This window comes from Phoenix dactylifera, unplaced genomic scaffold (genome assembly GCF_009389715.1).
Source record: "Phoenix dactylifera cultivar Barhee BC4 unplaced genomic scaffold, palm_55x_up_171113_PBpolish2nd_filt_p 000822F, whole genome shotgun sequence".
Classification (NCBI taxonomy): domain Eukaryota; kingdom Viridiplantae; phylum Streptophyta; class Magnoliopsida; order Arecales; family Arecaceae; genus Phoenix; species Phoenix dactylifera.
Window position 1 is genome coordinate 50,812 of NW_024068189.1, and position 72,089 is coordinate 122,900.

The 72,089-nt window shown below is 42.1% G+C and overlaps 4 protein-coding genes across 4 annotated transcripts in view; 2 read left to right on the top strand and 2 right to left on the bottom strand.

Annotated features, from left to right (window-relative positions):
* Window positions 1-2,241, bottom strand: part of LOC120107316 (E3 ubiquitin-protein ligase WAV3-like) — a 5,170-nt gene extending 2,929 nt beyond the window's left edge. The window contains exon 1 of the mRNA XM_039120548.1: window positions 1,561-2,241. Coding sequence (XP_038976476.1) covers window positions 1,561-1,815 — 255 coding nt within the window. The 5' untranslated portion in view covers window positions 1,816-2,241. The remainder of the gene's footprint in view (window positions 1-1,560) is intronic.
* Window positions 2,242-16,045: 13,804 nt separating this feature from the next.
* Window positions 16,046-24,287, bottom strand: LOC120107313 (general transcription factor IIH subunit 2-like). The gene is made up of 4 exons (XM_039120540.1): window positions 23,923-24,287; window positions 19,428-19,889; window positions 18,971-19,346; window positions 16,046-16,915 (listed from the first exon to the last, which is right to left on the bottom strand). Exons 1-4 carry the CDS (start codon window positions 24,262-24,264, stop codon window positions 16,785-16,787), a joined length of 1,311 nt encoding a protein of 436 aa, XP_038976468.1. The 5' UTR covers window positions 24,265-24,287; the 3' UTR covers window positions 16,046-16,784.
* A 1,434-nt stretch (window positions 24,288-25,721) lies between these two features.
* LOC120107314 (protein MIS12 homolog) lies at window positions 25,722-31,812 on the top strand. Its single transcript, XM_039120542.1, has 7 exons — window positions 25,722-25,926; window positions 26,013-26,067; window positions 27,228-27,347; window positions 29,256-29,351; window positions 29,442-29,580; window positions 31,204-31,338; window positions 31,430-31,812. Exons 1-7 carry the CDS (start codon window positions 25,805-25,807, stop codon window positions 31,486-31,488), a joined length of 726 nt encoding a protein of 241 aa, XP_038976470.1. The 5' UTR covers window positions 25,722-25,804; the 3' UTR covers window positions 31,489-31,812.
* Window positions 31,813-31,875: 63 nt separating this feature from the next.
* Window positions 31,876-34,474, top strand: LOC113462451 (late embryogenesis abundant protein D-7-like). Its single transcript, XM_026802868.2, has 3 exons — window positions 31,876-32,770; window positions 32,864-32,986; window positions 33,980-34,474. Exons 1-3 carry the CDS (start codon window positions 32,720-32,722, stop codon window positions 34,061-34,063), a joined length of 258 nt encoding a protein of 85 aa, XP_026658669.1. The 5' UTR covers window positions 31,876-32,719; the 3' UTR covers window positions 34,064-34,474.
* Window positions 34,475-72,089: the final 37,615 nt, after the last annotated feature.

A 72,089-nucleotide genomic window follows, 5' to 3' on the forward strand; every position in this document is an offset into this window, starting at 1 on the left:
AGTAATCAGCCAACAGTTTAAACATAACAAAGAAAAGCTCATAGAGTAACCAGGGAAGAATCACTACCAAAACTTAATAAATAAGCAGATGCAGATACCATGTTAACAATCAAAATAGACAATGATAGTGTATTCAAATTTTGGTATATTGGATGGAGGGTAAGGCTGATATTGGATCGGATATTAGTATATCCATATCTATATTTGTTTTGTTTGATGAATATAGACACGAACACGGATGTTAATTAGATGTAAAAATTTATATACATATTTATTTTAAACGGATACAGATACAAATCGGATTCCAAAAGTATGGATATAAATACGGATATAAATCGGATATAAAGAATCAAAGATATTACTAAGTAGATGATCAATTAAATTAATAGTATATTAATAATGGTCATTTATTTTTCTTAAAAATTTATGAGTGCTATATAAAATTAAATAGGATTACAAATAAAACCGGATATTCGGATATGGATGGGATAGTTTTCTATCCATCTCCATATCTATTTTTCTTTAATGGATATGGATACGGATATGAATATTAGTCGGATGCTCAAATTTCTATCCATATCCAGATAGTTTCGAATATGAAAATAAATCCAGACAGATATTATCCGATTCACTTTCACCCCTAATGCAGCAAATATAAATATATATATATATATATATACATAACAAGGTTATCCATCTACCGATCAAAACAGTATCAAGATTCAAGTTGTTTATTAGCAAAGCAAAATCTAGGAAGATTGTTAAAAATTTCAGTCTAGATGGGATGATACTCAAGTTTTAGCTAAGAATATTTTTTTTCAAGCTTTCATAAATATCCAAAACATGAATCAGAATTTCTACATCCACTTCCCAAGATACAAATTGAGTAAAAGTTACAGGACCATGAGTTAAAGCAGGAAATCTTTGACCAACTTGCCCACCAAAATGACGGCCAAAATCATCATTTGCCATTAAATTCCTCTCAACTTATCCTTGTGGAATGCTTGCCAAAAACGGTCAGCAGGCTCACGGTTTAAAAAAGAAAAAGAAAACAAAAAAGCTCTTCTCATGAAACAGTAGTGTTGCTGACCAAGGAAGCGACTTTCCCTTTCAAGGACCCCGGGAGATTAAAAAAAGAAAGGCAGTCCGAATTTTTCCCTCTTTTCTAATGAACAAGAATGGCTCGTGGTCCTCTATGGAACTGCTGCACGTCATCCTCCACAGAAGAACAGAGATAAAATAGAAAGGAAAAGGAAAAAGAGAAATAAAACACCACCACCCAAATGCATGATTTGAAAGAACAACTGCAAAAAGATAAGCAAAAGAAGAGAAAACCAACACGGAGTTCGTGAAAAGATGAAACCCCAAATGTAAGCACATTTCTACTTCAAAATCCCGAAAAGATCTCATTTGCCATGGAAAAAAAAAACATGTTTTTATGCTTCAAAACAACAAGGGAATATCTTAATTGCACGACAATTCAAAAAAAAAAAAGCAGAAAAAAATGAAACATTCGACAAGGATTAGGTGATGAATCTAAAGAGAGAACAAAGGGCACACCTTTGACGATCTGCTCCCGGATTTGGAAAGCCTGAGGCCGGCGGAGGTCGGGGTGGGCGTCGTCGGCATGAGCGCCTGGTAATCCGACGCCCCCCAAGGCGACACCGGAGCCGCCTCCGACGCCGCACCATCCGACGACGTCCCGGAGGCGTGCCCGCCGGAAGGCGAGCCACCGTCATCGTCCAGATTGCCCGGAACATAGACGCAAAGATTCACCGCCAGCGCCCTCTTCGCTCGCCTCCACGCGGTCTCCATTGCCCACTCCCTAACCAACACCCCCTCCTTCTCGTGCCACTAGGGTGTGTTTGCTCGGAAACCCCGGACCCGACGAGCTCAAATCCGAGGGTTTCTCGTTCTCCACGTACTCCTTGGAACAAGGAGCGGATCTCGGAGCAAGAGGTGCCAAGATTGGATTTTTTTTATCCGGTTTCCGTGGAATGGGGATAGAATCGAAATACAGGAGAGGAGGGGAGGGAAAACAGGGGGAGGCCGGGTTAGGAGGAGCACTGGGTCGCGAGAAAGATCTGGTGCTCCTCTTCTTTAGCTAGCCCAGCCGCCATTAAAGAGAGAGAGGAGGGCGAAAGAGAAAGAGAGTTAGAGAGAGAGAGTTTTGACCTTCGAGAGCAGCCTTTTGGGGAACGGGGAGCGGAGGGAGCGGAGGAGAAGAGATTTGCGTGGCGAGAAATATATTGCAAAATTTATGGGCCTTTGACTTCACACTGCCCCTCATTCATTACACGACGGTGAACGAGAACCGTGGATTTAAAAGGAACCGCGTTTCCATCTTGGGTTCCAGGGCCAATGATTTGGATTTCATTTGGCTAAATTATTTTTAAACTTAATTTTTTGATTGCATACAAAAGAATTATTTATTGAACAATGATTTGGATAAATAGTATTTCATTTTTATTCTTGACGGGTATTTTAATATAATAAGGATGGTTATAATGTTATTACTTTAATTTCAAAAATTGAAATCCATGCATATTCAAGAAAATAATGTCAAGGTAGCTATTATAATGGCCAATAACAATTTAAAAAAGGTAAAAAAATTCATGTGTGATTGTTATTTTTTTATTTTTTATTAGTCATTTTTATTTGATTTCATCAATACAAGTTGTATAGGAAGCTTGCAAAATTGAAAGTAATAATTATAAAAATGTTAGCATAACTTTTATATAGATATTGTTAGTTAGATAATTAGTTATTATTCTACCATTCTTGTTATATAACAAATTATTATTGTTGAGCATATTTGTTATTTATTTGACTAGGATAAGTTCTTATTTACTTTCTTTATATTGGCTAGAAAAAATTAGAAAAACAATGATTCCTGCAGAAAATTTATGATTGAATTTCTATTGTCTATTATCACAAAAGATTCTGTATTCTGTTCATTATTTTTTTGTTAAAATGACCAACAAGAGACGTTATAACAAACAATGACTTTATCGCCAAACTACCATACAATATTATTAAGTTCTCTCGACTCTATTGCTAAATAAATTCAGTCGAACGCCAATTTATTAAGTAATTAATACTGTTTCTATTTCAAATAGAAGATAGTAATTGTAGATTTGTGATGTCAACATTGATTAAACTTCAATGTGATATTCTCATATACCAAAATCACCTTTGCTCAATTGCCACTTCCAAATGGATTGACATTCGTGCTATAATCCAAAAAATTATATTTTCATAAGGAACCATGTTTGAGTATTATTACTCTCCTAGGTGGATGGTAAAATTACAGCAGCTGCATTTCAGTTGTTACAGAGAAACTGTGACATTGTTGCAACTTGGACCAAGATATGGGAATCACTAGTAGGTCAGTTTTTTTCTCCGTTTCGAGAGCCGTTTCCGTTTCCGCTTTTTTAGGGGTATTTTTGTAATACCAAAATATATATTACTTAACGGTGGGTCTTGTGGGCTCGTCCAACCACGAGCTAGAAAAAGAAGCGGAGAGAGAAAGTGGTAGGCGCTGCACCACGAGATTTCAACCCTAAAATTAAAGGGAAGCGAGGGTGAGAGAGAGAGAGAGAGAGAGAGAGAGAGAGAGAGAATGATACCAAGGAAAGAGAAGAGGCCAGAAAAATTCAAAGCATCATACAACTATACAAGTGGAAGATTAGCTGTAGAGCGGCACTGCCATCAATAAACCTAGGCTATGACCACATGTACACTTAAAAACCTATGCTATGACCACATGGAGTCTTAGGGACAGCTGATGGTAGCTCATTATCTTAATTTAAGGGACGTCCAGTTGGCCGGAGTCCAAAAGAGTTAAGTTAAATAGTTAGAAGCTCTAACTTTACTTGATTTAAAATATTTGTATTTAAAATTCACCTCGAGATCTATCAAATTTTAAGATCTAAATTTGAACTCGATTCGATTACAAAATAGTAACGCTTGAGATCGACTCAATTCGAATCTCGATTGTAATTAAAAATATAGTTACAATAAAATATAACATAATATTATATTTTAAATATTAAATTAGTAATATACTATTAATAAAATATAATATTATTAAATATATATATATATATATATTTGATTAGGCTCACAGGCTTGTGAGCCAAGTATTTTACTATTCTACTTGACTTGAAAAACTATTCGAGCTACTTAAGTTTAGTAATAGTCAAGTTGAATCGAGCTTGCATAACTCACAAGCTACTCGGCTTATTTGCACCTCTAATGGCAACCATGAATCATGGTTATCTTTTATCCTCCACTTTTTAATGTGGACACCTCTTCTCCACGGTGGATGAAAAAATCATTATACCACCTAATGTTCCCAAGGGAAAGGTATAAAATTAGAAGCATAAACTTGGTCTAAGTGATGGCAAAATTGTTAAAGTGATGGAGGTAGGCATATCTACTCTCTCTCTCTCTCTCTCTCTCTCTCTCTCTCTCTCTCAATATATATATATATATATATATATATATATATATATATTTATTTATTTATTTATTTATTTATTTAGATTAGTTACATAATTAAGCCAAAGATGCCGAGAAATGTCATGAGGATGTTGTTGAAAGGTAAACAAAGACAATATGATAATATTTCCTTGGCTGTTTTTTCTTTTTTTTGTTTGGTAGCATACTTTCTTAGTTGTTGATAGGAACATTTACATTGACTTTGAGACACAATATGACAGAAACTTCTTTCAACCAGCATCCTTGCATCATTAACTCTTTACCTAGAAAACATGTGGAGGACCATGATCCCTTGTCCCATGGGATTTGATCATTGCGCATATCATGCTTGAAAGGAGGCCACCGAAGTGCCCACTAATAAAACCAACCAAAAAAAGGAAACCGGAGGCCAATGAGCTAAAGCAACCCTGGCGCCGTTTCCGAGCGGTGGATCGCATTCGCATCATGGTCTCTTTCACGGAACCAATGGTAAGCTCGCGGCTTTGGTTTTGTGGGCGCGGGCCCCACATCGTGATGCCGGCTCGACGGCGGGTGGAACTCAATCCGGTCTCACGTGCCCACCATCCACCTCAGCTGCCGTCTTGTGGGGCCCCGCTTAGGTCGCACCATGGATGGAACAATACCCGGGCTCATTTGGTTCGTGAAAAAAAAAAAAAAAAAGAGAAAAATGTGGTCAACGAAAAAGTAATGAGATGCCTCTTGTTTGGTTGGAGTTTCAAAAAAGAAAGACGGAAAAGTTGCATTTCAATAAAAATATGATTTCCATTTTTATTTTTTTCCAAAAAAATCCTTCAGTATTAAAGAGGCATAAAAGATCTAATTTTTATTAAGGGTATAGTAGAAATTACACAAAATTTTTTTAAAAAAGTGGATGGTCAACTAAATATAAACACTGTGTAAATTTGTCACTTTGTCATTAGAACATAGTCATAAGTTAATGAGAGAGGACTTGAGTTCTAACTTGATTAGGCCCACTATGAGCGTTACAACGAAGGATAACGATTTCGAGCTATGGCTCTCATAGCCACAACAGCAGTATTAAAACTATGGACCTAAATTTGGTTAGTTTGGATTCTAGGGTATGGTTAGGTCTATGCCACTATGTTGGATTGGATTCTAAGACTAGGACATGCCAAGATAGGGTAAAGTTGCAACCACCTTGAGCTAAACCAATTGAATAGGCTTGATGGATCCGGTGGGATTCTTAAAATTGCATCAAGCCGAAATAGCTAAATTTAACAAACTTTGATTAGAACTTTGATATGGTATGCTTTTAAGAAGGAGCAGCAGCAGTAGAAGAAGAAACATGAAGAAAGAGATTTGTTTTTGGTCAATTCTAGACTAGGAAATAAGGTCTTTGATAACTGGACAGGGATCAAAACAAGTTTGCTGAAGGACGGTGTTAGTCTTTTCATGTGCCAACATTACAATCAAAGGATTCGAAACAACAATGAACATAGCTTATTTAATAGAGACTTGTCGTTCTTTAAAATTTATCTAATTGCAAAATTTAGCACTAGATCATTAAGACTGGAAAGGCCGGATTTACGTGGATCGATCCGAACCCATAATATTGGTCAGGTGTGGCCCCAAATATAGATGCATAGAACATTTAAGTCGAAGTTTAGGTCTACAAAAAGTGTACCCGAACTCGATCTAGTAAAATATAAATACATATGATATGAAATTGGTGTTTATGAATTTGATCAGATCTAAATCTAGACTCGATAGTTTATTCCATATATAGCATAAATTTCTCTTATGCCGATCACATTTTTTATAATGGTTCCCTTTTGAGACTTGAACCTAAAATGCATTAGATCCGGACCGGATAAGTGCCGGCTAGGGTATAGATCTTAACATACCAAACCCAGCATCCTTGGAGGCACTTTTCCTATTGCCAGTGATTATAATAAGGGTCTATGATTTGTAACTTTTTATCAACAGAGTCAAGAGTTAAGTATCCCAACCATGTGGCAGGTTGAATTCTTATTGCCCTTGGTTGTTTTCTCAACTTCTCTTTAGGCAATTGGTCCTACTTGAGAATCACAACATCATGCAGAGTTCATAGCAATAGTAAGTTAATAACATGATAAGCTTTTTGAGTAGACTATCTTAAACTAAAACCCATGGGATCAACAAATCTCAATTGTTATATGGCTTGATGGCACTTCACTTTAGAGAGCCCCTGTAATATTTTTTTCAGTTGAGGTATTTTTGGCCTGATTGGGTGGCTCATCAACATCATCCCTGACCACCACAACAATTCATATTCTACTCATTATAATCCAGAACAAGTAAATTTAAAGCAGGGGTAAAATTTCACTGTCAATGGAATGGTCAATTACATTTCAACTGATCTTTTTTTTATTTGTAATAAAATATATATATATATATATATATATATATATATATATATATACTTGTCATAGTGTGATTTCTTCGTAAACCAGGATTATTTTGATGCTTCAATTAGTCTACCCTTCCTATATATACTGTCAGGGACATTAAGTAGCCTTTAGACTATAGACGAAGTGATAGATACGTAGACAATCTAAGCATGAGAAACTGAAAGCAAATGATGAAAAATAGGAAAATGTGTGATTACAAGAATTATTTAGAAATATCCGTATCTTTTAAATAACCTTTTAAATCTTAACTGCATGGAAGAACTAGTATAAGTGCATGCAAATTCCATATAAATGTGTACAAGACTAAAAATTAAATGCTAATGGTCAAAAGACTGCATGTTAGAGGAAGTCTGAAAAAGAACTAGGTATTAAGTTTCTCTGTAAATACTAACGTTAGGTATGCACTAAGATTTTCTGTCTTGGTACCGGACCTCGTACCGATGCCATGCTAGCGTAATAGCGGTACAATACGATACAGATTTTTTTTACCATACCGAGTGTCGGTACACTATCCGTATCGGATACCGGTACCGAACCGATACGGTACGGTATGCCCCATACAGCTTGGTTCATGCCGGTAAGGCATACTATGGTATGCATGGACGGTAGAATATCAAAATTTATCATGAGAAGCACAAAACCACTAGAAAACCAAGTAAAGTCTCTCTCTCTCTCTCACACACACACACACACACTCATCTGGTCTATGGAGAGAGTTTGGTGTGTTCAAAGCCAAGAATTTATGTTTTAAATTAGTGTCAACATAGAGCCATTGCAGGCATGGTTTCCTAAAGAAATTTTGAAGATGATGTTAGGTAGGTCCATCTCCAGGAAACCCACTATGAAGTATGGATCCTAGGCAAGAACAAGCTACTAGATGAGCCCTATAAGAGTTTGTTTGGCAAAAGCTCTAGGTGACTTAAACTTGAGAAAATAATGGAGCACTTGGACGAGTGAAATAAGAGTGAAAGACCAGAGGTTAATCTCGATGGCCATCTTTTCCGGAAAAAGTTAAAACTTAATGTTAATCACCAAAAGACAAAATAAGGTTCTTGGACATGGATCACCAGGATAGTTCCCAAAGAATTATTTCAGCCCTTGACCTTTGTGAGCTCCTATTCCAACCCCCAGAACGGGCGCGCTCTAATGTACTCGTAGTGGATACCGTTGTCATTCCATTTTGCAGCATTATTGACCCAATAAAACTTTCAAACCGTTTATAGCCGCGGTAGAAAGGGATGGGAGTAGATGTAAGTAGAGGAGAAACAGCATGATTAGAAATTCTCAATCATTTAAAAGTAGCTAAATGGCATTTAAAGATAGGAAGGAAATACTGATCTATCTTCATAGAAAACTATAGCTTTCCCACTTGGGTCTCCTATTCTACTCATGCAGCGATCCGAATGGTTTTTATTATCTGAGAGCCCCCATTTTGAGTTTCCTCGAGATCAACTTTGATGGCAGTATGACGGATAGTCATAGCAGAGAAGGAGCCGATTTTGTTATCCGAGGTCCGGACTCTATAAGGATAGCTGCAGGCGAAGCTCCGGTCTTTAATATCTCAGTTCCTAGAGTGGAGCTGAAAGCGATGTGGGTTGGCATCAGCTATGCAAGGCAAGTTTTGCAAGTTGACTTCATTGTTGTTGAATGTGACTTAGCTACGTTGGTTAGGTAGATCTAGGGTCACATGGGGATGGCAATCACCCATCCACTCCATATGACATTTTGAGAAACCTAAGGGAATCTACACCCTTGGTGGCTAGGCACATCTATAGAGAGGTGAAGGAGGCAGCTGATTGGGTCGTCTCTTATGTAGCATAACATTCTGGTGAAGTTTTATGGATCGATATGTCAACCATCCCGCCTCCACTCTATAATATTTTATTTTCTAATTTTGCTAAATATATTCATACCATATATGTATGATCCATCCGTCTCACCGAAAAAGGCAAAAAAAAAAAAAAAGTCACCCACAAGATTTTTGAGCAAAGCAAGTCTCCCACAAGTTAGCCTCCAGTTTTTAATGACACTTCTATTGTGCATATATTTAATGGACATGTGATAACTCTACTGGACAGTGAAATTATTGCATTTAGAAGAACTTATGTACATCTCAAGGTGAATTGGATGGTATTTGTAGCCAATTAAAACTTATGCGCTCACTGGCCAGCAAAGCCTATATATATAAATATATACATTCGTTCCGTATTGATCTTCCAAACATATGTTATTAAAAAGAATCGAATAACTTGAGTGGGTATCTGATTCCTTCTTTGGATGCCTCCTATTTCTATCAACCCCATTCCAACCACCAAGGACCATGTCACCATGCACCAACACTAGCCTTGCATTGGGTTCCAGATTCCTCTCACCAGTGATCTCCAAAAAAGCAGTCCCAGTAATCTCCTAGGAAGCAAATTCGTCTCAAGTTCATGCCAATTCCATGAAAAGCACTCTCAAAATGTCTTCCCTCAAACAGTTCCCTTCATACTGTTCTTCTCCTCTGCCAGCCTATATATTCTAATGTCAAAATGTTCATACCAACCCCCAAAAAAGCACTGTCACTTTTATCCACTAAAGTATTTGACATGGTGTTCAATCAAGTGATAGGTATTAGAAAGCTGTCCAAATTAAAGGTCATAGGAGACCATGATACATGTCATCAGCCACCTAATTTTTGATATATATATATATATATATATATTGATGAATTCTGATAAATATTTAGTAATTTTACAATTACTATTATTTAATAAATCGATAGTTATCGAACACTAGATCTAGTGTCGGCTATTGGACTTTTACTTTCTTAACAATTGGACAAAGAAATATGTAGATTTGTATGCTTATGGAGATGCACATGAGCTTGCGTAATTTCTCATTATAATTCATTAATGAAGTGATGTGCATATGTCCAAACACTGGATTGTGAAATTGGATCCAAATCCACACACATGCATCGATGCACATGCAACGAACATTTAAATTGTCGATGATCGATGCACATGGGATCACAACCAATGAGGTAGCTGAGACTACTTATTATTATCGCACCCGATGAACATTGGACTTCAATGGATTAAGGAGCTTAATATATGAAACATGCATGAACGTTTACCTTGGTTGTCTGCTTTCTAGAAGTTAATGGCTGATTAAAAACTTTATGCCACGACGATCTTTAGAAAGGTGGAAGATTCAAAATAATGGAGCTGGTGGATAGGACTTCCTTTGTTTAATTCAAAAGGCAGAACAAATCCAACTTTAATAAGATACTCTCTTTACTCCTTAAAAGGGTAGTCCATTTGATCATGTTAGAGAGATTCTCACACATTATATAAGAACCCTATAGATTTAAATATTGACACTTATGATTGCATCTTGCACCACAGCCATCCCATTCTTCCATGCATGGAAGCATACCTTTATTTAATCTGTCCTCATAAGGCTGTGTCTTCTCAAGATGATGGCATGAACTTAAGGGTCCCAAATTATTGCAGCTTAATCATAATCATAGAGAGGGAGTGAAAAGATGGAGGGATGATAGAAAAGCTCAGGAGTATACAATCAACCATCAGCTCCATTACACAAGGCCTCATGGCCCCATATCCATCCTTGTGATCTTGCTAACAAGGAGAGGACTCCTTTGTAAAGCTCCCTTTATAAAGCCTGGTCCTACAACTTTTCTGTTGACCTGCCCCATGCATAAAGCCTGGCAGGCTCTCAGGGCTGGGAAAAGGAAGCTTAGACCCCACAGCTAAGAGGGTTCTTGAGATTTAACAACTGGTTCTCCACCTAAAGTCATAAGAGCTCACTCCCTTCCCTCACCACAAAGTTGTTAAGCGTATGTGCTCTCAAAGGTGAGGGAGGGGCGGGGTGGTGAAAGGAAGCACTCTCCTTGGTGCACTATCCATGTTCCCTTGTGGAGAGGAGAATAACTTTTTCCTCTAAAAAAGCCATGGCCTTTTCCTTTTAAAAGGAAGTCTTTATGGAGCCTAATTTTAAGTGGAATAGGTAGCTCCACTCAGTTGTCACCATACCATGCATGCATCTTGAAGTTTAGCTTCTGTGAGCAGAGAGAGAGAGAGAGAGAGAGAGAGAGAGAGAGAGAGAGAGCATACAGCAATGCCAACAAAGTAAGCTAAGAGAGCACTACTTTTTTCTTTTAAATTTTTTTTGAAGGTGTATGGATGGTCTTGGAAAGATGCCCAATGTTATTTCACAAGCATGGTCCCTTGTGCACATTCCTTGGAAGATGGACTTTATATGCTCCTAAGAGCACTCAAGTATTCATTATGATCATCTATATTTCAAAGTCAGGCAACTTTGTTAGTAAATTAAGCTCAATCATGGACTTAGCACTGATGGATGGTTTGGAAATTTTCTTTTTCCTTCACAATTGTGGAACAAATCTTTCATTATATTGAAATGAACCTAATTCTTGAGTGCTAGCCATCATGAATTTTACTGTTGGTATATAGGAATTCCTAAGGTTAGGCAACTGACATGTTGCCACAATATTCTCCAAATTAAAGAAACAGGTCGAAAGGGATTCGCAAATTTTCTTTTTGTTTTGTAATCAGGGTAATGTTTTAGATGCGCTAAAGAATTAAGATTTTACATAATACTTGGTATTTGGTGGTGCATTCAAATTTTATAAAAAGAATCTTGACTTTAAGTGGAATTTTTCTAATTCATGGATTTTTCTTTCCCATCTTAACATCTTAGCTTCCTTTTTTTTTCTCATTTTTCGCATCTCTGTTTCAAAATCAAACTATCATAGATATTTCTGCTCTCAAAATTCAAAGATTTAAATCTATAAAAACGATAAGGTCATAGTTTTGAATCAATGACATTCAAGTCTAGCTTATATGATTTGGCTACTAAGTTAATACTTCATGCATTAGACATGACTTTTTGTCTACATGGATAAAATTCCAGTTTGTTGATGTTTATTTTGAGAAGTATGGTGGGAACATCAATACCAATATTCCAACCATGGACCTCTAGCAAGTTAAAGAGTGTTGCAAATTAGCTGAGATAAGACTTGTTGGTTCCAATGACGATATTCTTCGGTGTTAAACTTGTTCTAAACCACCTTCCTAGTTAGCTATATAAGCTTAAACTATACAATTGAGGAAATAACTTTCCTTCCTCATCTTATGCAATGATCCTCCATCCTATGGAAGGCCCTAATCTTATTTTATTACCTCTCTTTTTTTTTTTGCTGAAACAGAAGTATCATACATAACGTGTACGGATACAATTAAGAAAATCAAAATGCAAAACATCCCGAAGCGCACTAGACAGCTCCACCTCTCCCATCCATAGGTGGTCCCTCAAATATTTAGCAATAAATGAAGCCACCCAATCTGCAGCTCCATTGACCTCTCTGAAGACATGCTTCGCCTGGATCACTAGCCCATCCTAACCCATAGCCCTAATATCTCGCAGCAGCGGGTGATAACCGCCGACCCTTCCGAAGTCTGCTTGATTCACCCAATAACTGTCGCAGAGTCACCCTCCAAAAGAACCTCTCTCTCCTGCAATGCACGCCGTACATAGCACAAGCCAGCCCATGCCGCTCTCAACTCCGCCCATGGCAAAGAGGTGCCAAATAAGTGTTTTGACGAGAGTTGGTGTCAAATATTTTTCGATATTAAAATATTAATGTATTCAATATTATTTTTATATAATTACTAGTATTACTATTACTATTAATACATTGCACGAGTTAAGCTAGCTCTTTTTTAAATTTTTTTTAATATGTGGTTATTTATTATTTGATTATATTTTATTATTATTATTATTATTTGTTGATGCTATTGCTATTACTAGTCTGTATGAATATATATATATATATATATATATATATATATATATATATTAAACTTGTTTTTGAACGTTGTCCAAGTTATTCTAAAAATTGAATGCTTCCACGTATCCACTTTAAGCCAGAATATATAAAAACACCATGACCGCTCATGTGACTGTTTGGTGGAGTGGGCTTGTCACGTTCATTCTCGGTTCTCACGGGTCCGTCGGCCATTCCATTATAATTTATAAATGCGACGAAATTGTTGAATGCTCGGGTCTTGGAGTAGGAGAACGTCCCAATATAATTAATGCCGCCCGGTTTGGTTGGTGAGACTCGAGAGAGTTTTTCCGTGCCATGGCTCTTCGACAGCTTTATCCACGCGAAGAAGTTTGGTTGGAAACTTGGCATTGGCTTCGGTGCAGCAAGTTGTCACGATAAATGAGTTTTATGGCTTGACTTTAGGAGCCACCCTTATCCTGCTTGTTGTCGGCTTGGTAAGAAGATTTCCTTTTTCTCAAAAAAAAGGAAGAAAAACTTTTCTTAGAGGGAGGTGGGTGGGTTAAAACCTGAAATTCCAAGCCTCCCCTCAAACCAGTTTGTTGACTCAAACTTATATATATATATATATATATATATATATAGAGAGAGAGAGAGAGAGAGAGTTTTTACATTGGAACTAATGCCAAATATATAGATAATAGAGTGGTGTCTTTTATCATGTGATTCCTTTATTAAGCTACTTTACATACCAAAGAGTAAGGTTCTAGTTTTTTTTTTCATACATTTTCCTAGGCTGATTTTCACGAGCTGGATTTGAGCTTCAAAACAACAACATTCAAAATAATAGTTGAAATATAGGTAGAAATTATGGCCATTATTTTTTAAAACAAAAAATGACAAAAAAATATGGTTGTGATAATGTTACTATAATAGCCTGGTTTCTTTGGGCTAGTGGGCCGTCCTGAAGAAGACAAGCCCATTGGCAATTGAATGTGCCTGTTGCACGCGATAAGGAGGAGGAGAAGACTCTCTCGATTGAAGTCATCTTTCTTTTCGATATCGCCGGACTCCAAAAGTCCTAAGGCGATTCAAACATCGACAAACCTTGAATTTCTTCTATTTAAGATCCTTTTCGTCCACCATTGAAAGCCATCACCGATTTTTCCAAAAATTGCCCCAATCTCAAGTTCCTTCTTCTGAGTTTTTTCCTTGAATCTTCATCAGAGAAGCCGTCAGACCACCTCGTTGGACTGAGATAATTTGCCCTATGCCTCCTCTTTCTTTTTCTAGTTCTGTAATTGTTGCCATCTCCATTTAGGCCAACAAATCGCCGAGTTTTCAATCCAAAATAGGGTGTTCTATTTCGGTTGTTTCATTTCTTATTCATTGTTGCCAGCTGCCGGAATAGGTCGAGCTTTGCTGCCTCCTAAGACCTCTGAGATCATGTGGCCGTCGGTTAGGAAGATCGACCGTGATCTAAGCCGAGTTACCGTTGATCACCCCTTGGTCTTCTTAATTTTTCTTTTATCTTTCTTACACTGGCCAACCACCGTCGCCGGTGATGCTGCAGCTGAGAGACTACCCTTGGCCACTATCATAGGATCGAGCCATCTTGGCTGCCGCCTTCTCTCATATGACGAAGAAGGGAGAGAAAAACTCTCCTCCATTTTGGAAAGAAGAAGAGAGCCTTCTCTCTCTTCTTTCTCTCTCTACAAAATTTCTTTCCATATGGACTTTTTTTGTCTAGAGTTAATTGGACCATGTAAGTACGGCTCTTAGTGATTTCAAAATAATATATTGTTTGTTTGTTATTTACTATGGTATGATAGCTAATAATGCCCTATTTAACAGCTATCACTTTATAATCGAAATCCGGTCAAATTGGGAATTCTAATATTACAAGCCTAGCAACTTTTTGTTTACCATTGTTGTTTCAATGGGGATTCCCTTATCCTACTCTATATTGCTACCACGAAAAAATAAAATTAGTTGGAAGAAAAGAAAGAGCTTAAACCTTCTATTGGAGGCTGCCCGACTCCACCATGCATGGGTTGGCCTGCGAATGTTTCGTATGATCATTTCAGCCTGCTATGAAATGGGATGGCCTTGAGCTTATTGGCATTGTGACTTGATTCATGTGATGCTTCGATATTAGCATATAAATTCATAGATATACTTCATTTACAATTTTATGAAGTATTGGTGCCAAACCATGCGGTGTGAATTATTCTCGAACACATTAAATGGGTGTGACATGCTGCATTGATATTGCTTATATTCATTGGCATGTATCCAATTGCACCAAACATCCTAAAGACCAAGCTTCATCAAGACAAGTTCGACTACACCCTTCCTCATTTAATATGCCCAAATATATGAATTGGGTGAAGTTCTAAACGTTTTATTTAGGCATTCTATCAACACAATCTTGGAGGTGTAGTACTCTAAACTGATGCACAATTGTTGCGACTCTGAAGAGCAGTTTAGAGAGAAGTAGAGCAAAGTGCACCCACGAAAGGAGAGTTGGGAGGGCAAAGGAGCATGAGTCCTCCTCAATTTTCGAGTTTAAGAAGTTGCTTTGGAGCCTAATCAAATTATCGATTTGACTTTTCAAATTGTCGTCAATTTGACCTCCAACACCCCTTGGAGGAGTGGCTGGAATTGGCATGGGTGTATGAAAACGAGATAGGTATCCAGTATTCAAATTGAAGATCCATACTATTAATTATAATATATACTTTTAAAATTTCTAAAAACCAAAATCATATATTTTAGTAATCTCTAAACTTTGCATTATGTGAATATAATAATAGATAATTTTTATTATGCTAGTATATTTAGGCTTATGACTGGATTAGCTAACAATTATCCAATCCAGCAGATGATATCCCAAATCCAACATGATGTTTTGGTACAAGAAGCAAGCTCTGGCTTTTTCTCGCTCTGGAAGTTGCTTCAAAATCTAAGCGAGAATAATCTGACTTCATCCTCTAAAACAATTCAAGAATCTTTCAGGAGAGTGAATTACCTCTGAACAAAAATTGGATATGGAAACTCATATCCAAGAAGGATCCCAAATACTTGGGATATCCCTTGCTTTTATCCAGTACTATATCTTTCAGCAAATCCAGAAACTTGAGCTTCACATAGAATGCTACCATTCTTTGATTCGAAGTATACAGCAAAATAAACCTTTGCTTGGCCAGCTAGCGATGCTGCATTGAGCTGTTCCTTCAATTATATATCGGCTACTTGAAAACAAATCACATACACCAAGCCTAGAATATAATTCTGCTGAAGACCAAGAAAGAATGTATATTTGTATTGGATGAAAAAGCATAATTTACTTATTATTCAACTTTTCATTGTCTATAGAGTTTCCTGTAATTAATTGCCTTAATATGACAAGGTGTTCTGCCACATTGTAGATGTGCATGAAGACAGGTGCCCAAAGTAGCTGGGTTTTTGAGCATGAGAGCATGATCCACACCTTTTCAAATACACTCTTCATTAACCAACACACCCTCTCAATTCTCTCAGAAACAAAAGAACATAAAACAAAAGCTTGGTGATACAGACACTAGAAGCAGAGCTCTTTGGTCATAATATTATCCTGTCAATAAGGAATGTGATGTAACGTGTCCGGATTATCTTTATATATGGAGGTTCAAGATAAATTGGAACAAAAATTCATGCTTGGTCTTCTAGCTCATGGGAAGAAGCAACACAAGAGTCCGCTCATGGGAATAAGCAACACAAGATTCCATGGAACCTAAAATTTGAACTTTATGAGCATCAGCACGGATGAATAAGCACGACGATTGTTTGTAAGTTGTAAGCTGCACGCACATCAGAAACCAACTGCAGCCATCCTGCAACAATATATAGGTGGTCGAAGCAAATTGAAGTTTCCACCAGCTCCATGAATCTGACATCAAGCAACAGGGTGAGATCAAAGATGATAAGTACTCTGAAAGCCCTGCATGAAATGGAATTCTTCTTAACCCATCCACTAACTGAGGCAACAATTGTCAACATTGCTGAAAATGCAACTGTTATGTAGTCAAGCCACGCTGGCTTTCACAACCAGGGCAATTGTGCAAGCTCTCATGGATATAGATATCACAGTCAAGACAGAAGTGTTGATTGCATTTCGGACAGGAAACATGGGGATTGGATTTGCTTCCTGCATAAATTGTAGTGAAAAGTTGGTTATAAGAATAAATGCAAGCCATTTAGTGATACAAGTACATACATATGTAAAAAGATATGCAGACATGCATGTATGTGCATTATCAATCACTTCTAAAGCAGAAGAAATACAGAGCGGTTCACTTTGAATGAATAGGATTCTGAATCAAGAATATGCTGCAGTAAACAGGTTTACAACAAAATGCTAAAATTATTCTAAACAGCAATAAAAATAGAGATTAGATGTGAGATAAACCAGTTTCAAGCAGTCTGAGGTTCTAACAAGATGCAATCTTAATTATATAAAAGTTACTTCCCAAATAACGTTCTAACAAACACAAGCAGATTATAATTAGTAAAAAAACAACCACCATATTTGATGTGGCACCTGCTCTTTGGACTGACAGTACAGGCTGTCACCAAACAAGAAATATCAGAACGTGTCGCATCTATCTTTTACATTTGTGAGTCAATAAATAGTTGCTCTCAGAAACCCATGTCATGTTTAATTCAAGACTACCTCAAAATTGCATGTCCCTGGTTCTTTCTACCCTTTCCACAAGCCCAGTATTCAAAAAATAGTTTAGTAATGGCGAAACTTGAAATTTGGAATAGGAATTTCTACCAAAAATTCATAAAAAGGTGAGAAAAATGAAATAAGGAAAACAAAAGAACCAGGTTCTTTCTGAAAACAAAAAAAAAAAACAAAAATCTCAAAAGAAATAAGAAAAAAGAAAAAAGAGGGAAAACTTAAACTATTAGTACAACTGCATACAGAAACAGTAATGGAAAAATAGCAAGAACAAAAATATCAACAGATAGCACAAAAAAGAAATGTGTACTTCCAAAAGAACTTGAACAAAATATGAATTGTAGACCATCAAATGATCCCTTCATCTGGAAATTGATCACCAAATCACTGAGGAATGAAACAACAAAAACCAAGCCTTCTCCATCAATAGGAGGTTGGCTATGGATTACAATTCCTACAAAGAAGGTGCAGCATTGGTATTCAAGAGACTCTGTGATCAGCTAATAGTCTCCTTGCATATAAACATAATGATGAAACCAACATATTAATTAAGGCAGCACTCCATGCTGGTAGACAAAGACTGGGAAAATGTAAAGCACGTCAAAGGTACCAACCTAGATAAATGATTTATGGGATTGTGTGGCATAATAAAGTCATGATAAAGCATGAGATATATAGCAACCTTCACCAACACTGTTTTTCATATAGTGACCCAGATTTAGCAAAGCTCTTCACTCCCCTTCTTACTTTTGGATTTACTCATCAGGGAACCTCTTTTGTTTTAGTATTCCACGATCAAGTATGTGAAGCAAATATGTTTTTTTATAACAAAATTGTTGCTTCTATTTTTTTTTTTACTTTTGAAAACAGAATAAATGGTGATGACCGCATAAGCTAACTTTTTATATAAGAATGTAAACAAAATAAAAACAAGTGGCTTCATCCTTATTTTGGAAAACATGAAAACTGGCTGTGCAAAGTGTTAGCTTATTATGTCTTAACCCTTGTCTTGCATAGTAGGTGTTATATCCATAGATGAGTATAATTTTGATCTGATATCTTTAGTGACATGTTACTTGTTAGCAATGACATGGTAATGTTGTTTCACATTACAAGTAATTTTGTCAGAGAAACAATGCTGTTAAGCTCACAAAACAGCTAACCAGCAGTACAGTATTAGATAATACTATGTTATGTAAGTAATTATGTTTATAAACCTGACACTAAATGGATCAAACACCATTTTTTATTTGGCATAGGCCAAAAAAAGTTGATCATGGTCACAGTCAGATATGCAAAAATATTGCCTCTATTATAAAATAATAAACTGTATTGAAAATATCCATAGTCCCATTGATGCTTGTATTTAAGAGCATTGAAGACACATTATAAATTTGAAATTGTAAATTGCATCTCTCCCACCATTATATAATACATTTTCACCTATTCAGAGTTTGACAATCCTTTAATATATGACTGCAACATTTTATGATGAGAAATTGGCAGGTATTTGCTTACCATGGCTCACAAGGCTCTGCTGGCAACCATAACAAGTTTGTGGTAACATCTGACCCAATTTACTTGGAATCATGGAAGACACCTCATTGAATGGTGTCACTGGAAAAAGATGATGATAAGACCTTGCTAGATGAGGAGAAGAAACAAGCGTCAATCCACAAATCCAACATTCAGTTGGTAGCTCACACACACGTGCCTTGCATCGTGGGCAGGTGTAGCCCCCACCAATTTTTGCTTCCTTGTGACAAGAACAAATAGAGATAACACCTTCTGCTCCTCTCTGAGGGAAACCCATCTTGATCAAATTGGAAGCCGCATATTCTGCTATTGCAGGGGGCGGTGGGGCATGCTCCAGTAACAATTCCTTAAAATGAGACTGCCAAAATAACACAATAAACTTTTGTCCATGTACATGAATACATAATAAAAGGCAAAAAGACAATGACATTGTCCTCACCTCATGCAATGCCACAGTATATGAACCCCCAGTCTCCTCACAAAGATGCTTACATATGTAAATATCTGCTGATAGGCCAATAACAGAGCACCTTATTTTAGCTTTCTTGCATTCCTGGATTGTCTCCATTATATCTCCTGGATCACAGGTATTGAGAGCGGAGTACAAGATTAAGACTTCCCGGTGACCATATGATGGGATCTGGCTCAGATATCCATGGACAAGCTCTAGGGCATTCTGCACAGAAGCATCACCGGAACATTCAAGCTTGCCAAGTAAAGATTTAATCTGTGAATCTGGGCTGCCACCTAAATCAGTTAGGCGCTGGGCAACACCATCCTTTATGGTGACAATACCAATATGACTCAATGGATTCTGATCAAAGAACTCCCTAATGAATGCCTCAACACATTTTGCAATCACAACCATTCGACTAGGGCGAAAATCTGTCTCTGAAGCTGCCTGTATTACTTGAAATTAGTATGCATCAATATCAAGCAGAATGGGCATTCTACAACTGTTTGATGTAAGTACCACCTGAGAGAACAAGGCAAGGAGGAATCCCAGAAAAAGAAAGCTAAAATAGTGTAAAATAAAAGAAAACCACTTCCACTTTAAACTTCATACACAACAAAGCTACATTTTCACAAGGTATAATAGTAACAGACTAACATCCTTCCTGACCATAATAAAGGGAAATATTCAAACCCCTTATATTTTTAGGTTTATGATCAAAGCCAAAACATTTTCTTCTCCTGACTAGCTCATTATACTCGTGGGATTATTTTCTCTCACCATCTCTCTCCTTTTGTTGCAACTTGAAACTGAATACAAACCAGATTCAAATACATTAATACTTTTTTCCCCTGCATTCTCCCCTACCTTCTCTTCTTTCTAACCTGAACCATTACCAACCAGCTTCCTACCTGCCACTCCTTCCCTTTCCTTCCTGATGTCTTGTCCTCCAAACCCTGCCTTGAGTTGAGATAAGTCTTCCTCCAAGAAATGGAGATCAACCGCCATGAAAAGAACTAAGCGATATATATGAGTATGTATGTGTATACATATCCTGATTTAGAATAATGATCATACCTTAATTTAACTCAATCTAGAGAGCTTGAAGTTTGAAGCTTTATAAGATGATGCATGACCATAGTCTGCTTAATCAAGAGTGCAAGGGTACATATCGGATCATTTTGATGAAGAATCCTATCTGCAACTTGCATCATGGGTTCTAAAACGGTGGCCCGTCTTGAAAGAGATGTCGCCATTAATAAAATTTGAAGGTGGGAAAGGACAGGCTTGCATAAGATGATGAAGTAGATCTCAGTTATTGAAGGACCTTAGGATTTTTTAAGAGTCATGCACCACCCCTCTGGTTCCAACATGAAGTTTTAGTAGATCGCTATGGTGTGATCTTAATTTAAAAAAAAGGGTTGTCAAAATGCAATGCATTGCTTGTCCAAAGGAATTATGGAGAAGTAGCTAGATTATACGTTGCATGATAAACTATCAAAAATGTTGGTTACACTTTTTTTTTTTATTTTCTATATTTTTTGCCTCATGTTAGAATCAAAATACCATACATCTGTTTTGAATGGATCGAACATTTCAAAATTCAGCAGTTGAATTTCCTTCATGCTAGGATGCATGAACCTGGACTAAGCACTTCATATAGACAATTGACAAACCACATATCCCCACATATGCTACAGAACAGAGATGAATGCCACATGTGAGCAATGGGTGTTGTCATCCCACTGCAAAATACAACAGCAGAATTACCTTCACAATAAGATGCATCGACCTGGATTGGGCACTTCATACAATCAAACCACACATCCCCACATGCAGTAGAGAACAGAGATGAATGCCAAGTGTGAGCAATGAGCTGTGGTCCTACTGCCCCCACATGGTTTTGTATAAGATTTACAAAGCCACATTAGTGACAATCCTATTGCCAAGATTATTGATTGTTGTTAAGAAAGAACTTGCTAATCTGTATAAGGCTTTAGCCAGTAATACTAATGTTGAAACTCTTATTGATGACCGATTTATCCTTTCATAACAAAGTAATTATGGTAACAAACTATTAAGTTAATGAGAAATTCATCACACTGAAAATGATGAACTCTAAGAGTGGCATGTTGACACATTATTTGGAAGGACTTTAAGCAGTCTAAGCTGGTGGTCATTGAATTCCATTGATCAAAACCACCATGTGAAAATCAAGTAACAACGTTAATGTCATCAAGGAGATGGAAATTTACAATTCCATTGAACCATGTCATATACTCACAGGAATGCAATTTTGGCATAGGGTATAGCTATCATCTAGTGGTTGCCACAAATCTTAAGCAGTGTTAACTTCTTAATATGTTTTAGCAAATATGATAGAAAATCATGATAGAATAGTTGCTTTTGATGGCTAGAAGAATGCTTGCAAATTAGTTAACTACTCAGCATAGTACAAGCTCTTATCAAAAGAGACTCCTAGTATAAGACAGTGACATAGAGCCAAACCTGTTCTAGATGGTTCATCTGAACAGATGTAGATCACAATGAGACACTCTGTCCAATTTCAGTATGAACTCTCTAAGAGCAATCATGGACATATAGGCTAACTAGAATTTAGAACTTCAGCCACATGTGGGACAATTAAAAGGTATCACATCAAGCAAAGAAAACACCTAGTTTAAACTTACATTCCCATGTCCACATAAGACACTAAAAATATGCTTGGACTTCTAAAGATGATTTGATTATAGCAATAGTTAAATCACTGGAAAGCTGCCGAAAAGAGGTTAACTGTAGCTTTAAGGTACCAAGGGATACATTATTGTATGAGACTCTTTGATCATCTGGGTATGGTAGACAAGTCTTACACTTTGTAGGATCACCAGACATCATGAAGGTCGGGTGTCTCTTGGTGATGGTACAACCTTCTTGTTGGAATCTGAAGTGAAAGACAGTAGCTGCTTCTGCTGTAGATGGAGAGATGGTGGCATGCTATAATACTATCACCTAGGCTATATGGCTGGGAAACCTTATTGCTGGACTATGTGTGGCAGTTTTCATCTTGAGGCCCCTAAGATTGTTCGACGATAATTTTGTCTAAAGTTTCCTAGGTCAACAATGGTAAAGTATCCAATAGTAATAAATATATGGGTTTGAATATACCTTACCTTCCTGTTATAAAAAAGCATGATGAACATCTGGGGCCTGTTAACTTTCACAGATCAAAACCGATAAGTAGGGAACCATGGTTATGAGGAGGTTTCACTAGTGACACCTAAAAGCTGGCAAAATCTTCTAGAGACAAGCATAACAACTGGTCCACTAGTAAAGTCTATTGTTTAAACTAGTAATCAACTTCCTATGTTTACATATATCACTGATTGCACAATCATAACCTTCCATGTCAAAGATGGCCACGGCCTGCTTATTCCAGAATTATTGAAGACTTGTTTAAGAACAGGGAACATAAACATCTCCCCCTTGATCATACCCAACAACTTACACATTCCAGGCACTCCTTAGATCTGAGTAATGCTCATAATACAGGAAGCTCACATGTAAAAAGATTACAAGCAGAGGTGCAAGAATTCTAATTGTTGTTATTACTGATAGTTGTACCATGTCGAGTACAGGTGCCAGCGAGAGGAACAAATTAGGAAGTTACACATCAGCTGTATAACTTCTTTTATGTGACATTTCTGCTTTACAAAAGCATTTCTCATTAGATTTAGCCCCTTTGAAAGGATCAGCTTACTGTCAAGTGGTGGCAACTTGAAACCTCAAAAACTTCCCCTCTTTCACTCTAAACCTGCAGACTCCTATAAATATTCACAAACCTGCTCTGTCATCATCTGTGCCGAAAAACAGAAGACATCATTTGGTGAAATGGCTGAGTACCACACTGGTTTCAGCAACAAGCATTCTAGCCCGATACGCCTCTTATATTATTTGTTTTTCACGACTATTTCTAAGCAGTGCTTTACTTTCACTGATCCCCTTCAACTGCAACATCTAAATCACCAAGTCAGGTTCAAATGTCTCGGAAAAATCGGCCAGGCATTCTCCTTTCACTTTCCACCTCAATCAACCTCCCATCATTCGTTCCCCTGACCTAACCCAAACCATCAATGCTTCATAAACCAATACTTAATTAGGATGTTCACAGACAAATACACCTAAAGCATAAGCACAGCAGCAAGAATCGAGCCGCAATTTTAAAAAGACGACCGAGGAAAAAAGTAACTAACAGCATGGGCTCTCTTCAGAGCTCCAATATCATCCCTGTACGACAATCCTACGCTATTTTTCCTCGATCCGCGGTCAAAACTCAAAAGGATTATCCGGTTTACATTAAAATAAATCATAAAAATCGAATCTTTTCATCTTCTCCATCGATTCGATCCACAAAAAAACACAAAATTACATAATATTAACGCCATGAAACGGAATAGGATGGAGAGGAGAAGAGAAACCATACCCGGGAGAGGTCGATGACGACGTAGAGGTACCGGATGAGGCCCTTCTGGATCCGGGAGGCGGCGGAGGATCGAAAGAGGAGGCGGCGGCGGTACTGGGCGTGGGCGACGGTCTTGTTGTCGATGGGACGGAGGAGACCGGACTCGTCCTCCTGGAGCGCCTCCCACGAGCGCTCGTCGGCGTAGGCCCGCTCCCACGCGTCCATCCCCCGCCCACCATTCTCCTCCTCCTCTTCCTCGTCTTCTTCGTCTTCGCCTCGCTTCCTCCCCTCTTCTCCTCCTCCTCCTCCTCGCATCGCCGGAAAACCGAGGCCGCCGCGGTGGACTGCGACGCTGCCGCTCATGATGGGACTCTCGGAGAGCTGCGGGTCCGCCCCGGTGCTCTTTTTAAGAGTTTAACAAGTAGGGACGGATGACAATTGCAAAGATACCCTCCAATGTTGAGCCAGTTAAACCTAGGTCCTAAATTTTTAAAAAATATAAATTAGCGATCAAAATTTAATTTTTGTTGCAACGTGATCTAACCATCTATGTAGATCTTAATACCATTAACATATTAAGTAAAAAAAATAAAAATATTCTTTCTTTAGAGAGACTGAATTACGACTTTCTTGCAAAAAAAAATTATTTTCTCTTTTTGCAAAATCATCATTGGATCACCTACCGTACATATATTAAAATACTTTGCACTCTATTATGCAAAAGACCCATCTCCTTCGTGCGTGACTATCTCGATCCCAAGTTATTTCTTCTTTTGACAAGACTAAGGCATCCAATGATGATGAGATCTGCCGACAAGTCCAACAATGACGAAAACTGCACCTGTTACTATCCTTTTTTTTCTTTCTATTTTTTCCTCCACTTAAGAGTATTGCTCATCTGGTCCGTGGCTCAAAGAAACAAGCCATCAGACATAGCTATTTCTTGTTCCCAATGTAGCAAAACCCAGGTCCAAGAATCACCACAATCTTCTCGAATAATCGTAAAGGCCGTTTGGCAGAATTATCTAGTACGGGAATAAAAATCTAATGTCAAATTACTATATTTGGAAAAAAATGAATGAAAAAGATGGTAAAATAAAAGATGGAATAACCATAAGGAACCGATTTACAACGATATAATCTATATTTTTTTTAAAAAAAATAGATAATGTTTTAATCCCAAGTTGATGATATTTATTAAAAAAATAATCATATATGCTCATATATTTTCATGATAAACTTGTTAAAATATTATGGTCAATCTCTTGTAATTATCATATAATATCTAACTATTTATTTAGTTAAAGATCAATGAGTTTTTTAATATTAAATTTATAGGATATATTTGATATTTATTTGTAGGGTTGTGACTCATGAATGCTAGGTAAGTTTAAGGGATAGCCATATGGCAATTTGACAATTATGATCCACAACATTAAATACTTGACCATGAAGTAATATCTCTTTACCAAACTTAGCTCAATTTTATACTTTACAAATCAAAAAATTGTGTTTTACTTAGATTCTTGAGAGGACCAAGTGAAACTTATACCAACATTGTAGGGCTAACTCTGGCTGTTTCTTTTGGCTCTTGATTCTTACCCAATACAAATTGGCGCCAATTACACTAAGAATTGGGGGAAATATGGGCTAGTAGTAGCTGACTCAAACCTCAACCAAGTCCAATACATAGCAGGTTAGCGTAACCCTTTTTCGGAGTCTCAAGTTTGGGTTGGGCTGGTTTCAACTTCCAAGATTTGAAAGTTTTTTTTTTATTTTTTTGGATCGCTTCACTTAACCGATCTGAAAAAACTCTCGATTCGGTCCGTGAATTTTAAAAAACACCTTTCGAGTTCCGCCTCTCTCCCCTCGGGAGGCGCAGCGGCAGCGGCAGCGGAGGCGGATGGAGGGAGGCGAGAGCGAGGCGGTGTTCGAGGCCTTCAATCTCAACCCCCAGCGTTTCATCAACGAAGTCCTCAATGCCGTCGATGACATGCTCGACGGCGCCTTCGATTTCTTCCTCCAGTTCCGTCTATCTCTTCCCCTTCCCATTCTCTTCTTTTTTTCGCGGATTGCCTCCTTGTTAGCTCTAATTCGCTGTTCTTTTGCAGGCAAGCGACTGTAATTACGGGTGGGGGCACCGAGAGGACCGAGGAATTAGCTCGGGTGAGATCTTTTGGTGCTCCATTTTTCGCTCTTCTTTTTCTTTGATTAAAACCCTATGTACGTCGTTCTGTCTGTTCCTTTGTTCTACGACGTTGATATAGATTTTTGATCAGTTAACGTAGTCTTTTTGGCTTAGCCGGAAGTGGGTTGCAATTTCTTCACTGATGCGAGTGAATTGAATAAACAAGGGTGGAAGAGGAGATATTGAAATCTTATTACTGCCAGAAAGATTATTATTATTTTTTGTTTCTTTTTCGCTTTAGTTTTGTGTTTGATGATGGTGTTGTTCAAAATCTAGTACTTGTTGACAAAGTCATGCAGTACTGCCAATGTGAAATTCATCTAGTCTGACGAATATTTAGGGAAGAAAGAAATGCACTGGTGATTTCAAGTTGGATTTTTGTTTATTGGTCCTCCTTTTGGTTTAGATGGGGTCGAGAAGGGTTTTAATTCAAGAGGACTGCGATTTGAAATTTCTGTGTTCCATAGGAATATGAAAATTACTTTTTTGGTAACACACAGGCACATATATTCTGGGAAAGTGCATTTGTTTGGTCCTTGGAATTATCTTGGTCAAGTCTAGAATTATTAAAGGAAGGGTCCTTGTTCTTATAGGATTCATAATTCTGAGCATAATGATGTTTTTTGCAATTCTGAAAGAGGGAAAATATGCTGTAATTGAAATCCACTTTGCAGATAATACTAAAATTTGTTTTCTCTGCTTCTCTTGTCTTCCATCCTCCTTTCTGCTCGATCTTTGTGCACTCTAGGATGATCAATTGTCTCTTTTGAAGTTGGAACATGGTTTTGTTGCTCGTGCTTAAGATTCAGCAAAATAATTAGAAAATGAGATATGAAATTATTTTGAGATCCAGATCTTCCCTGGAGGTCTAACTGAGGACTGGACTGTATCATATTAGAGAATGCACAGGCTACTAATGAAATTTGGCGCACACTAGTGATCCATCTATATACTATGCTGCACTAACATGTAAGCTTATTGTTTGACATGATCTAGCATTAGCTGAACTTTCATAAAAAAGTGTTTCCATTTGTTATGTTTGTGGGTGTCAATAGAAATGTTGTAGTTTGAAGTAACGAGCTTACAAGATTCTTTTGCTATTCCTGCTGATTACATTTAATTATCTTTTGTTTCGCAGGGTGTTTCTTCCCTTCGTCACTTGACACAAGCAGTTCTGGACAAGAGAATGGCCATGTGGGAGAAGTACTGCCTTCGACATTGTTTTGCTGTTCCCGAGGGATTTGTTTTGCCCAAAGCTGTAAGGTTCTTTTGATCAGATGGAGCAGTTACTTATTAGTATCATTCTAAAGTTAGCCTCCCATCTTTAATCTTTATTATGTAAGATTCATTTGTTGCTCATCATGAGTTATTAACATTGCTAGTGGTCATGCACTTGTAATGGTAAAATAGAAAATCATTTGTTTTCAACAGAAAAAAGACACTACCATTAAGAGTGAGTATTTTCATGCAAAAGAAAGAATCTTCTTTTTTACTTTCATTTTTTTGAAAACCATTGTATGGATTCCTGACCTCATTATGTTCATGGTAGTATATTTCTGTTACACATTGTAGCACTGATAGAACTGTATATTATAATCTAAAAAGTGGCAGAAACTGTGGACTGCAAGTTGCGTGGAACTTCTTTGATCAATTTATTGCCTGCACTTTATATCCAGTTGCAGGCATTTTGTTCTTTAGTGGCGTGTCCTTTTCTGGTCTGTGCTGAATGGCCTTCTTCTATTTGGAGATTCCTTCGTCATTCTGTGGTTCTAACTTCCATTCTCATTGCTTTACAAGCTTATGATATCAAGTGTGTTTCATTGCTTGTGTTGCTTTTTGTTTAAGATCTTCCATTCTGACCAAGAAAATCCCTTGTTTTCATCTTTGCTCAGTAATAATTCATCTCTTTATAGTCCTTGCCTCATTTCTTTAAGAGGCAAAAGAAGTGATAGTATAAATAAAATGAGCCCTAATGTACACTGACATGATTTTACGCACTGAAACAGCTAAACAATTACCTCTAGGACTTGTCTTTAAAATTTCAGTACATCTTTACCCATATGCTTCATGGCTGCTTTTAGGCCCTTAAGCCTGCAGGAGCATTTATTGGGTGCCTAGTTGCCAATGTCGCACCTGTGGTCATTGATTCTTATGAAGTGTCATTTACAGAATCAATACATGTTTGGTCTACAATATATATGCGTGTATTCATACAGTATATATGCATGCATGGATTCGTGTTTGTATACAAAAATACAAGCTTGCGCACATACAGCAACATGTATACTTTTTTTGATGTGTGTGTGTGTGTATATGTATGTATATGTGTATAGATGTATATATTCTAAATACATTCATATTACATGCACAAATACTTTTGTACATGCATTCAAATGTGTCTCCCCAGATTTTCTCTGTTTCTTAGTATATTATGTGGACTTACATACGTTATGTTTCTCACCATATTATGCTTAACTGTGTGCATCCGTGCATATGTTACCATAAATTGGCCTATAAAAATTGACCATCCCAATGTACGAGGCTCTCACCACTACAAGGTCTAGGGAGGGTTAGATATACACAGCCTTACCCCCCTTACATGTAGAGAGGTTGTTTCCATGTTTCAAGCTCATGATATCTAGGTTATAATGGTGTAACCTTATCATTGTGCCAAAGCCTACTTTCTACATAATGTAAGTTGGCCTATGCATAATGAAAGAAAGGAGGATCAAAACTTGTGCAAAATTTTAAACAAAATATACTTACATGGGATGGCAGCGAGATGCAAGTAGAAGCATATATGACAAACAGAATTGGTTGTCTTTCTTCAATATGAGACTAGAGGTGGGTGTGGCAGTTTAACTTTGAGTTCAATTGCCAGTGACGAACATATATTGATAAAATTGCGAATTGGGATTTATTGGATTTGAAGTTTGGAATTTATTGTAGAATGCTACAAAGTTTGAGGAAAATTATTTGTGGGGCTGTTTTGTATTCGATATTCTAATATTAGTGCTCAATATTAAAAGACAGTTAAGAGAACCCAATATTTAATATATTTTTGCTGGTTGTGGATTTTCCACCGCTTTATTTGAAGTAGAACTGGTGATCTTTCTTTCTATAATATTTGATCTAAAATACTTTTCCTGGTTTTTTTGCTTTCTAGAAAGAATCTTCTGGAGATAGTTTATCGATTCAAAAAGGGTTGTCTGATCCGGAGCTTGACGCTCAATTAGAATCTTTGAGAGAGAATCTTGCAGCTGTAAGCAGACTGCCATCTTTATGGCCTCAGCTATCTTTATAAATATCTTTTGGTTTCTTCCTAATCAAAGAGACAAACTTACTGCTTCAGGCTGGAAAGAAATCTGCAGAGTTGCACGAAGAGATGACCTTATTGGAGAAGCAGTCTACTCTTAGTTGTAGCTATGATGCATCTGTTGCTGATGCGCTGCAGCTGTTTGAGGAGAACCCTGTGCATGATATGTTTCAAGGTAATAAATAACATGATTTAATTAATTTATCTGGTAGCTTATCCTGCCGATTCTTTCTCTCTTTTTTTTTGTTCTTTTATGTATAATTATAATAGTCGCAGGAATGTTCTACCTAGAACAGCACATCTGCTCTGGAGACTCCTCGAAAATCAAATGCACACCACTTCCGAAGCACTCCCTTACTTCTTCTAAAAATATGTGCTTCCCCACATCCACATGTGCAGCTGCTTCCCAGTCTGGCAACTAAAATTATTATATATGAAAATTAATCTTCTTTAACTGTTCATATATGTTCAGAGATGATTTATGAAGGTGTTCTAAGATAGTATCATATTTTAAGATGTTTCAAAAGTATGGTGAAGTCATAGATATGTTCCTCGAGGAGTGTACATTTTTTCAAAGAATTTCTGATGGACCCTGCAGTACCTGGGATCGTGAGGTACAAACTGCTGTGTGATGTTTGATCTTAAGGCTGCTTTATGAAATGAGATGTCTTCATGACCCAAACATCAGTATCGAGGAAAAGAAAAAAAATGATTACATAGTCATATTTTAATAAAATAAAAGGATCTTTGCTAGAAAAATGACTTTGAGTCTAATGGATTTAATAGAGGAGGCAGCTAAAAGTTGGAGATGATGATAAAGGACTTGAGTAAGCTTTCTGTGCTCGAATATATATACCTGTATAGAAAGAAGAACTGAATATGAGTTAACAGATCACGTCTATTGATTATAGTTCTTATATAAAGCATGTATCTATCACATTAGGACTCTTAATTAGAATTCTTTGCTTTTTATAGTTCTAATATAAAGCTTTATTGATTATGGACTTACGTATTATGATTGCCCTCATAATTGTGCCTTATCTACCACCAATTTGAGGGTCTATAATTGGTGCTTCTTGAGTGCTCGATTTGTCACTCATAATCAAATTCCTCTCATATAAAAGTGGGGAAAAACTTATATAAAGCTTTTAGCTTTATACATGTCAGTGTTGGCAGAAAGCACCAAATCTTATAAATCTTGGGCAACATGAATTCTATTCAGCCAGTACTTTTACCATACCGTATCGATACCGAATAGGGACACAATACGGGGGGCGTATCAAGTTTTAATAAACGCTGACATCACAACATTGTGTGATTTAGTATGTCTAACCTTTTAAACAGATAGTTTAGTATTTAAGCAGCTACATAGCCTTTTTTAATCGTTAAGAGATAATCTCGTGATGCACTTTGAAACTGACTGTGTGAAATATTTGATGCTTCCTACTTTTACAACCTACTGAACTTGATTTAGCAGAAAGGATTTGATTGTATGAATTTGAAGTACGAGCCATTAAATTTCAAATGTTATTGGGGGCAGAAGTTGCAGTTCATGCCTTCTGAGCCAATGCAAGATCGATAGTAATGCATTAGCAGAATAAATTATATCATCATATGCAATTCTAGAGCTAAGATACCAGAGCAGGCCAAATAATTAAACATTCTGCATCATTGAGTTATTCTATATTAACCAATGTGTTACAGATTCAATGGCCCATCCTGCCTGCTTTCTTTTGTTATCTCCCATTCTTTGGTATATCAATAACCTTCTCATGGACCTTGGCATATCGTTTCACAGAGATAGGGAAAACAGCATTAGAATTGCATCATAAAATGGTCCAAGTGAAGATGAAGAGGTGGGAAGATATGGAACAAGCAAGGGTTGCAAAGATCCATAATTCCAGCAGAGAACAGCCCATGTTGCATGACACAGGTAATTTCCCCCTGTTTTGGTTAATTAACGATTGGAAACAGAAAAACTATCGAGTCATGAAATGCTATAAATTCACTGATATGGTTTGCAGGGATTTCTGCAAGGCTTGAAGATATTGAAGAAGTTTTAAGTATTTTGAGGAGCAAGTGATCGTGAATACTGGGGCTTTATCATAAAGCATAGTTTTCTCTATGTTGTGTTCGTATATCTGCTGGCGTGATTAATGCATGTTATTTTGTTTGGTGTGGCAATTTTATTGTGGCCTTTGGGAGCACGGTGTTAGTATTTCTGGTGGTTCGGTGATGTATTGCTGTTATACTTGTAATCCTATGACGGTTGTAATTAGGAAAGTTTTTCCTTTCTTCTCTTGTTATATTTGAGAGTAACTAAGAATTTCTTTTGAATCAGCAAGGCCACATCAGGTTCTTGCTTAAATGTTCATAAAAATGGTTTCTTATTTCGTTCATCTAGAAATCAGTGTGCAATTTTTCCCCTTAAGATTCTCTGATAGACAGTTCGTAGTCTCAAATTATTACTAACAGGTTTTGTTTCCAAATTACTTCAACAACAAGATGCGCAGCGTGGCTTTTTAAATAAAGTTTTCTAATTAATTAAAGTAATGAAAGTCTACTAAGAAATCAGTAATGAAAGTGGATTATTCTTTTCTTATCGCTACACAGTTATTCTCAGAACTAATTTCCAGGGAGGAAGATTTGTATGCATGCTGAGTAGGCAACCTGTCAAATAATAATCTCTCACAAATTTTTTGTAAACCAGACCAAGATGTAAACATGGAACCCATTTGTGAGTGCCCTATTGTGATATCAGACCATCTATCGAATTCGAGAGCCTTACTAAGTCGTGATTGATATGCTCTTATGCTGATAAATGTTCATACATGTGGGTGGATGAAATAGATATTTGATGGCACATGGTTGAAGAGGTTAAACACATGTAAATACTGAATAGCAAACAAGTAAAAATCAGGCAATTGCTGAGTTTGAAATCATACTTTCTTCTTTTTCTACGCTTAGGATTTCAATCCAGGCCTATAATACAACTGCCATGCAACCTGAGACAGAGCAGCAAGGTCTGCAGCCTCTCATGTAGCAGCTGACTTGGTTCACAACACATCAGAAGCCTGATGACCCGTTCCTAGCTCTCTCAATCCGACACATGTCACGTCTGAACAACATCAATGCCAAGTGTCATTCAAGTAATGGAACTCTGGCCTTTATATAACGAACAACAACCTAATTGGAGGAAGAGATGCAAGAAGAAGAGAGCAGTTTGTTTTGTGTGCAAGAGAAAGTAGCAGCAGAAGCAACTGAAGGTCCCATTTTCTGTCTGTAGTTATTCTTTGGAAAAGAAGAAGAAGAAGATGGCTTCGCAGCAGATGTTCAAGTCCGGGCAAGCTCGCGGAGAGGGCCAGGTGGGCGTTCTCCTCCTCCATGTGCCGCAGGGCGTATGCATGGGTTGCACTCTTGTAAGATCTGACCGTCAGTATTGCTGTTTTCTTGCACAGGCCAAGGCCGATCAGATGATGGATTCGGCGCAGAGCGCCGCCGATGCTGCCAGGTCCAAGGCATCACGGGCTGCACAATCCGCTCAGCAAAGCAAGGAACATGCCGGAGGCATGCTCCAACAGGTCACTAGATAAATACCTCCAATATGTTATTTGTTTGTTTGTTTGTTTGTTTATTATTGTCGCCATTGTTATCAGTTATCGGAATGTAAGGTTAAGTAAATTGTAATACAGGTTGTAAGAGATGTGAGTCCATCTGCCCAACTAATTTTTTGAGGGTCCATATTTATTTATGATATGAAACAACTCACAGCATGCATCTGTCTTATAGATACATTGAAAAAATTTCACTTGAATCATTTGATTCCTCCATAATCGATAAAATATATTATTTCAAACACAGGCTGTTGTGATCGAAATATATCTTGTCTTTATCATGAGTTATTTTCCTTGGTCATGCTTGCTGTTATTAAAATTTGGCATCTGTAATGCACTTACTGCAACAGGTGAATTCGGGAATCTCTTGCATGACTTCGGAGTTTTAATAGTGGAATAGATTTGGATATTAAGCAATGTTCTTCCATGACTCTCAGCTCCATTCGTTGTCACATCGGTCAGAAACTGGGGCAAGGAATATAGTGTTGTCTGATGAGGCATAGCATTTTGTTGGATGTACAAGGAAGGAGGAAAGGAAATTACTCTTATGTTTGGTTGGATGTGGAGAAAAGAAAATATTGATTTTCTTTCTGTTATCTGTATGAAGAAGAATTAAAAATTTGAAATATATATATATAAGAGAAAAGTTTCTTTTCTTTCACTCTAGTGGTGCACAGCAGTGCAATTGACACGAGCTCGATACTCTCCAATTCAGGTTGAACTCGAGAGGTCTAATTCTGCAATCACAACCAACTTCTGTTTGAAGTATATATACACTGATAATATCTAAACAGAGAGTATCTATGATGCTGCTGCATTTTTTTCTATCACATGTTCAAACTTCGCTCAAAAAAAAAGAATAAAAACAAAAAGTCATGACTTGGTAATTTTAAAATGAACAATTGAACATATATTTCCATCATGGTAGATCCAATTTTGGTGTTCTTATTTTGTCTACAGACCGGGGAGCAGGTGATGAACATGGCACAAGGTGCAATGGACAGCGTGAAGAACACCCTCGGAATAGGAGACAAGAAGTCTTGAAGGAAGCAATGGAAGTGTTCAAGCCCTCTCTTTCTCCTCCCTCTTTGTTTCTAGGATTTGCTCATTAGAATGTAGAGTAATTAGAAGGGACTATGACTCTACTTGTCACCTCTCTCTACTGCTGTTATTTTCTTTGCTGCATCCTTGTCTATGGGGATTGGAGGGTATTCTATGTTATGGTGCATTCTGCAGCTTTCCTATGTGCTATTTCGAAGATTATTTTGCAAGATGGAATAAAGCAACTGCATTATGAGATGCCATAGTTTGCTAATCAATTGTCTTTTGCATTTTTTTAATATCTATTTTGTTTTGTCGCAAAAAAAAAAATATATATCTGTGATTATTAGATATTTCTGTCCTTCAAAGAACAAATTATAGCGAGGGTGATAGGTATAAGCATATGGAAGTCCCATTTCGTCTGTAACTGCAGTGAGAGAGTTGAGTTAGAATCATGTAGAAAGGATTAAGTACTCAATTATACTAGTTTGAAATAATGATCTTTAAACAGAAAGAAAGCAAAAATCAACTCAAGGGGATCAGGGATGTGGATGCTCATCACCTTCCATTTAGTCTGGGAATTCGCCAGCTTTGGGAGGTCTGGGGATCGGGAAAACCCTAAAAGATGGCACCTTTGGAGGCTTCCCAAGGAGGAGGACAGATCTAAACGAACTCCAAAGAATCCGAAGGAACAGTGGATTTGGGTCGAGGAAAAAGACAGAAGAGAGCTCAAAGTGGGGGAAAAGGCGGAGAGAGATTTTGGGGAGGGATTCCAGAGAATGGCGTTGTCGAGGGATGATGCCTGTGGAGAAAAGGAATGGCGTTGACCTTTCGATTCCCGACAGCATATGACTGGATTCTGGGTGTGCCAGAGCCGTCTGTTTTGCTCGGAGGATCTTGTACTGATACGTTGTCCAACAACAAGGTCGGGGTCAAAGATTTCTTCTTTTTTTTTTTTTGCTTTTCCGCACGGAGTTTCAGGTTCAATGATTGTAATCCAAACTGATTCCATATATAATTCTTGTTTACTCAGATAAAATATAACAAAATAATAAAAAAAATATTGCAAGCAGACAATAATCGATGGCGGCTCCTTTCCCATCTGAAGTGATTGAATGGTGGGTCAGACTTTGCTCTTCCAATTCTGGCCCCGTCAGAATTTTTAGACGGGAAGAAAGAGAACGCAAGTTAAAGAACTTTGAGATACACGATCAAAATCCTTGTGGACTCAGTTTGATTCATGAGAAGGGAAGAAAAAAATATGGTGTTATATTTTTATAAAAGAGAGATAAAAGATAATTTTTATAAAAATAAATATTTTATATTTCATGAAAAAAAATTCATACCGATCGTGAAAAAGCCATTATCCTAAGAGCTAGAAACCACTACAAGAAAATTCATCTTTCCCGACGCTTTTTATAATCTTTACCGACGCTTATAAGCGTCGGCTAAAGTTCCCGCGACGCAAATAGAAGCGTCGCAAAAGCGTCGGCGATATCAGAGTGGCAAAAGTTTTTGCCGACGCTAAGAGAAAGCGTCGGCAAAAAAGGGTCGGTAAAACCCCATTTTCTTGTAGTGAACTATGGTAATTCTTTTACCAAAATTATCTTTAAACCATCATAATCTTCTTAATAGTTATTTTTAATGGTTGATCTTAACTATAAAACTATACTATTAAAAATTAGATTTTTTTTTGCATGCATACCTTACAAAATATATAAAATTGTATAAACATGTATACCTTCATAAAATATTTATTTTGCATATATACCTTTTTGTATTTTTTTATATATGTACCTATACCATCTAATGCGTTAAAAAAATAATTTAAAATTAAAATGACTAAGATACTCTTATGGGCAGACATGCAAAAAGAAAATTTTATATGGATATACATGCAAATAGTAATTTTGCAAAGGTATTCAGGCAATTATGCATATTTAGATGGATATACACTTAAATTTTTTAATAAAAATGATCAAAATTTAGTAAAAATAATTTATTGATAAAAAGATAATAAAAAAAGATTAAATCATGTTAATATCAACTCTTAAGAATAAATTATTTTGCTTTTATGAAATTTTTGCCTCAAAAATAAACAACAACTCAATATTTACAAATCACTAAAAAAATATTTTACCAATCTAAGCATCTATAATTAATTTAAATTTGATATATTTTAATCTTTTAAAAATAATGAAGAATATGTAGATGTCATAGATTCAATAATGATAATTATATCAAAATTAAATGGAGAATAGCATTACCAAAACGATCACCTAATATTCTAATTTGATCGAGTTAAGATTTTAGAAAAGAAAATTGACAATGTGACTTGATCTTTTTTTAATTTGTCGATCCAATTGAATCATAAAAGACTTGGTAAATTTCAGCAGAGTTTTATTTTTTTAATAGATCTTTTGAATATATACCTTTCTAAATATGAAAAATTCCATGAATATACTCTCGTAAAGTTGTTATTTGCATGTACACCCTTATAACCTATTTTTGCGTATCTACCCACAAGGGTATTTCAATCATTTTAATTTTAAGCCGTTATTTTTTAACAACGTTAAATAGCACTGGTACATATGCAAAAAAGGAAAAAAAGATATATATGTAAATAGTAATTTTGCGAGGATATTTATGCAATTTTATATATTTAAGGGAATATACATGTAAAATATCCTAAAAATTACTATAATATAAAGAAGTTGTAGTAATTTTAATATAAAAATATATTGATAACTGTTACGGGGGAAATAAGCCGCCATGCCCCACGTGACCGGCACGCGCGCCCAGGAAGACTACGGCTGCCCTTTGATCCAGCGCTCCGACCCCAAGTCAGACATCCTCGGCTCCGCAGCCCGACCCCGAGTCGGCTGCCCTTTGATCCAGCAATCCGACCCCGAGTCGGATATCCTCGGCTCCGCAGCCCGACCCCGAGTCGGCTGCCCTTTGATCCAGCAATCCGACCCCGAGTCGGATATCCTCGGCTCCGCAGCCCGACCCCGAGTCGGCTGCCCCTTGATCCAGCGCTCCGACCCCGAGTCGGAGATCTCTTGATAACGACAGGCTATTCCCCAGAGGCACGCCGCGGCCTCCTGCTCCACTACTCCCTGCAACGGCCGTATCCGATGCTGCTCCACGATCTCCTGCATCAGCCGTACAAAGCGGAGCCCCACTATGCCCTAACGTGGCCGTACCCGGTGCTGCTCCACGACGCCCTGTAACGGCCATGTCAGTGGCCACACCATCGTGCCCCACGATAACGAACCCCCCTGAGAGACCCCCCAGCCAGGTATATATGCGGCTGGGGGGAGAAAGGGGGGAGGTGAGCAATATCTCCCAGAGCACTCTCTTACTTGCGATTATCACCTCTCCTCCTCCTCCAATCTCCTCTGACTTGACCGTCGGAGGGCCATCACCACCCTGGTGGTGGTGCAAGGCTTGTTTGCAGGTTTCTTGGCGGAAGGTGGAGCGCAGCCAACGCCAACCAAGACAACTCAGACGGAACCCCGTTCACACCGCAGTGCCAATCGTTCACGGTTTGGACCACCAGCAACAGTTGGCGCTAGAGGAAGGGCACCGAATCTTAGAACGGTCGTAATGGCACGGCGAGGTGGTCGTGGAGCTTCCAATGCTTCCGGTCGCGGAGCCTCTCGCGCCTCCGGCCGAGAGGCTGCTGCGTCCCCAACGCACTCTCAGCAGCACTCCACCGCCCCTTCTCCCATTCAGACGGTCGAAGCTGCTCAGTTCGACCAGCTAGCCCAGCAGGTTCGCACCCTCGCGGAGGCAGTGCAGAATCTGCAGGGTGTGATCTCTCGGGTGCCGCAACGGGCTCAGGAGCCGCTGCCCCCCGAGCACTCGCCTCTTCCTCACAACCCGCGCTCCTTCCTCTCCCATGGAGAGGAGCGCCGGCGCGAGGAGGATTCTCGAGTACGGTCCATTCTGCCAGGACCTTCTCATCGGAGCTGTGCGGGGTACGAGAGGCGGACCCGGGCGCGTTCTCAGACACCCCGGTCCTCGAGGGGCCCGCACTCCAGTCGGTCCCCTTCGCGCCGCTCCTTGTCCCCCACCCACCGGTCGCGCTCTCTGGACCGGCGGGTGGACGATCTCCACAGACAACTCCAGGTCCTGAAGGGCCACTCCAAAGATCCCTTCGCTGACTTGGAGATCTCCTCCCAGCCGGCGCTTGCCTCGAGGATCCTGCGGACCCCGAACCCGCCGGGGTTCAAAATGCCGGCGATCGAACCCTACGACGGGGCGGCGGACCCGCGGGACCACGTGGAGAGTTTCAGGACTCTTATGCTCCTCCATGGAGCATCGGATCCGCTCCTCTGCAAGGCCTTCCCGGCGACCCTCCGTGGCCCGGCAAGGGCATGGTTCGCCGGCCTAGAGGCTAACTCCATCCAGTCCTTCGACCAGTTCACCCGCTTCTTCATCAGCCATTTCGCCGTTAGTAGCAGGCGGCGACTGGTCTCCGACTCCCTCTTTGATGTCCGGCAAAACGAGGGAGAAAGCCTGCGGGATTATCTCACCCGCTTCAACAAGGCTACACTGGAGGTCCGGAACCTGAGCCAGGAAGTGGCTCTCTCAGCCCTGAAGCGTGGCTTCCGGAAGGGCAGACTCACCTTCTCCCTGGACAAACGCCTGCCGCGGAGCTTCCCGGAGCTGTTATCTCGGGCAAACCAGTATGCAGACGCCGAGGAGGCAGCATCCCACCGGAACAAGGAGGCCGCCGAGGCCCCTCTAAAGCCCGGGAAGAAAAGGCGAAAAGAGGCACCCCAGAGGAGGAGCCCGACGCCTCAACGCCGGCGCAGAAGCCCGTCACCAGCAAGGAACCACGGCGCCACACGCCCTCGTTCTCCGCACCGACGCTTCAACCGGTACACCCCACTCCTGGCCCCCCGGGCCCAGATCCTCATGGAGGTCAAGGGGCGGGAGGACCTCCCGGTCCCGAGGCAGATGAAGAAGATCCCTGGGAGGAGGCCTTCTCGGGCGTACTGTGAGTACCACCGAGACCACGGCCACGATACCGAAGACTGCTTCCAGCTTCGGGACGAGATCGAGGCTCTCATTCGCCGAGGGCGTCTCGGTCGATATGTAAACGACCGACGTCCCCCGGCAGGCCCGCGTCCGGTCGACCCGGCCCCTCAGGAGCCTCGGGAGCAGAATCGACCCATTGCGGGAGTGATCCACACCATCACTGGGGGCTGCTCTCGGCCCGTGAGGAACGCAGGGGGCTCGGCGGAAGCATCAGGAGTGGCCGTCGCGAAGAGGCAGCGGGTCGGAAATGTAATCACTTTTTGCGATGAAGATGTAAAGGGGGTTCAGACTCCCCACGATGACGCCATGGTGATCTCTCTCACTATGGCGAACTATGATGTAAGGCGTGTTCTTGTGGATAGTGGAAGCTCAGCTGATATTTTGTATTACGAGGCCTTCCAAAAGATGAGCTTGTCCCGACAATTGTTGCACAAAACATCCACCCCCCTCATAGGATTCACTGGAGACGCTATCTCGGCCGAAGGTGTCATTGAGCTGCCTGTGACTGCGGGCGTTGCACCCGCAGAAGCCACGGTGCGACTCGGGTTCTTGGTCGTCCGTGTCCCCTCGGCCTACAACGCTATCCTCGGACGACCCGGACTGAACGCCCTTCGCGCGGTGGTTTCTACCTACCATTTGCTCATGCGGTTCCCCACGGCGGCCGGGATTGGAGAGGTCCGAGGTGACCAACCAACCGCACGGCAGTGTTTCCTAGCAACTCTCAAAGGGAAGAAGCCCATGGAGGCCCTAAGCGTCGAGTCCCTTGACGCCAGAGACGAAGTGGCCTTGCGGCACGGGGAGCCGGCCGAGGGCGTAATCGAAGTTCCCCTCGAAGAAGGCCGCCCGGACCGCACGGTCCGGGTCGGTGCCAACCTCGACTTGGAAGCTCGGCTCCGGTTAGTGGAATTCCTCCGAGCCAATGTTGATGTGTTTGCCTGGTCGGCGGCCGATGTACCTGGGATCGACCCGGAGGTCATTTCTCACGCCCTCAACGTCGACCCGACCCACCGACCAGTAAAGCAAAAGAAGAGACACTGTGCCCCGGATCGGATCCGGGTGGTCGACCAGGAGGTAGACAAACTCTTGGAGGCAGGTTTCATAAGGGAAGTGAGCTACCCCGAGTGGCTGGCAAACGTCGTACTTGTCCGGAAGGCGAGCGGGAAGTGGAGGATGTGCGTCGACTACACCGACCTGAACAAGGCGTGCCCCAAGGATAGCTTTCCGCTCCCGCGAATAGACCAACTGGTCGACGCGACTTCCGGATATCAGCTGCTGTCTTTCATGGACGCCTTCTCCGGCTACAACCAAATAATGATGGCTCCACAGGACGAGGAGAAAACGGCCTTCATAACAGACAGGGGGCTGTACTGTTACAAGGTAATGCCCTTCGGTCTGAAGAACGCTGGCGCTACTTACCAGCGCCTCGTCAATAAAATCTTCAAGGAGCAGATCGGCCGGAACATGGAGGTGTACGTGGACGATATGCTGGTAAAGAGCCGCCATGCGGATCAGCACATTGCGGATCTGGAGGAGACCTTCGCCACCTTGCGGAAGTTTCGTATGAAGCTAAACCCAGCGAAGTGCGCCTTTGGTGCTTCGGCCGGGAGGTTCCTCGGCTTCATTGTCAACCAGCGGGGGATCGAGGCCAACCCGGACAAAATCAAGGCCATCCAAGATATGTCCCCTCCGACCAAAGTGAAGGAGGTTCAGGAGCTCGCTGGGAGGGTCGCCGCGCTCGGACGATTTGTGGCAAAATCGGCCGAACGCTGCCAACCGTTCTTCAAGGTGTTGAAGCGCCCGAAAGACTTCCTCTGGACGGCTGAATGTCAAGTGGCGTTCGACCAGCTCAAGGAGTACATGGCGTCTCCTCCCCTGCTGTCCAAGCCGCAAGAGGGGGAGATGCTCTACCTTTACCTGGCGGTCTCCCCAACCGCAGTTAGCGCAGTACTGGTTCGGAAAGAGGCAAAACTTCAGAAGCCCGTGTACTACACCAGCCGAGTCCTCCGGGATGCCGAGACGTGGTACACGAAGGCTGAAAAGATCGCCTTCGCGCTGCTGACTGCGACCAGGAGGCTTCGCCCCTATTTCCAGGCTCATTCTGTCACCCTTTTGACCGATCAACCACTGCGGCAGATCCTCAGCAATCCTGAGAATGCGGGACGGCTGGTGAAGTGGGCAGTAGAACTTGGTGAGTTCGACATCCGCTACCAGCCCCGGCCCGCCATCAAGGCCCAGGTGCTCGCGGACTTTCTCGCTGAGTGCACTGTGCAGGAGACGGAACCTAGGCCGCCAGAAACACCCAGCCTCGATCTCCCGATCTGGACGCTCCACATTGACGGGTCGTCGAACCCTGAAGGTGGAGGGGCTGGGCTGGTCCTTACCAATCCCGATGGAGTGATAGCCGAGTATGCCTTGAGGTTCGGATTTCCAGTGACCAACAATGAGGCGGAGTACGAGGCCCTAGTCACGGGACTCAAACTCGCCAAGGAGCTCGGCATCCGGCGTCTGAAGGTCTTCACCGACTCCCAGCTGGTGGTCGGGCAGGTTCGAGGGGAGTTCGAGGCACGGAGCCCGACCATGCAGAGCTACGTCCGGAAGGTGCAAGCACTCATTCCCGACCTCGGCAGTATTGACATTCAGCAGGTCCCAAGGAGCGAAAATGCTAGGGCCGACAGGTTGTCCCGCTTGGTGGGCGCTGAGGCACACAACTTGTCAAGGGCGATATACCTGAAGACCCTAGATGCCCCGAGCATCGGCGAGGCTGAAGCGGTAATGGCAATTGATCCGGAACCATCTTGGATGGACCCGCTTGTAGCTTACCTCGCCGAAGGGATCCTCCCCGAAGATGAAGATCAAGCTCGGCGACTTGTTATGAAGTCCGCCCACTACGTACTCTACGAAGGGAGGCTGTATCGGACCTCGTTCACCGCCCCCCTCTTAAGGTGCCTCCGCCCTTCGGAAGCGGCTTACGCCCTCAGCGAAGTCCACGAAGGCATCTGCGGATCGCACCTGGGGGCTAGGTCCCTGGCACATAAGATCATGAGGCAAGGCTACTATTGGCCGACCTTATTGGAAGACTCAAAGGATCACGTACGGAAATGCGACGCCTGCCAGCGCCACGCCAACATCCAGAGAGTCCCCTCTGTTCCCTTGGCGCCAATCACCGCCCCCTGGCCCTTTGCACAGTGGGGAATGGATATCCTCGGACCATTCCCCATCGCTTCGGCCCAGCGGAAATTTTTGATTGTCGCCATCGACTACTTCACCAAGTGGGTGGAGGCAGAGCCACTGGCCACCATCACGGAGGCGCAAGTCCGGAAGTTCGTAAAGAAGAACATCATCGTCCGATTTGGGGTACCTCGGGTCCTCATCTCGGATAACGGTCGACAGTTTGATAACAAGCATTTCCGAGACTTCTGCGAGGAGTTCGGGATCGAACATCGGTTCACGTCCGTGTCGCATCCCCAAACCAACGGCGAGGCCGAGGTCACAAATCGGACAATCCTCCAAGGTATCAAAGCGCGGGTCGGACGGACGGGGCAAGCTTGGGTCGAGGAACTCGAGAATGTCCTTTGGGCGTATCGGACCACGCATCGGACTCCTACCGGGGAGACGCCTTTCAGCCTAACCTATGGCACGGAAGCCGTTGTCCCCGTAGAGCTCGGACTTCCCTCACCTCGGGTAGCCGCACACCGACCCGAGGCCAACTCGGAGCAACTCCGAGGGAACCTGGATCTCTTGGAAGAAGCAAGGGAAATGGCGCAGGTTCGGATGGCAATGTATCAGCGGAGGGTGGCCCGATATTACAACTCCAAAGTCCGACCGAAGCTTTTCAGAATTGGAGATCTGGTGCTGAGGTGAGCTAAGGCATCTCAACCTACGGAAGGAGGGAAGCTAGCGCCGAATTGGGAAGGCCCGTATAAAGTTCGTTGGGTAAACCGACCTGGCTCCTACCAGTTGGAAGCCCTAGACGGCCGAGAAATCCCAAGGGGCTGGAATTCCGCTAACCTGCGGATGTATTACCAGTAGAACAACAAGGCCAGAAAGACAATTTGAAAAGGTGCAACACTTTTTCATTTCAATAATTTCTGGTTACAATGGCGTGCTCGTGTGATTACAAGGAATTCCCAGAGGGGAATTAGGGAGTAAAGAAAGCAAAGAAGAGGTGGAGAATCTGTGGAGCTGAGGACCGAGGATCCCAAACCCTCAACCCAAAGCAGCTGCAATCCCACCGGAAGTGGGTGCTTCTAACCGGAGGCGCCATCCAGCACCTCACCAAAAAGACGAGGAGCCGCCGCAGAAGAAGCTCCCGCTGCCCCCAGGGGAACGCCGCCTCCAAAGGATATTCCCATCCTCCCCAGTGGTAGGAAAGAGAAGGAATACGAGGGGGAAGAGCATATGGAGGCGCGGTCCCGGACTGAGCGTCTGGTGCAGAGCTCAATCGGGAGGCTGAACTTCAAGGAGGGGAGATGTGATCCCGGATGAAACGCCTAGAGCGGAGCTCCGCCGGGAAGACCCTCCTTGTTGATCCCAGATGAAACGGCTAGTTGGCTGAAGTCGCAAGGGGAGCGTCTCCCCTTTCCTTCAACAGGAGTCTCTCAGTCATATGCCAAGGAGGAGGTCCGCGATCCATGGCAACCTGAACAGCTCCGGCTTGGCAAACTCCATCGTACCTGCACCTGTATTTATAGCCAAACTGCGGCCCCCTGGTCGTTCCGATGCGGGTGGCTCCAATAAATGCAGGCGCATTGAAACCGGAGTCGTTCCGACTCCCGAGGCGTATCTCCCCGCGATTTCCTAAGCGTCATTCTCCTTAAACCGCATTCTTTGTGCAGGACAATCCGGGTGTCATGTACCCCTAGGTCCACATATCTCCGCTCGCGCCCAGGCCGTATCCTCCTCGAAGAACCCGCGTATCGCGGCCGCTCAACTAACACTCCTCGCAAGCTGCAGCTGGTGATCCGATTTCCCAGGTAACGCATTAATTAGCGTTTAATGCCCTTCTCGTGTTCCCCCAGGCAACGCTTAGAGAAAAGGAGAAACATGATCGCGGCTGGCCACGGAGAAACCCCGTCGGGCAGCGAGCGACAAGCGCACGACCAGCGAGCGGAATTTCCCGAGGCACGGCCCTCGGATGCCTGGCTAGCCCGATGATCATCCCGGGAGCAGACTAGCCGGAAGCCCCGACCGGTCGCCTCGGCTTGCGCCAGCCTTGGCCGACCAACGAGTGGAATGCCCTGAGGCTCGGCCCTCGGATGCCAGGCTAACCCGACGATCATCCCGGGAGCAGACTAGCCTGAAGCCCCGACCGGTCGCCTTGGCTTGCGCCAGCCTTGGCCGACCAACGAGCGGAATTTCCTGAGGCTTGACAACCCTCGGATGCCAGGCTAACCCGACGATCATCCCGGGAGCAGACTAGCCTGAAGCCCCGACCGGTCGCCTCGGCTTGCGCCAGCCTTGGCCGACCAACGAGCGGAATTTCCTGAGGATTGACAACCCTCGGATGCCAGGCTAACCCGATGATCATCCCGGGAGCAGACTAGCCTGAAGCCCCGACCGGTCGCCTCGGCTTGCGCCAGCCTTGGCCGACCAACGAGCGGAATGCCCCGAGGCTCGGCCCTCGGATGCCAGGCTAACCCGATGATCATCCCGGGAGCAGACTAGCCTGAAGCCCCGACCGGTCGCCTCGGCTTGCGCCAGCCTTGGCCGACCAACGAGCGGAATTTTCTGAGGCTTGACGGCCCTCGGATGCCTGGCTAGCCCGATGATCATCCCGGGAGCAGACTAGCCGGAAGCCCCGACCGGTCGCCTCGGCTTGCGCCAGCCTTGGCCGACCAACGAGTGGAAGGTCCCGAGGCTCGGCCCTCGGATGCCAGGCTAACCCGATGACCATCCCGGGAGCAGACTAGCCTGAAGCCCCGACCAGTTGCCTCGGCATGCGCCAGCCTTGGTCGACCAACGAGTGGAATTTCCTGAGGCCTAACCCTCGGATGCCTGGCTTGGCGCCGGAAGGATTTCCTGAGGCCTAACCCTCGGATGCCTGGCTTAGCGCCGGAAGAATTTCCTGAGGCCTAACCCTCGGATGCCTGGCTTAGCGCCGGAAGAATTTCCTGAGGCCTAACCTTCGGATGCCTGGCTTAGCGCCGGAAGAGTTTCCTGAGGCCTAACCCTCGGATGCCTGGCTTAGCGCCGGAAGAATTTCCTGAGGCCTAACCCTCAGATGCCTGGCTTAGCGCCGGGAGAGTTTCCTGAGGCCTAACCCTCGGATGCCTGGCTTAGCGCCGGAAGAATTTCCCGAGGCCTAACCCTCGGATGTCTGGCTTAGCGCCGGAAGAATTTCCCGAGGCCTAACCCTCGGATGCCTGGCTTAGCGCCGGAAGAGTTTCCTGAGGCCTAACCCTCGGATGCCTGGCTTAGCGCCGGAAGAATTTCCTGAGGCCTAACCCTCGGATGCCTGGCTTAGCGCCGGGAGAGTTTCCTGAGGCCTAACCCTCGGATGCCTGGCTTAGCGCCGGAAGAATTTCCCGAGGCCTAACCCTCGGATGTCTGGCTTAGCGCCGGAAGAATTTCCCGAGGCCTAACCCTCGGATGCCTGGCTTAGCGCCGGAAGAGTTTCCTGAGGCCTAACCCTCGGATGCCTGGCTTAGCGCTGGAAGAATTTTCCCGAGGCCTAACCCTCGGATGCCTGGCTTAGCGCCGGAAGAATTTCCCGAGGCCCAACCCTCGGATGCCTGGCTTAGCGCCGGAAGAGTTTTCTGAGGCCTAACCCTCGGATGCCTGGCCTAGCGCCGGAAGAATTTCGGGAGCCAGGAGTCAGCAAGACGCTACCGAGAGTTAAAAGAAAAAGAAGGACGAAGGCGAGATGAAGAAACATTCAACTTGCATTAATTTTCATTGTTTCAAGGCCGAGGCCCATACAATTTGGCAAAACCCCGGTATACAAAAAAAAGAGAAGACAACGAAAGGTACAAGAGGTCAGCTTGGAGGAACTCCCGGGTCGGGAACGTCGGGCTCGTCCGCAGGAGGTAGGGAAGCAGCAGGAGAACCAGCAGGCAATGGCGCCGGAGAGGAGTCGAGAAGGGAAATCTCGCTCAGGTCAACTTCGGGGTACTTAGCCGACACCCTTGCCAGGCCCTCCTCGAAGCCTAAGATAAAGGCTTCGGCCCCCGCGTCCGACGCGTCACGGACAAACTCGTCGGACTGACGATAGGTCTGTACTGCCTCCGACATATCATGAGCGAACTCGGCGGACTGGCGATAAGCCTCTACCGCCTGACGCCCGATTTCCGCACTCCTCTCGGCCAGTGCCGCCTCTGCCCGCTCCATAATCTGGGCTTTCGCCTCCAAGACCTTCGCCACAATCCGGCCTTCCGCCTCGGTGGAGACCCTCAGCAGCTCAGCCCGAGCCTCCTTGTGCTTCGCTTCGGCAGCAATGCGAGCAGCCTCAGCCTCCGTCAGGCGCGAATGAAGCTCCTGATCGCTCGCACGGGACTTCTCCAAGGCCGACTCCAATTCGCCCAGCTTAGCTTCAAGAGACCGAATTCGGTCGCGGGCGTTGTCGGCTGACCGCTGGGCCTTCTCCCACCTCTCCCGGTAGTCGGCAGCCTTCCGGGACTGCTTCTCGGCCCGCTCATCCGCCTTCTTGACCTCGCCCTCGAGACCCGAGGCAAGCTCCTGAGCCTCCAACAGCTGCCTCTCGAGGGCAGCAAAGCCGAGTGCCCGCTCTTCGGCCTCCCGGAGCCTCGCCTCGAAGTCCCCGGTTGTCCTGCCTGCCACAGCCTGGCCTCCCTTTTCCACTGCTTTCAGCCGGTCCTCGGCCTTCGCCAGAAGCCCCGCCTGTTCCTTGTAGCACTCCTCCAGACGGATCATGTACTGGGCGAGCTAAGAAATAGGAAAAATAAGGGAGTCAGGCGGAGAACAACAGAGCCAATAAATGGTGAAAAGCGGCCAGAAGAACACTCACCGACATAAGACAGACACAGCTGGCAGCCCCAACGTCAGAGACCTCCAACTCCCGGACCCGCCGACGGTCCTTCTCCAGCAGCACTGTTTCGATGAGATTTCGGGCGCCATCGGTAGTGAAGGCAGACCCCGATTTCTCCCCAGAGCCGGACGGTGGTTCTGCAGCCTTACCCCTATCCATCGCCTGGGGAAGAGTCCGGCCGATCGCGCTCGGGGCGGGGGTCACCCCAGGAATTGATAGGGTCCCGCTCGGTCGGGGCCTCGGCGCGTCCCTCCTCGAGTCGTCAGGAGCCGACCGAGTCGGAGGCCGGGTCGGGGACCGATCACGTCCGACCCGTCCGTCTCGGGCAGGCTCGGATGATACCTCCGGAGTAGCGGCAATCTTACCGCCGGAGGGCTGATACAGCGTCAGCTGCCGGTCCGTGCCCACGACGTCTCCCTGATCGGTGGGCCCGGACTCGTCGGTCGGCGTCGGAGGCACCTCCTTACGGGACCTCTTCGCCGGTGGGGCCCCGCTCGGAAGAGCTCGTTTCCTCCTCTGGGCTGCTTCCAGCAGGGACGCCCTACCAACAGCCTTTGTCTTCACCGATCGCATGACGTCGTCGATCTCTGCAAAAAGGACGGGATAGTCGGAGACGGAGAAACCAAAGGAAAGAACGGGACGAAAGAAGGGAAAAAGTCAAGAAAGAATCGGTGGCGGACTCACGGTCGGTGGGAACCGAGCTCAGACCGACATTCACCAAAGTATCCTCGGAAATAAGGCGGGCCACCGGGGGGAGCCGGCCCTCGGCAACCAACCCCTTCAAGGCGGCCAAGCCATCGGACTCCTCCCTTGACAGTCTCGATAGGCCGATCGGAGACTTCATCGGGGTCTCCCAGGTCGCCCTGATTTCCCAAGAGGGATCTGCATCAACAAAAAAGAAGCGCTCCTTCCATTTGTGAATGGAGGTAGGAGCCTCCTTGACAAGGCCGCATCCTCGCCGCGCTGCGAAGCACCACCACCCTTTGTCCTGGGGGTGGCCGCTCAGGCTGTAGAACTCCCAAAAAACATTCAGGGTGGCGGGGATCTCGTGCATACGGCAGAGAACCTGGAAGACCGTCAGGGCCCGCCACGAGTTCGGCACCAGTTGCGTCGGTGCCACTCTTAAACCCCGTAGCACCTGCATGACCAAGTCCGAAGGGGGAAAGCGGAACCCGGCCTGGAGAATGCCCTCATTGATGGCGATCTTCCCTGGAGGAGGATGGGACATCCTCTCCTCAGGCCCCGGGAGCGTGGCGTTGCAGGCCTCGGGAAGGTGGTACCGAGCCACGAGTCTGTCTAAGTCTGTGGCGACCAGCTCCGACTTAATTTGGTCTGCTCTCACTTCGCCCATTCCTAATGGCCAATAAACCTACGGTCAGGACGGGGACAGGAAGGGGGGAAAGACCGGAGCGACTGGAGTACACTAGTATAAGAGGGGAAAGTATGGAGAGCCCTAAGTGAAGAATGGGGAAAACTCACCGGAAAAGAGGTAAGAGCGGCTCCGAGAGCGCCAAAGGAGAAACGAAGTGAACAGTCCGACGGCAGCAACAGCAGCGCAAAGGGGAAACTTGAAAATATCTGTAAAGAAGAAGACGGACGGGGAAAGGCCCCCGATTAAATAGGCGGAAAGGCAAGTGACGCCTCAATGACGCCAGAGGACGCCTGGCTGCCGAAGGGTCGCTCGCGCCCCAAAGGCGAATCGACACCATTAAGGAAGGATGTCCGCCGAATCCTCAGACTGCCGGGTCAGCAATAACCGCCATAACGCCATAAAAAGGGCGGGGAGCTCGAAGCGCGCGCGCCTCTCCGAGGAACGGCGGCAATCCCGAAACATCACTTCCCTTCACCTGTTCCCCTTCTGGTTCCAGGCTCGGAAGTGGGGGGCTACTGTTACGGGGGAAATAAGCGCCATGCCCCACGTGACCGGCACGCGCGCCCCAGGAAGACTAACGGCTGCCCTTTGATCCAGCGCTCCGACCCCAAGTCAGACATCCTCGGCTCCGCAGCCCGACCCCGAGTCGGCTGCCCTTTGATCCAGCAAATCGACCCCGAGTCGGATATCCTCGGCTCCGCAGCCCGACCCCGAGTCGGCTGCCCTTTGATCCAGCAATCCGACCCCGAGTCGGATATCCTCGGCTCCGCAGCCTGACCCCGAGTCGGCTGCCCTTTGATCCAGCAATCCGACCCCGAGTCGGATATCCTCGGCTCCGCAGCCCGACCCCGAGTCAGCTGCCCCTTGATCCAGCGCTCCGACCCCGAGTCGGAGATCTCTTGATAACGACAGGCTATTCCCCAGAGGCACGCCGCGGCCTCCTGCTCCACTACTCCCTGCAACGGCCGTATCCGATGCTGCTCCACGATCTCCTGCATCAGCCGTACAAAGCGGAGCCCCACTATGCCCTGACGTGGCCGTACCCGGTGCTGCTCCACGACGCCCTGTAACGGCCATGTCAGTGGCCACACCATCGTGCCCCACGATAACGAACCCCCCTGAGAGACCCCCCAGCCAGGTATATATGCGGCTGGGGGGAGAAAGGGGGGGTGAGCAATATCTCCCAGAGCACTCTCTTACTTGCGATTATCACCTCTCCTCCTCCTCCAATCTCCTCTGACTTGACCGTCGGAGGGCCATCACCACCCTGGTGGTGGTGCAAGGCTTGTTTGCAGGTTTCTTGGCGGAAGGTGGAGCGCAACCAACACCAACCAAGACAACTCAGACGGAACCCCGTTCACACCGCAGTGCCAATCGTTCTCGGTTTGGACCACCAGCAACACTCTATAAAATTTTTGATCTACAGATTTACCTGATTCATCTTGGTCTAACTTACATGATGAGCTCATGGGGGTGCTGATTGACTTGTTTCCCTCCATATCGAACTTCTTGAGCATCTCCTTGATATATTTGGCTTGATTGATGAAGATGCCTCCTTCAGATTGTTTGATTTGAAGCCCGAGGAAGTAGTTCAGCTCTCCCATCATGCTCATCTCAAACTCACTCTGCATCAAATCAGCAAATTCCTCGCAGAGGCGATTGTTAGTAGCACCGAAAATGATATCATCAACATAAATCTGTACTAATAACATATCCTTATTTTTTTTTTTCAGAAATAATGTTGTATCTACATTTTCCCTAGAGAATTCATGTTCTAATAGGAATTTACTAAGTCTCTCATACCATGCTCTAGGTGCTTGTTTTAGACCATAAAGTGCTTTGTTCAGTTTATACACATGATTGGGGTATTGATGATTTTCAAAACCAGGAGGTTGTTCCACATATACCTCCTCATTAATAAACCCCTTTAGAAAAGCACTTTTTACATCCATTTGATATAGCTTGAAGTCCTTAGAGCATGCATATGCTAATAATAGTCTAATAGCCTCAAGTTTAGCTACGGGAGCAAAGGTTTCATCAAAGTCTATACCTTCTTCTTGATTATAACCCTTTGCTACTAGTCTAGCCTTATTCCTTATAACAATTCCATTTTCATCTAGCTTATTTTTATATATCCATTTTGTACCTATAATTGGATATTCAGAAGGTCTCTCTACTAGATCCCACACTTTGTTTCTAGTAAATTGGTTTAGTTCTTCTTGCATTGCATTTATCCAATTTACATCATTTTCGGCTTCTTCTATATGTTTGGGCTCAAAGTGTGAAACAAAAGCTAGATGGTTATTCAAATTTCTAAGGGATGCTCTAGTCCTAACGGGTTGGGATGGATCATCTAGAATTAGTTCCTTAGGATGCCCATGAGCATACCTCCAAGCTTTAGTTAGCCCATGATCCACTATAGGCTCTTGGTTTGATGATTCTCCTTCAATCAACTTTTGATTATCATCTTGTAATCCCATCTCATCTATCTTTTCTTCAAGTATTTCAATATCATCATCAAAATTAACCTTCTTACTAGATGAGATGTCACTAGAGTCATCAAAAACAACATGTATAGATTCTTCTATAACTAGGGTTCTTTTATTAAAGATTCTATAGGCTTTACTAGTTGTAGAATAACCTAGGAATATTCCTTCATCAGATTTTGGATCAAATTTCCCTAGATTCTCTTTCCCATTATTATGTACAAAACACCTACATCCGAAAATATGAAAATAGTTAACCTTTGGTTTTCTGTTTTTCCACAGTTCATATGGTGTTTTCTTTATGATGGGTCTTAATAGAACTCTATTTAATACATGGCAAGAAGTATTAATGGCTTCTCCCCAAAAGTACTTAGGGAGGTTACTTTCACATAACATCGTTCTAGCCATTTCCTCTAGGGTTCTATTTTTTCTTTCCACAACTCCATTTTGTTGTGGTGTCCTTGGTGCTGAGAAATTATGGGTTATCCCCTTTTTACTACAAAATTCATCAAATAATTGATTTTCGAATTCGGTACCATGGTCACTTCTAATAGCTATAACTGAGGACTCTCTAGCATTTGTTACTTCCTTATGGAACTTCTTAAACATAGAAAATGCTTGATCCTTATGCGCTAGAAACATGACCCATGTGTACCTAGAGTAATCATCTATTATAACTAGACCATATTTATTTCCACCTAGGCTTGTTGTTCTAGTTGGACCAAATAGGTCCATGTGTAGTAATTCTAGAGGCCTAGAAGTAGAGACACATTTTATGGATTTAAAAGAGTTTCTAGATTGTTTGCCAAATTGACATGCTTCACATATTTTGTTCTTTTCAAATTTTAATTTTGGCAAACCTATCACGGAGTCTCTTTTAACTAGTTTAGTTATTGTGTCCATGCTTGCATGACCTAACTTACGGTGCCATAACCAACTAGCATCATTTTCTTTAGTTTCATTAACAACTAAACATTGGTTATGTTTTGTAAGGTCTTCTAGATCTACCACATATACATTTCCACGTCTCATCCCTTTAAAACTAAACTATTATCATTAGGATTTGTTATAATACATAGTGATGGTTTAAACATAACATCATATCCTTTATCACATAATTGACTAATGCTTAACAAGTTATGCTTAAGACCATCAACATATCTAACATTATCTATAAAGGTAGAAGGGGTGATTTGAACTTTACCAATACCAATGATGTGACCTTGGTTGTTGTCTCCAAAAGTCACAGCACCTCCCTTCTTAGCTTCAAGGGTGAAAAATTGATCTTTATCACCCGTCATGTGCCTTGAACAGCCACTATCCAAATACCAGCAGTTTTTGTTGACCTTGGCTGCAAGACACTCCTACACAAGCAAATCATGTCATCTTAGGTACCCAAGTTTTCTTGGGTCCTTCATGGTTAGTCAAGTTGGTTTCCTTTTGGAACCCATACCCTTTTATTTTTTCTTTTAGTTTTACTTTTTCTAAAATTACATGCATTTGCTTTATGTCCTACTATTCCACAACAAAAGCAAGTTATTTTCTTAATTTTAGTTTTCCCAGCTTTAACAAAGAAGTTACTAAGAAGTTTTTGCTTATTCCTTGGTTTATACCCTAAACCCGCTTTATTAAATACGGCTCGTTGATTATTAAGTATCATGTTTAACTTTTCAGAACTATATGTGAATTTTTCAACTAAGGGTTTGTATTTGTTTAGTTCTTTAGTTAATGTCTGATTTTCGGTTTTTAGATCATTTAGCTCTTTAGTTAGATCCTTGTTTAAGACTTGTTTATGGTTTTTGAGATCTGAAAATTCCTTTGTTAGTTTCTCAATATCTTTCGTTAAGGTGTTAGTCTTCTTAATTAGGAGTTGGTTGCTTGTCTTAAGTTCTAGATTTTCTTTGGTGAGATTATCTTTATCCTTAATTAATGAATCATGCTTATGAATATAACTTTGGTTAGTTACTTTTAGTTCTCTGTTTTTAACATTTATATTCTTATACTCAATCATTAATTCATTGAACGCATCATAAAGTTCATCAAATGTAAAATCAAAATGCGTATCGGAAATTACCTCATTTTCGTTGGCCATGAAACAGAAATTGGCCTTCTCTTCTTGTTCTTCATCCGATGATGAAGATGATGCGTCGGAGTCCGATAGGGTGGTGACAAGTGCCTTCTTCTTCTTGTACTTACTCCCCTTCTTCAATAAGGGGCACTCTGCTCTTATGTGTCCCGGCTTCTTGCACTCGTAACACCCAATCCCCTCATTTTCCCTTTCCTTACCTTTGTCTCTGCGGTAGGAATTTGAGGGACCTCTCCTTTGATGATACGTCTTCTTGTGGTTGATAAACTTCTTGAACTTGCGCACAAGAAGTGCCTCACCACCATCTTCCTCATCTTCTTCCTCTTCACTGCTGCTGCTGCAAGACAGGTCCTTGTTAGAAGAAGTAGATTTTAAAGCTATTACCTTTTTCTTATGGGAGGACTCTTCCTCGTTGTGTTGTTTCATGGTAAGCTCATGCGTCATCAGGGATCCAAGGAGCTCTTCAAGTTGAAGCTTGTTCAAGTCTTTAGCTTCTTGATCGCCGTCACCTTGGCTTCCCACAACCTTGGTAGACACCGAAGGATTTTCCTGACAAGTTCACTGTTAGTATAGTTCTTGCCAAGGCTTTTTAGGCCATTGACAATATCAGTAAACCTAGTGAACATGCTTGTGATTGTTTCATTTGAATCCATTTTAAATAGTTCATATTTATGAACCAAGATGTTTATTTTGGATTCCTTGACTTGATTCGTGCCCTCATGGGTCACTTCAAGTCTGTCCCAAATTTCTTTTGCAGAATTACAAGTTGAAACTCTATTGAATTCATTACGGTCTAAGGCACAATAAAACACATTCATTGCTTTAGAGTTTAGTTGTGCCTTCCTCATGTCATGTTCATCCCAATCCGTTTCTAGTTTGGGTACCTTAACACCCTCTACATATGTGGATGGGATGTATGGGCCATTCACTACAATGGTCCACATCTCATAGTCTTGGGCTTGGATGAATATTCTCATCCTAGCCTTCCAGTATGAGTAGTCGGATCCATTGAAGAAAGGAGGTCTTTGGGTGGAATGACCCTCAATGTGAGAAGATCCAAATGGGGTTGTCATTTTGATCTTTTAACTCTTGAGTGGAAGAGTTTTTGGCTCTGATACCACTTGTTGCCCAGATAGACAACCCAAGAGGGGGGGGTGAATTGGGTTTTTAAATTAACTTAGCTAATTAAAACTTTGTAGATGATTAACGAAATACTATAGCCAGTTATTTAATTAAAGCTAAGTGCTGTGAGTAATGTGTGGGGAAGAAGATGAGAGACAATGCACTACAAACACAAAGTTTTATAGTGGTTCGGAGCTAACCCTTGCTCCTACGTCCACTCCCCAAGTCTTACTTGGGAATTTCACTATAACCCCCTTGGATTACAGCCGGTTATTTTGCAAGCTCACAACCGAACTTGTTGTTTTACGAGCTCACAACGAACTCGGTCGGTTTTCCCAGGCTCACCGACTAGAACCAACCCCGATTGTTTTCCCGGGCTCACAATCAAACCCTTACACTCGTTGGTTTTAAACCGGCTCACCAACCAACCTTAATCCCCTTGATTCAATCCCCCGATTGAATCAAGTAAATACACGAGATAGAAGAAAACAGAAAATAGCTTCTCAAAAAGCAGATTTAAAACAATATAATCGTAAAGAAGTTAGAAGCCCTCAAACGCTTTTAAGATGGTGAAGAGGTGTGGCTTCTGGAACTCCGGTCTCCTCTTGAAAGAGTGATCGACTTGAAAGCAGGAGGAGGAAGCTTTGAATGCTGGGAAGATGTTGGTGGAGCAGTAAATGCAGATCTTCCCTTTTTCTCGTTGAAGAGCACTTAGAGAGCTTGAAGACTTGAATGCTAGGAGTGGAATATGTGTTGTCTTCCTTGCTACAGTCTTCTGTGGCTATTTAAGTCAACCCCCACGGAAACTAGCCGTTACTCTGCTTTTTCTGGCCGTTCTGCACACTCTGCGCAGCCTGACAATGTGACCGTTGGTGGGTTGGAGTCGACTCGCGCGATCAGGAGTCGACTCGGCTGTAGCAGGAGTCGACTCGAGCTTTTCCGGAGTCGACTCGGCAACTGTTCCCAGTTTGAATTAAAGTTGCTGTCTTGACTGGGAGTCGACTCGTCTTGACCCGGAGTCGACTCGCCAACTTCTGGCGCTGACCTAGCAATTTTGGAGTCGGCTCATCCTCTGTAGTCCGTGGATCCAAATTTGAATTTTGTCCACTCGAGTCGACTCGACTGTCCTGGAAGTCGACTCGAATCTCAGACCCCGAACTCCCGATTCTCTGTCTTTTGGCTCATCCAGTCTTGGAGTCGACTTGAACTTCCTTGGAGTCGACTCGGCTCTCAGTTTTCGAAAGTTGGTCTTCTGCCTTTTGACGTGAAGCTTGTCTTGGAGTCGACTCGAGCTGTCTGGGAGTCGACTCGAATCTCAGAGGCAGTAACATGGTCTTCTGTCTGTCGATTGTCGCACAGTCTCGGAGTCGACTCGCGTACTGCGGGAGTCGACTCGAATCTCAGAGTCCATAAAACGCTCTCTGACTTTTTCTGTGTGTACCGCTGGGAGTCGACTCGCATTCCACTGGAGTCGACTCGAATCACAGACCCAAAAAACTGCTCTTCTGTCCTTCTGTCTGTTTTCAGTCGGAGTCGACTCATACTGATCAGGAGTCGACTCGAGCTCGTGCCAGTGACCTTGATACGCTTGGAGTCGACTCGTGAAACTCGGGAGTCGACTCGTATCTCAGACATTGGTTCATGCAGACTTCTTAACTTATCCAAAATGCTATGAACCAAGTCTAGAGACACTTGGACAGGATTTTCACTGAAACACTCAATTGAATTCATTAGTAATCACAAGATATACTCAAATGCTTTGAGCTCATCAAAATCAAACGGGGTTTTAATCGATCACTCCACAGTGGTCGACTTGAATGCAGGAGGAGGAAGCTTTGATTGTTGGGAAGAAGTTGTTGGAGCAGTAAATGCAGATCTTCCCTTTTTCGTTTAAGAGCACTTGGAGAGATTGAAAACTTGAATGCTTGGAGTGGAATATCTATCTTTTTTCTTGCTACAGTCCTCTGTGGCTATTTAAGCCAACCCCCACGGAAACTAGCCGTTACTCTGCTTTTTCTGGCCGCCTGCACACTCTGCGCAGCCTGACAATATGACCGTTGGTGGGTTGGAGTCGACTCGCGCGATCAGGAGTCGACTCGACTGTAGCAGGAGTCGACTCACGCTTTTCCGGAGTCGACTCGGCAACTGTTCCAAATTTGAATTAAAGTTGCCGTCTAGACTGGGAGTCGACTCGTCTTGACCTGGAGTCGACTCGCCAACTTCTGGAGCTGACCTGGCAATTTTGGAGTCGGCTCATCCACTGAAGTCCGTGGATCCAATTTTGAATTTTGTCCACTCGAGTCGACTCGACTGTCCTGGGAGTCGACTCGAATCTCAGAGCCCGAACTCCCGATTCTCTGTCTTTTGGCTCATCCAGTCTTGGAGTCGACTCGAACTTCCTTGGAGTCGACTCGGCTCTCAGTTTCCGAAAGTTGATCTTCTGTCTGTTGATGGTCGCTCAGTCTCGGAGTCGACTCGCGTACTGCGGGAGTCGACTCGAATCTTAGAGTCCGAAAATCGTTCTCTGACTTTTTCCTTGTGTTCCTCTGAGAGTCGACTCTTACCTTCTTTGGAGTCGACCTGCCAACCATCGGAGTCGACTCGCGTTCCACTAGAGTCGACTCGAATCTCAGACCCGAAAACTGCTCTCTGACTTTTCTTTGTGTTTCTCTTGGAGTCGACTCTTACTACCCTGGAGTCGACTCGTTGAACATTGGAGTCGACTCGCGCACTTCGGGAGTCGACTCGTTGACAGTTTCTGAGTTGAAGCTTTCTGTCCTTCTGTCTGTTCTCAGTCGGAGTCGACTCGTACTGATCTGGAGTCGACTCGAGCTCGTGCCAGTGAACTTGATACGCTTGGAGTCGACTCGTGATACTCGGGAGTCGACTCGAGTCTCAGACTTTGGTTCAGCAGACTTCTTACCTTATCCAAAATACTATGAACCAAATCTAGAGACACTTGGCCAGGATTTTCACTGAAACACTCAATTGAATTCATTAGTAATCACAAGATATACTCAAATGCTTTGAGCTCATCAAAATCAAATGGGGTTTTAATCAATCACTCCACACGTGATAAATGGTCAGCAACCACATTCTCTACTCTCTTTTTATCTTTAATAGTGATGTCAAATTCTTGGAGTAGAAGTATCCATCGTATTAAGCGTGGTTTGGCCTCTTTCTTATCCAGCAAATATTTTAGCATTGCATGGTCCGTAAAGATAACAATAGGAGCACCAAGGATATAAGAGCGAAATTTATCTAATGCAAATACTACTGCAAGCAATTCTTTCTCGGTGGTGGTGTAATTCATTTGCGCATCGTTTAAGATTTTGCTTGCATAGTAAATGATGTATGGCTTATTATCCTTGCGTTGTCCTAGGACAGCTCCTATCGCATAGTCGCTAGCATCGCACATGATCTCAAAAGGTAATGACCAATCGGGTGGTCGCACGATGGGTGTAGTGCTGAGCATAGACTTCAACTTTTTGAATGCCTTTTGACAGGTTTCGGTCCAATTGAATGGTGTATCAAGGATAGGAGGTTACATAATGGTCGAGCTATGACACTAAAGTCCTTGATGAACCTCCTATAAAATCCGGCATGACCCAAAAATGATCTAACATCTCTAACCATCTTGGGTGCAGGTAGCTTGGCGATTAAGTCAATCTTGGCTCTATCAACTTCTATGCCCTTCGATGAAATAATATGTCCTAGGATAATTTCCTTTGGCACCATGAAGTGGCATTTCTTCCAATTCAATATCAGATTATTTTCTATACACCGAGCTAAGACAGCTTGTAAATGTAATAAACAATCATCAAAACAATCACCAAAAATAGAGAAATCATCCATAAACACTTCTAAAATTTTCTCGTTCATGTCTTCAAAAATACTGAGCATGCATCTTTGCAATGTTACAGGTGCATTACACAACCCGAATGGCATCCAACGAAAAGCGAATGTGCTAAAAGGACAAGTGAAAGTAGTTTTTTCTTGATCCTCAAGTGAAATTTCGATTTGGTAGTACTCGGATAGCCATCGAGAAAATAATAAAAATTGTGTCCTGCAACTCTTTCCAAAACTTGGTCTAGGAAGGGTAGGGAAAAGTGATCTTTTCTAGTGACCAAATTCAATTTTCGGTAGTCAACACACATGCGCCAACTCGTCGGAACACGAGTTGGGACTAGTTCACCCTGCTCATTTTTGACTACCGTCAGACCTGCTTTCTTGGGCATGATTTGAGTAGGACTCACCCACTTGCTGTCGGAAATCGGATAAATAATACCTACACCAAGCAACTTAAGGACTTCTGTTTTAACCACGTCTCTCATTGTAGGATTCAGCCTACGCTGCATTTGCCTTGTGGTTTTAGCATTATCCTCCAAATATATCTGATGCATGCAAATCAAAGGGTTAATCCCCTTTAAGTCTGCAGTCGACCATCCAAGCGCTTCTTTATGACTCTTTAGGACCGTAAGTAATTTCCCTTCTTGATCATTATCAAGCTCAGTCGAGATAATTATGGGAAAAGTGTTATCCGGTCAAGAAAAGCATACTTGATGATGCAAAAATAAAATTGTTCTCCCAAGTGCAGGAGAATCGTACAAGTAGTAAAATCTCGGAAGTCCGAGGTCGAATCCTCAGGGAACGAAATATATTTAAGATTATTTAATATAATTTTAGATTAATTAATTCAATAAATTTGTGGATTAAGATGATGTTTTGATTTTCAGAAATTAAAAATAGAGAATAATAGATCAATGAACAAAGTTCAATCAAATAGAAATGGTTAGGGATCCGGAATCCCCCTTGATAATATTGCATTCAAGAATAAATCCTGCGATTCTTGATTAGGGATGTAAAAGTAGAATAAATAAAAACATGGAATATATTTTATGGACATATGAACTCTATTTCTAAGCATTCATCGTGCCTATTATATCAACGACAAATCAAATACTAAAGCAGTCCATGTGCCAATAAATATAAACCATTAAAAATCTATCTACGAAATAGTTATGCAAGAAACCATAACACATTAAAAATATAAATCAATAAGAGCAAAGGTTCAGAATTTACTTCAAAGAAAGCAATACATCAAAGGTTCCTCCATCACCCTTCATCTAAGAACTCAGCCCTCCATTAACATAAAAGAAAACTCCCCTCTTTTCTTTTTTTTTCTATTCTTTTTGGAAACAGAGCATGCTCTGTTTCCCCCCCCTTTTTTTCTTTCTTTCTTTGAATAACAGGAACTCCTCTATTTTTCGAATGGGACTCTCCTCTGTTTTTTTTTTCTTTGAACCCGAGAGAGCTTCCCCCCTTCCAGCCGAGAAAGAACCTTCTATATCCCCCCCCGATGGATCCCTAATCCAGTTGCGAGATATCCGGACGCGGAATCATGGGAGAATGCTTTGCGGGAGGTTGCGGACGTTGGCTCACGGACGCGGAGAAGATCTGGGAACGAATCCGGAAGACGCGTGGATCTGAGATTTGGAAACTGGATCACGGACGCCTGCGGAATCTAGGGAAGGCTGAAACGTGGAGATGCTGGAAGGCTTCACAGATCCGATTCGGAAGCATGGGATGCGGAGGATTGATGCTAGGATTCGGATGATGTTCGCGGGATGATGAGCTGCACGCGGACGAACGTGGCATGCTGGGATGAAGTCGGGACTTGCTGGGAGCTGATCATAGAAGCTAAGATCTCGGGAGAAATGGACTGATGGAGCTTGAGATGGAATCTGGGATGCAGACACTGAGATCACAAGCGGAGAAGACAGAAACGGTGCCTTGGGGTCACGAATCCGGAAGCAGTGGATGCGGGAAGGCTTCACAGACAGCTGGGCTTTGCTCGTGTGGACGCTGGCGATGTTGTGATGCTGGGAGATGATGTGGATGGAAGAAGCTGGATCGTTGGAGATTCGAGAGGAGCTGGGATGCGTGGACTGCAAGGAAGATGGAAGCCGAGATCTTGGGGGTTGCACGAACGCGGGATGATTGGGTGGTCGTTCGAAGTATGCATCCCGGCTGGCCGCGGGATCTCCGGACGCGTGAAGGAAGCTGAGAATCGGGATGAGGGGTCACACGCTGGGATTTAGATGATGCGTTGGAAGGTTACACGGACACGGGGTGCTGGATGCTTCGTGGATGCACGAGAGAAACAATTGATCGCAGGTTCCAAGAGTTGGGAGAAAGGCTGATCGCGGCATGATTTGATCACGGATCCTGAGACGCGAACGGGTCTTGAGAGGGCTGATGTGGCTCACGGACACGGCAAGGATGCTGAAGTGCTTATGAATGGCTGAATCTAGGCTCTGCTCTGCAGCTGGGAAGAGATGAATTTATATAATGATAAAAATTATAATAAGTGCTAAGGATAAAATATTTAATCATGTAAATGTTAACACCTATTATTTATCATTATTTTCCTAGCATTAGGCTAAGTTAATTGGTACTTAGATCGCACTTTTGTGCTCTCATTACACCCCCCAACTAGCTTATTGCTAGTCTCTAGCAATTAACAAGCAGATAATAAAATGAGAGTGCAAAAGGTGTTGGTTGATCCTTTGATGTTTTATTTGAACTAATTGCATAAAATTAAGATAAGCACTCACTTTCGTAGGAATCATGATTGCACTTAGCATGTGCAACAAGCCGTTAAACCCCTAGGTTACCCTAGTGGACGAGTGTTGTCTCGTGAGGGTTTTCAGGGATGTTACCCACAAACATCATGAATTATATGACATGAGATTTTAATAAAAATATGAAATAAATCCTAAGCTAATACACATGTAATTAATTGATATAAATTTTCAAGCATGGCAACTGTCAAAGCAAGGAAATATAAAAGTTGAGGGTGCATCAAATCGCATGACTTTCTTAGAGTACTAATACCTCCACCACAACAGGGCACCGCCTGAGTTTTAGGTGCACTACTCAAGTTCACAAGTATTTTCTACAATTTGTTAGAACCTGATCCATCAAATTTTTAGAATATCACATGTTGTCTAAATTTGTCAAGAATGGTTCGCATATAAAGAAAGAGCTATCAATCCCAACTAAACAATCCGAGTACACAGAGGTCCAACATAATGGAGTCAAACCAGTCATTACCACATGTCACTAGGTTCAGCCTAACCAACTCATTCATGCTTATTGTTATTTCATTTATTATTATTATTATTATTATTTTTCAATACCCATGACGACTACAGCTATCCAACCCCATTAGGCTCTAGTAAGGTCCATGTAGCGAGCTTTCAGTCAATGACCCCCGATCCAGTTGGCTCAAGATATTAGGTGAAACACCCCTCGGACTTAATTACTCGAACCAGACTACGCCACGAGACCAGAATTGTCATCATAAGTATTTTTTTTTGAATAATAATTATGCAAGAAAAGAAATGGTAGACTGAACCATATAAATATTTTTATTATATATGTGACTGCATCGTGACTATAGGTCAACCAAGGTCGGATCATAAGGCACCTAAGTAATCTAGTCGGGATATTCAACCTCTATCTTTATGTAAAAACCAAATCCTGAACCTTATGGTACGAACAAGGATACTCATACTTCTTTTATGGATAAGGCTAACAAAAATGCAGTTAACAAATATGAACTCCTGAGGCCTTCCTATTGTCATTAAATACACGTGTGGGGATCTAATAATAGATCTCTGATCAGTCATAGTATGCATGTGTTCCTTGCCTTAATAGTTGCACACACTCAATATGAAAATACATGTGCATTTGCTCAGAAAAGAAAGTAATAGAATAAATCAAATGCAAAAAACAAGTTTTTTTTTTTTGCAAAATACTTTCCTCCCCCAACTTAAACATTGCATTGTCCTCAATGTAAAAGATACAAGAAACGATATATGAAAGACAATAGAGAGAATAATATTGGAGAGAAGAGTAATACCTTGAGCTGTTGATATCCAGAAAAGAAGACCTACAAAATAAGAAGAAAAATAAAAGAAAAAAAAAATTCTAACTAATATACACATACCTTTGTCGTCAAGCTCAGTCATAAGAAGGCTCCCCCAAGAAAAAGAAGTCCTCTTCATCTGCAAAATTCTCAAGAAAAGATTTTAATTTGTGTCCATTTACCTTAAAAAAATTTCCATCCTGTGGATTCTCAATCTCAACTGCCCCGTGTGGAAAAACAGTTTTTACAATGAAAGGACCTGTCCATCTTGATCGTAACTTTCCAGAAAATAGATGTAAGCGAGAGTCATAACAAAGAACTTTTTGTGCAGGTTCAAAAGATTTTCTTAGAATTGATTTATCATGCCTAATTTTCATTCGTTCTTTACAAAGTCTAGCATTGTCATACGCATCTCGACGAATTTCATTCAACTCACTTAATTGTAATCTTCTAGCTAAACCAGCATCTTGCAATTCAAAGTTTAATTTTCTAATGGCCCAATACAATTTATGCTCTATTTCAACAGGTAGATGATATGCTTTTCCATAGACTAGCCGATACGGGAACATACCAAGAATAGTTTTATAAGCAGTACGGTAAGCCCACAATACTTCAGAAAGTTTTAAAGACCAGTCTTTGCGTGATGGATTCACCGTTTTCTCTAAAATTCGTTTAATCTCCCGATTGGCTAACTTTACTTGGCCACTAGTCTGTGGGTGATAAGGGGTTGCAATTCTATGGGTGATACCGTACTTTCGTAATAGGATCTCAAAAGGCTTATTACAAAAATGTTTTCCCCCATCACTAATTATAACCTTGGGCATCCCAAACCTAGAAAATATGTTTTCTTTAAGAAATTTTAAAACTGGTTTGTGGTCATTTGTTCGACAAGGCACAGCTTCTACCTATTTAGACACATACTCAACACCAACTAAAATGTACTCATATCCAAAAGATGGCGGAAATGGGCCCATGAAATCGATGCCCCACATGTCAAAAATTTCAATAGCAGTAATGGGCTGAAGAGGCATCATTTGCCTACGAGTTAGACTTCCAACATGTTGACATTGGTCACATGTCCTATAGAACTCGTGGGCATCTTTAAATAGTGTAGGCTAATAAATAAAAACCACATTGCAACACCTTAGCTGCCGTTTTCTTAGATGCAAAGTGTCCTCCGCAAGCACTAGCATGACAAAAAGAGAGTACACTTTGTATCTCATGATCTGGAATGCATCTTTTAAAGATTTGATCATTGCAATACTCGAATAAATAAGGGGCATCATAATAATAACTCCTTACTTCATGCAAGAAATTATTCTTATCATTCGATCTCCAATGCTCTGGCATCCGGTTCATGACAAGAAAGTTTACAATATCAGCATACCATGGCATAGTAGAAAGTGCAAACAGCTGCTCTTCGGGGAATGAATCCTTGATGAGAAACTGTGGTACTGAATCATTAAAAACTAGCCGTGATAAATGGTCAGCAACCACATTCTCTACTCTCTTTTTATCTTTAATAGTGATGTCAAATTCTTGGAGTAGAAGTATCCATCGTATTAAGCGTGGTTTGGCCTCTTTCTTATCCAGCAAATATTTTAGCGTTGCATGGTCCGTAAAGATAACAATAGGAGCACCAAGGATATAAGAGTGAAATTTTTCTAATGCAAATACTACTGCAAGCAATTCTTTCTCGGTGGTGGTGTAATTCATTTGGACATCGTTTAAGGTTTTGCTTGCATAGTAAATGATGTATGGCTTATTATCCTTGCGTTGTCCTAGGACAGCTCCTATCTTATAGTCGCTAGCATCGCACATGATCTCAAAAGGTAATGACCAATCGGGTGGTCGCACGATGGGTGTAGTGCTGAGCATAGACTTCAACTTTTTGAATGCCTCTTGACAGGTTTCGGTCCAATTGAACGGTGTATCAAGGATAGGAGGTTACATAATGGTCGAGCTATGATACTAAAGTCCTTGATGAACCTCCTATAAAATCCGGCATGACCCAAAAATGATCTAACATCTCTAACCATCTTGGGTGCAGGTAGCTTGGCGATTAAGTCAATCTTGGCTCTATCAACTTCCATGCCCTTCGATGAAATAATATGTCCTAGGATAATTTCCTTTGGCACCATGAAGTGGCATGTCTCCCAATTCAATATCAGATTGTTTTCTATACACCGAGCTAAGACAGCTTGTAAATGTAATAAACAATCATCAAAAGAATCACAAAAAATAGAGAAATCATCCATAAACACTTCTAAAATTTTCTCGTTCATGTCTTCAAAAATACTGAGCATGCATCTTTGCAATGTTGCAGGTGCATTACACAACTCGAATGGCATCCAACGAAAAGCGAATGTGCTAAAAGGACAAGTGAAAGTAGTTTTTTCTTGATCCTCAAGTGAAATTTCGATTTGGTAGTACTCGGAATAGCCATCGAGAAAATAATAGAAATTGTGTCCTGCAACTCTTTCCAAAACTTGGTCTAGGAAGGGTAGGGGAAAGTGATCTTTTCTAGTGACCAAATTCAATTTTCGGTAGTCAACACACATGCGCCAACTCGTCGGAACACGAGTTGGGACTAGTTCACCCTGCTCATTTTTGACTACCGTCAGACCCGCTTTCTTGGGCATGATTTGAGTAGGACTCACCCACTTGCTGTCGGAAATCGGATAAATAATACCTACATCAAGCAACTTAAGGACTTCTGTTTTAACCACGTCTCTCATTGTAGGATTCAGCCTACGCTGCATTTGCCTTGTGGTTTTAGTATTATCCTCCAAATATATCTGATGCATGCAAATCAAAGGGTTAATCCCCTTTAAGTCTGCAGTCGACCATCCAAGCGCTCCTTTATGACTCTTTAGGACCGTAAGTAATTTTCCTTCTTGATCATTATCAAGCTCAGTCGAGATAATTACGGGAAAAGTGTTATCGGGTCAAGAAAAGCATACTTGATGATGCAAAAATAAAATTGTTCTCCCAAGTGCAGGAGAATCGTACAAGTAGTAAAATCTCGGGAGTCCAAGGTCGAATCCTCAGGGAACGAAATATATTTAAGATTATTTAATATAATTTTAGATTAATTAATTCAATAAATTTGTGGATTAAGATGATGTTTTGATTTTCAAAAATTAAAAATAGAGAATAATAGATCAATGAACAAAGTTCAATCAAATAGAAATGGTTAGGGATTCGGAATCCCCCTTGATAATATTGCATTCAAGAATAAATCCTGCGATTCTTGATTAAGGATGTAAAAGTAGAATAAATAAAAACATGGAATATATTTTATGGACATATGAACTCTATTTCTAAGCATTCATCGTGCCTATTATATCAACGACAAATCAAATACTAAAGCAGTCCATGTGCCAATAAACATAAACCATTAAAAATCTATCTACGAAATAGTTATGCAAGAACCCATAACACATTAAAAATATAAATCAATAAGAGCAAAGGTTCAGAATTTACTTCAAAGAAAGCAATACATCAAAGGTTCCTCCATCACCCTTCACCTAAGAACTCAGCCCTCCATTAACATAAAAGAAAACTCCCCTCTTTTCTTTTTTTTTCTATTCTTTTTGGAAACAGAGCATGCTCTGTTTCCCCCTTCTTTTTTTTTTTCTTTCTTTGAATAACAGGAACTCCTCTGTTTTTCGAATGGGACTCTCCTCTGTTTTTTTTTTCTTTGAACCCGAGAGAGCTTCCCCCCTTCCAGCCGAGAAAGAACCTTCTATATCCCCCCCCGATGGATCCGTAATCCAGTTGCGAGATATCCGGACGCGGAATCATGGGAGAATGCTTCGCGGGAGGTTGCGGACGTTGGCTCACGGACGCGGAGAAGATCTGGGAACGAATCCGGAAGACGCGTGGATCTAAGATTTGGAAACTGGATCACGGATGCCTATGGAATCTAGGGAAGGCTGAAACGTGGAGATGCTGGAAGGCTTCACAGATCCGATTCGGAAGCATGGGATGCGGAGGATTGATGCTAGGATTCGGATGATGTTCGCGGGATGATGAGCTGCACGCGGACGAACGTGGCATGCTGGGATGAAGTCGGGACTTGCTGGGAGCTGATCACAGAAGCTAAGATCTCGGGAGAAGCAGACTGATGGAGCTTGAGATGGAATCTGGGACGCAGACACTGAGATCACAAGCGGAGAAGACGGAAACGGTGCCTTGGGGTCACGAATCCGGAAGCAGTGGATGCGGGAAGGCTTCACGGACGGCTGGGCTTTGCTCGTGTGGACGCTGGCGATGTTGTGATGCTGGGAGATGATGTGGCTGGAAGAAGCTGGATCGTTGGAGATTCGAGAGGAGCTGGGATGCGTGGACTGCAAGGAAGATGGAAGCCGCGATCTCGGGGGTTGCACGAACGCGGGGTGATTGGGTGGTCATTCGAAGTATGCATCCCGGCTGGCCGCGGGATCTTCGGACGCGTGAAGGAAGCTGAGAATCGGGATGAGGGGTCGCACGCTGGGATTTAGATGATGCGTTGGAAGGTTACACGGACACGGGGTGCTGGATGCTTCGTGGATGCACGAGAGAAACACTTGATCGCAGGTTCCAAGAGTTGGGAGAAAGACTGATCGCGGCATGATTTGATCATGGATCCTGAGACGCGAACGGGTCTTGAGAGGGCTGATGTGGCTCACGGACACGGCAAGGATGCTGAAGTGCTTATGAACGGCTGAATCTAGGCTCTGCTCTGCAGCTGGAAAGAGATGAATTTATATAATGATAAAAATTATAATAAGTGCTAAGGATAAAATATTTAATCATGTAAATGTTAACACCTATTATTTATCATTATTTTCCTAGCATTAGGCTAAGTTAATTGGTACTTAGATCGCACTTTTGTGCTCTCATCACATCCCCCAACTAGCTTATTGCTAGTCTCTAGCAATTAACGAGCAGATAATAAAATGAGAGTGCAAAAGGTGTTGGTTGATCCTTTGATGTTTTATTTGAACTAATTGCACAAAATTAAGATAAGCACTCACTTTCGTAGGAATCACGATTGCACTTAGCACGTGCAACAAGCCGTTAAATCCCTAGGTTACCCTAGTGGACGAGTGTTGTCTCGTGAGGGTTTTCATGAATTATATGACATGAGATTTTAAATAAAAATATGAAATAAATCCTAAGCTAATACACATGTAATTAATTGATATAATTTTTCAAGCATGGCAACTGTCAAAGCAAGGAAATATAAAAGTTGAGTGTGCATCAAATCGCATGACTTTCTCAGAGTACTAATACCTTCACCACAACAGGGCACCGCCTGAGTTTTAGGTGCACTACTCAAGTTCACAAGTATTTTCTACAATTTGTTAGAACCTGATCCATCAAATTTTCAGAATATCACATGTCGTCTAAATTTGTCAAGAATGATTCGCATATAAAGAAAGAGCTATCAATCCCAACTAAACAACCGAGTACACAGAGGTCCAACATAATGGAGTCAAACCAATCATTACCACATGTCACTGGGTTCAGCCTAACCAACTCATTCATGCTTATTGTTATTTCATTTATTATTATTATTATTATTATTTTTCAATACCCATGACGACTACAGCTATCCAACCCCAATAGGCTCTAGTAAGGTCCATGTAGCGAGCTTTCAGTCAATGACCCCCGATCCAGTTGGCTCAAGATATTAGGTGAAACACCCCTCGGACTTAATTACTCGAACCAGACTACGCCATGAGACCAGACTTGTCATCATAAGTATTTTTTTTTGAATAATAATTATGCAAGAAAAGAAATGGTAGACTGAACCATATAAATATTTTCATTATATATGTGACTGCATCGTGACTATAGGTCAACCAAGGTCGGATCATAAGGCACCTAAGTAATCTAGTCGGGATATTCAACCTCTATCTTTATGTAAAAACCAAATCCTGAACCTTATGGTACGAACAAGGATACTCATACTTCTTTTATGGATAAGGCTAACAAAAATGCAGTTAACAAATATGAACTCCTGAGGCCTTCCTATTGTCATTAAATACACGTGTGGGGATCTAATAATAGGTCTCTGATCAGTCATAGTATGCATGTGTTCCTTGCCTTAATAGTTGTACACACTCAATATGAAAATACATGTGCATTTGCTCAGAAAAGAAAGTAATAGAATAAATCAAATGCAAAAATAATTTTTTTTTTTATCAGTATATTGCCCTCCCCCCAACTTAAACATTGCATTGTCCTCAATGTAAAAAATGCAAGAAAACTATATATGAGACACAATAGAGAAAATAATAGAAAGAAGAAGAATACCTTGAGCTGTTGATTTTCAGAAAAGAAGACCTACAAAATAAGAAGAAAACTAGAAATAAAAGAAAAAATTTAATTCTAACTAATATACACGTACCTTGGCCGTCATGTTCAGTCATAAGAAGGCTCCTCCAAGGGACAGGAGTCCTCTTCATCTGCAAAATTTTCAAGAAAAGGTTTTAATCTGTGTCCATTAACCTTAAAAATTTTGCCATCCTGTGGATTCTCAATTTCAATTGCCCCGTGTGGAAAAACAGTTTTTACAATGAAAAGACCTGTCCATCTTGATCGTAACTTTTCAGAAAACAGATGTAAGCGGGAGTCATAACAAAGAACTTTTTGTGCAGGTTCAAAAGATTTTCTTAGAATTAATTTATCATGCCTAGTTTTCATTCGTTCTTTACAAAGTCTAGCATTGTCATACGCATCCCGTCGAATTTCATTCAACTCACTTAGTTGTATTTTTCTGGCTAAACCAGCATCTGACAGTTCAAAGTTTAATTTTCTAATGGCCTAATACGATTTATGCTCTATTTCAACAGGTAGATGACATGCTTTTCCATAGACTAGCCGATACAGGGACATACCAAGAATAATTTTATAAGTAGTACGGTAAGCCCACAATGCGTCAGAAAGTTTTAAAGACCAGTCTTTACGTGATGGATTCACCGTTTTCTCTAAAATTCGTTTAATCTCCCGATTGGCTAACTCTACTTGGCCACTAGTCTGCGGGTGATAAGGAGTTGCAATTCTATGAGTGATACCGTACTTTCGTAATAAGATCTCAAAAGGCTTATTACAGAAATATTTTCCTCCATCACTAATTATAACCTTGGGCATTCCAAACCTAGAAAATATGTTTTCTTTAAGAAATTTTAAAACTGGTTTGTGGTCATTTGTTCGACACGACACAGCTTCTACCCATTTGGATACATACTCAACACCAACCAAAATATACTCATATCCAAAAGATGGTGGGAATGGGCCCATGAAATCGATGCCCCACATGTCAAAAATTTCAATAGCTGTAATAGGCTAAAGAGGCATCATTTGCCTACGAGTTAGACTTCCAACACGTTGACATGGGTCACATGTCCTACAAAACTCGTGGGCATCTTTAAATAGTGTAGGCCAATAAAAACCACATTGTAACACCTTAGCTGCTGTTTTCTTAGATGCAAAGTGTCCTCCGCAAGCACTGGCATGACAAAAAGAGAGTACACTTTGTATCTCATGATCCGGAATGCATCTTCTAAAGATTTGATCATTGCAATACTTGAACAAATAGGGGGCATCATAATAATAACTTCTTACTTCACGTAAGAAATTATTCTTATCATTCGATCCCCAATGCTCCGGCATCTGGTTCGTGACAAGAAAGTTTACAATATCAGCAAACCATGGCATAGTAGAAAGTGCAAACAATTGCTCTTCAGGGAACGAGTCCTTGATGGGCAACTGTGGCACCGAATCATTAAAAACTAGCCGTGATAAATGGTCAGCAACTACATTTTCTACTCCCTTTTTATCTTTGATAGTGATGTCAAATTCTTGGAGTAGAAGTATCCATCGTATTAAGCGTGGTTTGGCATCTTTCTTATCCAATAAATATTTTAGCGCTGCATGATCTGTAAAGAGAACAATAGGAGCACCAAGGATATAAGAGAGAAATTTGTCTAATGTAAATACTACTGCAAGCAATTCCTTCTCGGTGGTGGTGTAATTCATTTGAGCATCATTTAAGGTTTTGCTTGCATAGTAGATGACATATGGCTTATTATCCTTGCGTTGTCCTAGGACAGCTCCTATCGCATAGTCACTAGTATCGCACATGATCTCAAAAGGTAATGACCAATCAGGTGGTCGCACGATGGGTGCAGTGCTAAGCATAGACTTCAACTTTTCGAATGCCTCTTGGCAGGTTTCGGTCCAATTAAACGGTGTATCAAGGGATAGGAGGTTACATAATGGTCGAGCTATGACACTAAAGTTCTTGATGAACCTCCTATAAAGTCCGGCATGACCCAAAAATGATCTAACATCTCTAACCGTCTTGGGTGCAGGTAGCTTGGCGATTAGGTCAATCTTAGCTCTATCAACTTCCATGCCCTTCGATGAAACAATATGTCCTATGTTGCCCAAGGTGACAAGCCAAGAGGGGGGGTGAATTGGTTTCTCTTAATTTTAACTATCTTACTTATGTTAATTGATGAGTTAGTGAAATAAACAAATCACAATACAAACAACAAGAAGTATAGTGGTTCGGTGCTCTCCTTAGCACCTACGTCCACTCCCCAAGCGACCCCTTGGAAATTCACTATAATCCCGTGGATTACAGTTGGATTGTTTTCCGAGCTCACAATCCAAAAACCTTTACACTTTGGTTTTCCGGGTTCACCAAAAACCTATGTTGGTTTTACAGGCTCACCAACGAACCTATGTTGGTTTTCCGGGCTCACCAACGAATCTTTACAATTGGTTTTACGGGTTCACCAATCAACCTATTCCGTTGGTTTTGCGGGCTAACCAACTAACCTTTACAAGAAGTTTAATAAACAAAGAAAGAAGATTTAAGCTCCTAGATGAGCAAATATAACAATATAATCTACAAAGAAGAGTTTAGAGAATAGTTATCGCTTGATGTGACTTCTCTCTTCTTTGTCAAGGATGCTTCACTCTTCAAGGGTGGATGGAGCTCTTAATGACTCTTTGAATCTGCTCAACCACTTTCTTTTGACTCTTGAATGAAGCACTTGAATGAAGAAGATTAGGGCACTTTCTCTTTCTTGTGTACACTTTGATATTCTTTGGAAAGGATGTTCTCTCTGATGAATAGTGCCACTTTAAATAGTTTCCTTCATCCATTGGACAAGCCCCAATGGTTAGAATTCAAAAACTAGCCGTTACTCACTCTTGGAAGGACAAAAAGTACTTCTGCAGAACTAGCCGTTATGCTTCTGCCCGTGTTTGGGTCGGCTCAACCTGTCCTTGGGTCGACCCAACTTTCACTTGGGTCGACTCAAACTTTCCTTAGGTCGACCCTCTCAGAACCACAGAAACTTGCAATTCAGCCTTCCTTCACTTGGGTCGACCCAACATTTCTTTGGGTCGACTCAAGGTTCAGTTGGGTCGACTCAACTTCTTCTTGGGTCGACCCTCTCAGGGTTTCCAGAGAACCTTTTCTGTCATCTGTTCTGTCTTGCCTTTGGGTCGACCCACTCAGGATTTGGGTCGACTCAAGCTTGGGTCGACTCAACTTTATCTTGGGTCGACCCTCTCAGTATTTCCAGAGAACCATTTTCTGAGTTGTTGAGAAGCTTGATATTTGGGTCGACTCATGCTTTCCTTGGGTCGACCCAACTTACTGTTCATCTGTGCCATTTTTGCAGAAGTGTGCCAAATGCTTTCTTGATGTGCCGGAGTCGACTCAATCATCCTTTGGGTCGACTCAATCCACACTTTACTGCAACTCAAGGTTAGATTCATCCAAATAAACAATGAAATGCATCTTTAACTTATTATTCAAATATACTGAGAGTAACATACTTATAAATGAAGTATCAATTTAACTTATAACATACTCTCGATTATTGCTTGTTAATCATCAAAATAACACTATCATCCTCAATCTCCCCCTTTTTGATGATTACAAAATATAGAGTATGAGCCTATTGATACTTATCTTAAGATTAGT

What these genes read in the sequence shown, in the direction of transcription:
- LOC120107313 (XM_039120540.1), bottom strand. Translation starts at nt 24,264, where the DNA reads ATGAGCGGCAGCGTCGCAGTCCACCGCGGCGGCCTCGGTTTTCCGGCG. An exon ending in ATACTGTGGCATTGCATGAG is followed by an intron (nt 19,347 to 19,427) that starts GTGAGGACAATG and finishes TTATTTTGGCAG; the next exon opens with TCTCATTTTAAGGAATTGTT. An exon ending in GCAGAGCCTTGTGAGCCATG is followed by an intron (nt 16,916 to 18,970) that starts GTAAGCAAATAC and finishes CAATTTATGCAG; the next exon opens with GAAGCAAATCCAATCCCCAT.
- LOC120107314 (XM_039120542.1), top strand. Translation starts at nt 25,805, where the DNA reads ATGGAGGGAGGCGAGAGCGAGGCGGTGTTCGAGGCCTTCAATCTCAAC. An exon ending in GATTTGTTTTGCCCAAAGCT is followed by an intron (nt 27,348 to 29,255) that starts GTAAGGTTCTTT and finishes TTTGCTTTCTAG; the next exon opens with AAAGAATCTTCTGGAGATAG. An exon ending in TGAGAGAGAATCTTGCAGCT is followed by an intron (nt 29,352 to 29,441) that starts GTAAGCAGACTG and finishes TTACTGCTTCAG; the next exon opens with GCTGGAAAGAAATCTGCAGA.
- LOC113462451 (XM_026802868.2), top strand. Translation starts at nt 32,720, where the DNA reads ATGGCTTCGCAGCAGATGTTCAAGTCCGGGCAAGCTCGCGGAGAGGGC. An exon ending in AAGCTCGCGGAGAGGGCCAG is followed by an intron (nt 32,771 to 32,863) that starts GTGGGCGTTCTC and finishes TTTCTTGCACAG; the next exon opens with GCCAAGGCCGATCAGATGAT. An exon ending in CCGGAGGCATGCTCCAACAG is followed by an intron (nt 32,987 to 33,979) that starts GTCACTAGATAA and finishes TTTTGTCTACAG; the next exon opens with ACCGGGGAGCAGGTGATGAA.